This window comes from Patagioenas fasciata, chromosome 7 (assembly GCF_037038585.1).
Source record: "Patagioenas fasciata isolate bPatFas1 chromosome 7, bPatFas1.hap1, whole genome shotgun sequence".
NCBI lineage: Eukaryota > Metazoa > Chordata > Aves > Columbiformes > Columbidae > Patagioenas > Patagioenas fasciata.
This window is the reverse complement of record NC_092526.1, coordinates 16,102,077-16,173,902: the sequence shown is the minus strand read 5'-3', so window position 1 is coordinate 16,173,902 and position 71,826 is coordinate 16,102,077. Positions and strand designations below refer to the sequence as shown.

Sequence of the window (71,826 nt, the reverse complement as noted above, 5' to 3'; positions counted from 1 at the left end):
ACACCAATGTAGCAAAGAATGCGGTGTTACTGGCCCGCGGAAATGACAAGATGCACCCAGGTGAAGAGGGGAAAAAGGGGCTGGACAATGTGATCTTGTCTGCTGAGAGCCCAAAACAATCCCAAAGGATCGCTCCTGAGCAATTTGTTGGATGTGCTGCTCTGGCGTGAGCAGCGCAGGAGGGACCGCAGGGACAGGGTGGCTCTCTCTTGGCTCGCTTGCCCTCTGCCGGGTGCCAGGATCGCGGCGAGCGCAGCCCGACATTCAGAGCACCAGGGCTCAAGGCAGCTCTTTGACAGGCCGGTGCTGCATTTGTGCGGGGCTGGATGCACTGGGAACTGCAGGGGAGGGAGCAAAGGAAAGCTGAACACGTAAGATGTGGCAGAGACAGAAACTGCAATAGGTATAGAAAGTGATGGAGGGTGAGTTATAAAAAACAAACAAACAAACAAAAAAGAAACATCTTCCCCTTGTCACTTGTATCTCTCTGAATTGTCCAGTGTTCCAACAAAACAAGCTTTTTCTAGCTCAGGGTCTCAAGATTTGGGTGTCTGTCTTCCTGAAGGAGATTAGCACTGCTTTGTAGTGCTGTTAACATGCCTGGAAGAGCAAGAGGTAGATATCAGGAGGGTGCTGCCATCCTTCTGTTGAAGCACAACTGCCCTGCCCCACAGAGAGGAGACAGGCATGGCTGGCACTATGGGAAGATGTTCAGCTTTCAAACTCCTCCAGCCACTTAGCCACTGTGGAAATAACCCCCACCCCAATGGCTTTTGTGGACTAGCTCTACCCAGCACAGCATAAACACAAAAGATCTCCTAGCTTCTACATCTCTTAATTTCATGGGACAGGTCAGGGTATGGAGCTGCATGGGAGCCAGCTGGGATTCCTGCATATACATACACCACAAGCAGCCCGCACATGAGCTCGCATGAGGTTTAAATCGTGGTCTGTGGGAAAATGTCAGCTCTAGACAAGCTCTACACATCAACAATATCAACAGTAGTGGTAAGCACCTGGAAAGAGTTTGGATAGCAAGCTCAGCATGACCCACAGGGCACCATGCTATCTGCTCTTTTGCCTGCATCCTCCCAGAAAGGCAGAGTCTTTCTCAGGACACCTTGCAGATCCCCCACTGCTGGGAATTCACTGGAAAACCCACCCTGGTGCGACAGAGGCAGGAGCCAACCATGCGGCTTCCTATGCCTAACACTGCTGCTTGCAAAATCACCATGGTTGTGCCCTACACCCACTTTTCTCTCACAAAACAAAGTAGATGCTCCCATTCCAGCATGGCAATAACCTCTCCCATAAGCATGAAGGATGTCACCACATGCATGTTGCCAGTTTGCCAACAAACACAGTCATTACTCAAAGAAGGGCAAAAGCGCAGTGCACAGTATGAAGTGCTCGGTAAACCAGTTTACCACATTGGCCTGAACTGGCAAGAGCTGCAAGAGATCAGCCTGCCAAGTCCTTCAGTGGAGTCCTTCCAAATTATCCAAACCAGCCAGGATAGTGCTGCTTGGCTGGGAAGTTGGTGGGATGGGGAGTTTGTAGGCAGCTGGACTTCCCCTGTGTCTAGACTGACTTGGGGGTTGCACTCCATGACTCACCCTAGGCACCTGGCAGCAGCCTCTGCCCCCGCTGCAGAACACAGAAGCTGGGGTGGGAGAGGTTGTGTGCGTGATCCCAAGGAGAAGTTGGCTGGGCCTGCGTGTTGAGGTGCTTTGGGTGGGGACCACGCAGTGTGGCTGCAACCTCTGTGCCTGGCTATGAGAGCACAGATAGACAAACCCTCTCCATCGCCACTTCTGACTATGCCCTGTTCTGTACCTAACTCATGGCATCTCAGGTGACATGGCTACTCTACCCGAGCTTGTCCCTAAAATGGGACTCATCTGCTAGCCGTATTTCTGCTTGCCAAGTGTAAGGCCTGAAGCCCTGCAACAGAGATCCAAGACTTGGTTCACATTCTCTGAGTGGATCAGAGACATCATTCTGGTCCTAGACAGACAGACACAGCATGAGTCCATTGACAGGTCCTTTGAACACAAGCAGGTATCTGCTTTCAAACTCATGCCTGAACTGGGAGCATGGATACCACAGCTAGCTTGTGCATGACACAGCCTAATGTGAGCTCAGAAAGTCTAGCAGGGCTGTATTTCACACTGGGACAATAAAGCCACCATCTCCTGGGACAGCAATAAACTGCCCTCAGAAGAGAATGGTTCTGCTGGTGTAACTGCACTGAGGACTTCAGTGAGCCCAGCTAAGGCCACTCAGAAATCACATCACCCCCAACCCCTGACCTGCATAGCTCTGCGGGTAAAAGTCTGTACCATTGCTCCAGCCAGAAACATTAGACATAACAAATGTATTTTTAAAACAGGGGGGGAAGGACATTTTTCAGGCCTAGGGGGTAGAGGATGTTGGCTTGAACTGCAGGAGAAAGTTCAGGGTCAAATCCTCCTGCATGCAAACTGGCCCCTCTGGCAGTGCTTTGCAGCAATGCCAAGTATCAGCTCCTATTCTAACATCTTCCATACAAGCATCCCTCTCCTTTGGGCACAGACATATTTCTGAAAAAGATTAGGTTGTAAATCAGCTCTACTCTCAGCTGGTTAAGTACTTAAGGCAAGGAGAGTCTGCAAATAATGCCTGAAAACCATGCGACAGAAAGGCAGGTGATAGTGTCTTTCTCACACCAAGGTGTGGATGCATCAGCCCATTTTTCGCACTCAGATCCCAACAGAAGGTTTGGCCTTCATAATTCTTGTTATCGACTCTCTTCCAAGGCTGGGACAGACAGATAGACAAGAAGATCATATGTCAGTATAATGGATCACATTTAGAGCACCTCTGACTCTTCGTCATGGTCTTCTTCCCACTGGAAAGCTAACATGAAAGACCCTGGACCACTCTCAAGGGTCAGTTCTCCAAAACCCCTTTCCGAACACAGATTGCCTGAAGCCTTACTGTTTGTAGTAATTGTCCCAATCAACCAATGGGCTAGTGCCAACAGATGCTGTTTTTCTTGGGTTTTTTTAAAGTATTTTACTCTCCTCCCCATTGGAAGAGCGGCAAGTGGTTGGCTGTAGGGAAGGAAGTCATGAAACCCGCTCAACTCACAACGTTTTTCTAATCTCACCCATCTCCCTGATCCTGAACCCAGTAGACACTGCACAAGTCAGATTTGTATGCTAAAGCAATCTCTTTGAATATGTTTAGTTCGGCATTTTGGTGAGCAGTATTTCCTGCAATGAAACCTCATATTTTAGGTATGCTTCTCCCCCTGATGAAATGTCCTTGTGTGTGGTGAATTAACCATTGTCCCCGGGGCATGGTGTTCCTTCATTTTTATTATGGTAAATTGTTTTCAAGAAAAATACTGCATCGGGGATTTAACTACACTACAGATGCTAAAAAATATATCTTGTATGGATCGAAGCAATCAACATCGTCATTTTTCTGCTCTACCCATTTTCAGTTCCTTGCGATGCTTAAAAAAGACTGGAGAAGGTGCATAACAGAGTTGCTGCAATTTTGTTCTGAGGTCTTTCTACCTGCTCTTTAATTTGGCTAAACCCTCAACAGAATATTTTTCTTGTGCATGTCAAAAAGCAGTCCACCATTCAAGAGGTTACCCACCTACCTGTGACTGCAAAGCATTCACTTACCACTCACTGTAGGGTGCTCCTCACCACATAAGAGTCCTGCACACTTCCCAAAGGTTTTGGAGAGGCAGCCACCCCAGAGTGGCACTTGGCAGTCCCTTGGCAGGGCTGAGCAGAGCCCCACAATTGAAGAGGGAAGCTCTGGACATCTCATGGGAAGACACCATCAGCATGGCAACGTGCCAGAGTCAACACTAGTGCTGACTGTCAGCTGCGAGTAAGAAAATCTCATAACAGAGACCATGCCACAAACATCTGTGCTCTTGCTGTGGCCAGGTGAAATTACTGTAAGGGGCTGCTAATTGGCCTCTCTTTGAAACCAGCCCAGGGCAGCAATACCAGGGCTCGAGCAGTGCAGAGGGAGCAGTGGTTGCACTCCACAAAGTGGTCCCCACCCAGGCAGCACCACTCCTGGGGACCATGTATTCACTGGCTGGACTTGCAATGGATCACGTCCAGGCCTTCCAGATCAGCCAGGATCACACCATCTCCAACCAGGCCATTCATTCCAGGACTACTCCCCTGAAGGACATCTGATGGGCTGAGCCACCCTGTCCTCCAGGCTGCCCACAAAGACGTACCAGCAGCTGGCTGGTCCACAGGGAACAGATCCTTCCCTTGACAGCTCACCTTGCCCTACAGACACAGATCTCCTCCTGCTGGTGTCTGGTGATCAGAGCTGCTCCTGGTGCCAGGTTCTCCTCTGCTGCCTGGCTGTATGCTGGGACAGGCTGGCTTCATGTCCAAATTTTTCAAATATTTTGCTTTGTGGCTTTTCATGCACACTCAAGATATTTTGCAAAAGGCACCTTATAAATTGACTCAATAAATACACATAAAACACCAGGTTTAATCCTTCCTTTCACATTCTTCTTTTCATTATTAAAATGTCCCCAACCTATTGGCTCCCTCCCCACCCTGTGCTTAGGCCAGTCCAGTCCAACTTAAAATACTTTTGGCTTCTACTGGAAGACTGGAAAATTATTATTTTACTTCAAGAAAGCTTATTTTGGACTAAAATCAGGGCTTGTAAATGGTCAAAGCAAAGAATGGCTGTAAGGACTGTCACATCAGGTGTACAAAATAACGACAGCACGGCAACGTTTTCACGCCAAGAGGCCCAGGACTGTACTATAAGACCTTTCACCAGCTCTTCCTCATTGGGGCATCCTGAATGGGCAAAAGAGTACATACAAAAGAAGAACAATTTCTCAGGTATCAAGAGGCTAAAGGACACTTGGACATGGGTTGAGCAGTGTGGGTACTGCAGTTTTGGAGACCAGCAGGACCTGCCTACACCAGTAGTGGGATGGTCTCCCTTGTATGTATCAAAAAGGTGTCTGACTGCAGTGAATGACTCCTAAAAGGCAGGTTCAGGCCCTCCAAAATCCTGGTCAGATGGGCACTGGTTTAGAATTAATGTTAGAGGAAGATCCATCAAACCGGCTTTGGTTTCCTTGTCACCACAGTGTTTGCATCATATCCAGTACCAGGGATGTTTAGCCACCCAACAACTGTCTGCTCTCATCAGCCTCCAGCTCCCATCTTCCCCTTGCAGCTCAGCTCTACTCAGCACTGATGGACCACCTACAGGCTCTCTGTGCATTAAAGAAGGGGATAAGCCAACAAGAAGGAGGAGGAAAGGTCAAATTGTGATGATAGCAGTTTAGCCTGCACTGGCCCATGCTCTGCACCTCATAGGTTTCCTCCAGCAGCTGAGAGATGGAGAAAGACTGTGAAGTACTAAAAGGGCATTTTGTACATCACCAGGTGGTACCTGAGCATTCAGGATTTCCCCTGACACTAGGTGACAGAGCCTCATCTGAAAAATGAGAATTAAGCTTCTTTACCTGCATCATAGCCATGGGGCACAGTGGGGGACTCATGCCATACATAGGCATAAAGGGGCACCCTCACCAGGGCTCTGGCTGACAAGCCCCAGAGGAAAATAATCATGCTCTTTAAAAAGCACAAAATTCCTAAATAGGGTCTCATCACCCAAGAGGGCAGAGGAGCTGAGACCACACCAGCCCAGATTTTGTTCTGGGAGCCCTAACCCTGTGGTTTAACTTTCTTAAGATTCCTTTAAGGATCACAATGTTCTGGACAAGAGACCTTTGGGGACCTCTTGGGTAAACGTGGGCATTTCTTGTACTCATTACCAGCCTCTGGCTGCATTAATACCTTAGCTATTTCATCACAGGCCTCTCATGCCTCTTAATATGTCTTTTGGACTCATTTCAGCCCTCAAGCCTTGTAGTTCCACAGTTTTGCTGAACAGCTTTGTCCTTTTTCAGAAGGAGCTGAGCACTGTGGTCTGGAGGTTAAAGCCCTGGAGGCCTGTGCATGGGACAGCTGGCCTCCATCCCTGGCTCACTACAGCCAAGGCACCTCTTTCACCCTTTCCACCCCTCTGAGTCCAACAAAGAAAACCCGGCAGCAGCAGGGTGACCTGGCCCATGGTGTTCGTGGGAGTGGGAACTACCTGTGCACAGGCGCATTTGTGTGCATCTAACGTTCTCACTTCTTCACTGATAACCCAAAGTATCATGGCAGCAGTGGGGCCAGGCACAATGCTGGCTCAGCCAGCTGTGTCCAGCACTAGAGAAGCTTTACTGCAACACTTGAAATGCAGAGAGATCAGGCTGTTTTGTCTGATAAATGAAGAGATAAACCCAGATTTTGACACAACTATAATTATTTAAAGATGGCCACTGGTCCAAATGGAACTTTGTCTTCAAGGTCTAAAAGAGGAAAGACCTAAAAGTCCTTTTTGTGGGATGTTTCTGGCATCTTTGTTATAGTTTGGTTCAGGCATCAGGAAGAGCCTGCAAGCAGAGCCAGAGATAGCAAATCCAAGCCCATGTACTCAATAAAAACCAAGCCCTGAGAAGTGGGCATGGCAATGACCTTCAGTGCCTTCTGTGGCATGGATGCTCAGCTCCATGCAGTCCTGTTGGCTTCCCTGCTCGTGTCCCAGGACAGCTGTCCTCATTCCCTTTCCCACAGAGGTGCAGAAAAACTGGAGCTCAGGTGAAACCTGGGGTTTCTTGCCTCTGTGCAAATGAATCGCACTGGGGCCAAAACCCCAAAGCCTGGATCACAGAAGTTGGCAACTAAACAGGTTGAGCTGGCCAGCTTGGTCTGGCAAGGTTTTGGCACCATCACCAGTCTGTTTGAGAGAGACCTTCTGGGCAGATGGCTTTGATGCCACCTAAGCATAGAGGTTTTATTCCTCTCTAAGGCTTTTAATAGTGGTTTAATGAATGATTAGCCAAGCTGGTCAGAAAGAAAGGTTGTTAAAATGTTGTTGCTTTTCCCTGCTAAAAAGTGTCATTATCCTTGACCTCTTTTTAACATGTTTCTCAGGTTTAGGATGAAGAAACAAAAACGCCAAGGCTTTCAGCAAAGGCCTATAAATTTGTTTTAAAAGAAAACAAACTCAGAGTTGGGGTTATTTGGTCACTTTCCCATGAAAAATCTAGGAAAAAAAATCCTCAGAGAGAGAGAGAGAGATGTGCCCTGTTGAAATGCTTAGTTTCACAAAAAGGACTGTTTTCATCAGAGAAAAACAATTTATGTAAGAAAATTAGGAGCATGTCTGATGAGATAGTTCATACAGGTTTGGTTCAATAGGAGCTACTGGATCTGGCATTCCTACATTCTTACACAGTCACACTCTTTCTGAAACTGTCAGTAAGAAACCTGCATCCTATAACCAGGTAACTAAACAAGATTGACACATCTTTGCTCTTTTCATTAGAGACGGGAATTTGTTGTTGTTCTTGAAGACCTTAATTTTGCAGTATTCAACAACAAAACAACTTACCCCTTCTACTCATTAATTGCATCAATGAAAGGAATGCATTTAATTTATATCTATCTACGTCAAAAATGGTAATGAGTGACAGTTTTTAATAGGAAAACTGTATTCAGCAGCAAGAGAAATGTCACAGCGCTTTCCAGGATGACAATAAACTGATAGATTTTGCAGTTTTTAAAGCAGGGATAGGGTAAATTAATTTGGATTATTCCTCCTTGTGCCAAGTCTGAAGCTGATTCCTTGCCAAATCTACTACAGAAGTATGAATTGGTGAAGAAAAGCAATGAAAGATACAAACTTGTAATTTTTCTGTTACTCCAGACAGGATCTCAAACCACCTTCTCCAAAGCAGTTGGGTCTACAGCACATACAACCTACCCAAAGAGAAATCCTTGGAGAAATTCTTCTACCATGGTCCACTCAAACACCTCTTTTTTCCTCAGCTCCCATCAAGGGAGCAAGTACATGTCTCTCCTGAGCGTGAGCTGCAGGTGATGACTTCAAGGACCTCACCTATGGGTAGGAGAGTGAGGAGGGAGAAACTGGAAAGGATATTAACACTTCTGCAGGCCAAATGAAACCTTTCACAAGGCCAGAGATGCAGGTTATGTGATTTACTGCTATCCAAAATGCACAGCAATCCTCTTGCCTCCATGTTTAAAGAAACGACCAGAGGCTGCATTAAGTAGACAATGTCTGGTTCAAAAGAACTGTCTGACCATGCTCTTACCTATCAGCAAGACCACAAGATGGCCAGATCAGCTTGCCTTTCTTCTCAGAAATGTTGTTGTGCAGGTCTGGTCACTGCAAGCAGTTCCATGCTGCTGGCTCTGGAAACTTCATCCTTTTGTGCCAGGATGAAGGAGAAGCCAGCCAGCCAAGCCAACACAAGCTTCAGTCCAGCCAGGAATGGAGCAAGAGTAGGCTGTCTTTTACCAGTGCCCTCTGCAGACACATTTGTTGGGCTGAGTTTTGGAGCTGGAAAAGAAAGTGACTGAGAACAAAAGATGGAGGGGAAGACAGGTTCAGAGATGTAACTTCAAATCTGAAAGTGTGACATGAACCATTCAGCCTGTCAATGACACAATGCCAGGGTGACTTGCTTGAGGCAGTAAATATGCGCATGGAGAAGAGGACAGACAGTGTCTCTTCAGGCTGACAGATTGCACCATAACACAATCCATGGTATAGTGGCAAAACTGGCCGAATTCAGCCTAGAAATAAACTTGGTAGAAAGATTGGCACAACTCACCAGTGGCTATGATGGCTTCTTCATCTCCACTGATACTACACTGTAAGATCTGCTCTTGCAGTCTTGAAAACTTCTAGCACTAGGGCTGTTCAGGAGAGCGAATGATCATTGTCCCTTTCATCTTACCTGTGCCACTGCTCAGATGGCTGCTGTGGACCACTTGAGATGACCAAGACGATCAGTTCATCAAAATGAACTGATGACCTACACTTCGGTGAAGGACTCTGCTTCAGCACCAGGCTCCTGAACAATGCAGCATGCTGGCCAGATATTTCTCTCCTTTTGCCAAACCCATCAGCTCAGAAACCAGCCAGAAGAGACCAAAACAATCACTCAGTCTGAACTCTTGCACAAAACAGACCACAGAGCCCGCCCCAGTAATTCCTGCATGAATACACTGCAGTCCTCCAGAGCCACTGGGAATACAGGGCTTGAAACAATAGCTTCTAAAGGGCAAATCAAACTTGTAAAACAGAACAACAACCAAGAAAAGAGGTGGGGGTACAGGGCAATGAAAATCATGATGAGTCAAAGAGCTAATTATGTGTGATAGCAGGATTTCTCTGGCTGGGGACCAGCAAGAGACACTGTCAGCATCCAGCCCCAGGGATGAGCATGACAGAGCAGTTTGCACTGCAGAGAATTACAAGTCTCCAGACAGGAGAAAGGTGAGGGAAAAGGCAGGAATCCAAGATAGGCCAGGCCTAACTCAGACACGCACAAGTCATTACGCTAATGTTTCTTGGCTAATTGCACACCCAGAGACATATCCTGCAAGGAAAACAGGCTGAGAAACAGCCTCATGGAATGGGCATTAAACAAACGCATTAAGCAGAGGAACAGTAATCCTTTTTCAATGCCAGCAGGGTGTGAGGCATTTCTCATCCACAGGACCTCAGCCATTCCATCACACTCAGCCCACGGGAATCTCACAGAAGCAAGAAACTGCAAGAAGTTACAAGCCCCCCATCACTGCTTCGTGTACAAAGGCCCAGGGCAAAGAGGAAGAGATCTGGTTGATAATATGTGCGTGCTGTTAAACATATCTCCCCAGGTTTAGATTTAGCAATAAAACCGTGAAATAGGAGCCGAGGAAGCAGGCTAAGACTTCTGGGTATTGTTTGCAGCTCTGCCTGTGTTTGCTCAGTGATTCAACGCAGTGTTATTGGGTGTTTTAGAAACAGGCCATGAATCACACAGAATCCCAGAATGTTGGGGGTTGGAAGGGACCTCGAAAGATCATCTAGTCCAATACCCCTGCTGCAGCAGGAACACCGTCCCCATCTAGAAAACCCCCAATCCAGGAGGGTAAGCATGAGAGAAGAGCACTTTTCTTGATGAAATCGTTCAGCCTCTCAGGCTGCCCAACTTTTCTCATGCCAGGTACCTCAAGTTCCTCCAAGCAGAAATGGAGGATGCATACACAGCCTGATGTCCTCAGATGTCAGTACCTGAAAGGTGGGAGCTACTGCTTTTTAAAGCCAAGGTCAGAAGGGACCTCAGGGGGACAGTCTGCTTTCACTCCTTCAAAAAGCAGCAGCTGTTCCCAAGTCACTTCTGAAAAGCATTTCCCTGATCTCCAACTTGAAATACTTGAAACTTCCAGAAATGACATTACTACCACCTCTTCTCGTGACTACATGGCCTTCCTTATTGAAGGGAAGTTGTTCCTATCACAGAACTGTTGAATTTTGAAGCTGGAAGGGATCTCTGCAGGTCTCTGCTCCAATCCTGACTCAAAGTAAGGCCAGCAGATCTACTTGGCCAGATATTGGCCACCAGCACCTAAGCTGTATCTTTCTTGCTGCAGTTTCAACCATCACTGCTTGTCAGGTCTGCCATGGACACAGAGAGCCAATGAGGCTCTTTCACCTTACAGCAAAATCTTTTTTGTATTTTAAAAAATGTTTTTAAAAAGCCTTTCCTTCTTCAGATCTTTCAGCCTCTTCTCATAGATTGTGTTTTGAGATGGCTGATCTTTTATGTCTGCCTCCCACAGACAATTGTTAGTCTCCAGCCACACAGATCCTGGAGCCACCAACCTCATGAAGACTACTGTGACTGTAAATGGGAAGAGCTAGAAGCATATGCCTCCACAGGCTTCCTCCATGGAGAGGAGAAGACAGAAGAAAAGCAGGCAAAGCAGAAACAGTTTATCAGATGCTCTGAACACCAGTCTTCCCTTGGGCCCCTTCTCTTCATGTCTCCAACAACCTTGATCATTGAGAAGCATAGAAACCTCAGCTCAGTTCAGCTGTTGATAGCTGTGGTACTTCTTGCTGTGCCAACGACATTGCATGCCCCAGCTCTTCCCCAGTGCTAGCAGCATAAAAGAGTGGAAAACCTAACTCACAAGATGTTACTGTTATTGTTTTCTAACAGGACCATGCTAAAAAAAGCTCCACCCAGAGGAAAGCCCTTTTGTCCCATGAACAGGCCAAACACAGCCCAACCGCTGACCAGCAGACTGGGAGGAGAGGGCCATGGTGAGATGTGTTCCTCAAGATCCAGAAAAGTTAGGACCAAGTCTCCCTTAGCTGCAAGCCCGCTCTTGGATATCCTTTGCTCTGAAAGTCCCTTAGCTGCATTGCCCAGTCCTCTTCCCAGCCTTGTCCTAGGAGCTCTGCTTCACCATTCTTCCTTGCCTGTCCCCATCCCCCAGCACATTTGTTACCACTCCAACCACAAGAAAAACCCTAATTCGACTTCTCTTCAACCTGCTCTAGTCCCACATTCTCCCTATGTCCTCCCCCTCCCCAAACTCGTGCACGTTTTATGGTTGAGAAACTCCAGTCAAACAGGAGGTGCTTTAGGAGAGCAGGGCTTTGAAGGGAAAGGCCCTTGCCATGTTAACTAGAGGCGCCTGCCAGCCAACAGTCCAGCCCCTGAATACACAAGGAATTTTGACCTCACATAGTGAAATTTCCTAGAACTTTAAACCTTTGTTGTTGTTGTCATCGTTTCTTTGGCTTTCTCTTGCTTTTCAGTTCTCCACTTGGCAACCACATTGAAATGATGCAAGAAAGTAGCCGCTGCCTAATTGCAAATTATTAATTAGATGCCAAGGAGTCTGTGCATGACTGCACGCAGGGCAAGAGGGGCTGTGGCCTACATTACAAAATCAACAGCCTGGCTTGGCATTGTTTTTCTCCCCCAAGATATAATTTAGTGGCAAGTCCCCATTTTTTCCAGAATTGATTCCTAAAAGAGAAGGTACTTGTACAGCGTATTAAGGGGGAGAAAGGAAAGAAAAAAACAAAAACATCCCCACCCTTGGTGACCAAGGGCTGATCGTTTAGCTGTTGAAACTCTTTCCTAAGAGCCTCAATCGCTGTAAAAACAAATACTAATTGTTCTTAGCTAGGGGCTGGCTAGAAATAGTCTGACTGAAGACATTCTGCTGTAAAATGCCAATGTGATGAAACTGAGAAAGACTTCAGGCGCTGAGGGCTACCCAGCTCTCCAGGTTTTCCCAAGACTTACTGCCACCCCAGCGGGAGCTGACACCCCTCTGCTGAGATGGCGCCTCTGGCCACACGCGTCCTCCCGGGCTGCTGCCGCACAACCCAAAGTAGGTTTGTACAAGTCGTGGCTGAAGGCACTGCAGTTTTCGGTGCTGTACGTACACTTTGCCTGAGACACGTCTCTGCTCAGAGGACCTTGTAGTTTAAATACTCAAGACCAACAAACATCCCGGGGGGCATCTCTTCCAATGGTTAATTACCCTCATTGTTAAAAATTAATGACAAAACAATAATCGTAGACAGCTGGGCCTTTCGTGTCTCTTGTAGCAATGTTCCCACAGCTCTGTGAGAAACATTGTTTGGGATTCACAAATAGATTTTCACCCCAGTTCAGGATAAGCCCTTGGTCGGCTGTTTCAAATACTTTCCCAAGAGGCAACAGACGCTTCCCATGTGGCTCTAGCCATGGCGTATCTTCCTGGCGCTCACATCCCAGGCAGTGGGGTGGAGGCTTCCACGCTTGTAGGAGCCAGGGTCCAGACCGTGCTTGTGCACCTGGAGTTGCTGCATCCCCAATTTTCTGTATGTTTGAACTCACAGCATTGCCTGGCCTTGGCACTGACAGAGACTTGGGAACTTTGGTTGCCTCCTCTCCTCCAGGAAAGGTTGGCTGGTGGCTGGGGGCAAAAGGAGGCCCAAGGACAAGTGTAAGCATGTAAAAAGCTGTGACTATCTTATCTTCAAGGGGACAGGCAGAGGTGACCAGGAGACAGAATTAAACTGAGCAGAAAAACAACCCCAGCTCCTTCAAGCCAAGCTGGTAACCTAGAACACTGGCAGAGGCCTGACATGAAGGGTGAAGGGAGGCTGGTCAGCTGTGAAGACATGTATCCTACAAAGCCAAAAGAGCATGCTTGACTTGAAGTTCTCCGAGTGCCAAATCCTGAGTGGTGTTGGAACTGTAATTTGAAGGCAGACCTCAGCTGCACCCTACTTGTCTCAGGTTTGTGTGTCGCCCTGCCTACCACTCATAACAATTCATATCTCTGTGTGCTGGGAAGTGCTAACCAAGATCAAGGACACAGGCTTGAAAGTGGGAAGAAAAACCTTCTACAGCCTCTCTAGACACCATGGCTGATTGCTGCCACTCTGCAGTCTGACACAAAACCAGAGCAAGATGAAGCAAACCACCACACAGACCTTGTCAGGGTTAGCAAGAACAGCCAGTGTTCAGTCCCAGCCCTGTGAACCAGAAAGTCTCCATAATCCAGACCGAGAAACATCTCTGGGGAATCTGCTCCACTGGTTAATCACCATCGCCCTTACAAATTAATAACAAAACAATAATAGTAGACAGCTGTACTTTTCCTGCCTTTTATAGCAATGTTCCCATAGCACAGCAAGGGACATTGTTTTGGGTTCATAAACAGCTTTTGGGACATGTTCGTGCCTTCATCTGTTTTTCTGTGGCATACCTCTCACCTGCAGGACTCCATTCCCCAGAAGGCAGCCAGCCTGCCACTTCCACTGCAATAAAACCAACCAGCCAGCAGAAAAGCACACACACGCATGCAGCAAGCTTGGTCCTAGCCTCAGTGAAGCTTAGCATTCCTTCACATTCTGGATTGTGGAAAGAGTTGTTCAAACCAGGCTCATAGCAACCTTTTAGACGTTGCACACAGAGTTATGTAAAATATTTTCCCTGCTTTGGTAGTTGGCAAACGTTGTTTTATAAGACAAATGGAATTTATTAATGCAAAATATTTATCAAGTCTTTGTATTTTTTTTTCCAAGGGAGCAGAGGGGTTGACCAGGAGTCTTTCATCTTTGTTGGCTTATGAGCATTAAAAACACAGCTGATTTAGAGGGCAAGACCACAAGCCATAGTCCCTCTCATTGCTATATAAACCCTTTTTCTGCATGTGATGGCAAGTTCTCCCTTTGACAAAGGTACCATCTTCCTGCAGCAATGGCAGGGAATGCCCCTGAAATGTATTCTCAAAGGCCTGAGTGATCTCCATCCTACAGATGAACAACAGAGGTAAAATGCAGCAGGCAAGGTCTTCTGTGCTCAGCTCTCCACAGATGGGCAAATCAATAAGATATTCCATGCCTCAAGGACCACCACATCCTCCAGGAAGCTGCATGTAAGGTCAGAACCCACCAAAAAAGGAAACAGTGTGAAAGGGGAGGACAGTACATTGGCTAAATGAAGTAGCCTGATCCCCACATACAACCACTCTGATCACTGATCTCCACTCTTTGGAAATAAAAGAAGTAACATAACTGACAGCTCTACAACCATGTCTAATGTCTTGGATTCTCCATGCGAGCAATGTGAAATGACTTATCGTTACTTAAGGTCCACACTGCCTTAAGCTACTAAGCACTGACTCGGTAATAATAATCCAAACCAAAGCTCTTGACAAAAGCCAGGTTGCTGATGGGCTCGGATCACAAACCAGCTTCTTTAGGTTTCCATACCTGTCTGGTTATCATCTTCTATCTTCTCCTTTGCCTATTTTCTTCTTTGTTTTAACAGGTACTAGCATAGTCTTCATCTGAGGTTCATATGGACTATCATGGCATACACACCATTTTTTTCAGAGGTGGACCTACCTTCGAATAAACAGGTCTGCTTGTTACAGGAGCTTGCATTTATTTATTTATTTATTATTCTTCATGTACACAGAATACATCCTTTGACTAAAGTTAAAAATCATTTGTTTAATGCCTGGGCTATTTATTTGCTCCCGTTCTTTCCTCACATGACTTAGGTCTGCTCTGACTTTCAGGGTTTTTTTTTTTAAGGTTCCCTTTACAGATTTGCCTTTTAATCTCAATTCAAATCCATTACAGTAAAAAGTTTCACATCCAACAGCTTGAATGGAAACAGGCATGACTGACAGAGATCACGATCCTATCTCCAAGCAACCAATTTGGCCTCACAGCTGGGATATTGGAGACAATCTTGCTTTGCATCAGAACTTTTCCCTTTAAAGGTGAGGCCCAGTAGTAGGTGGTGACTTAGAAGAACTTTCTTCGGTGAAAATGGCAATTGCTCTCTTGGTCCACCACTTAACATCTCCCATGAAATAATATTTATTTGAAGGAATTGGGTCCTCTCTCCATACTTTCAAAGAACTGGAGCCATTCCAGAACTGCCTGAACGGGAGAGCAAAGCAGGGACTTGCAGGACATTTGTCTCAGGGTGGGCAAGGGCTGCAGAATTAAGTGTTCCTCTTACAATATCAAATTTAATCAAAGACACGGAAAGGGGTCACAGAGCAAATTCCTGAAAGCAAACTCGTGACTTATAAATAAATGTTCCCTGGTGCAGACAGAGATCCCTTTGGAAAAGCTCACTGAATCAAGACTGAAAATATTCCACTTTGGTGAACGAAATACAAAAGAGAATCATCATTAACAGGACAGCTACAAGGTCCAGGAGAGGCAGTTCTCTGCTCTCCAGGCTAACAGGCCCATTTCACAGGACTGGGCCAAAGTCACAATGCTTCAAGAACAAGAAGCACCTTAGTGGAAAAGTGAGGAGTCACCACATGGCCTGGACTACCCTTCTAGTTGTCTCAAGTACTGCCTCTTCTTTGCCAAGGTCTGCCCTTGGCTTTCCAGCCCCTGCTCATCCCAGGCTGCAGCACGATGAAAACAGGCTCTGTGGTCCCACAACTCAGTTTCCTTTGCAGCAGCTTACCTATGTGCCCCGCTGAGCTCTTTCCATAAGGAGCAGATAGGACTGAACTCAGGTGGATCCAGCATCCCCAACCCAAACACAAGCACTTGCTCCCAAGGTGTGTAAATCAGTCAACCAAAGACCAGGAGAGTACCTAAGAGGCAGAGCAAAGCCCAGGGAATCTTTTACAAAATTCACATTTCAAAAGTGCAGCCCAAAGCCTCAGCTGGTGTAACATAGCAATAATGTGCCTGTAGTTGCACAAAAATCAGAAACCCCATCCAGCTCTCCCTCTGCTGCTACAGGGGCAAGGAGCAGCCATGACCGTGCACACCACAACAGAGCTGGTGAAGGCACCTCCAACCCATTTTCCCTCCTGAGAAGTCAGGCGGAGGAATTGCTGCCAACAGAACCTCAGACGTGCAGCTCTGCAGGGCTGAGCCTGCTCTTCCCTTGGCTGCACACGGGCAGCGCAGGCACTTTCCCACAGCGACGCCACTCACTCTCTGGGTCAGGAGGGGAGGAAAGGAGGACAAGAGAAGAAACAAGAGGTGGGCAAAGGTCGAGGGAAAACCAGCCCTTTGGCTCTGCAAATACTTATTGCAAGATTGGCTCTGGTGAAGCTCAGGGAGGTTTGTAGCCTGACATATAGATGGATGGCTGCCAGAGTCCTAGGAGCAGGCTGCTTTTAGGGAGACATTGGGGTTTTGGCCACGCTGCGCTGGCTTCTCCACCCTTTCCTTGCTTCAGCAGTTTCAGATGCAGGAGCAGCACTGCCCTTTGCCTGGGGCAGAGGGAGAGAAGCAGCCCAGGCCTGAAGGTCCAACCTGCGTCCCCCATCTGTCTGTAGGCACCAGCTCCCGGGCTGCTTCTGCACCAGTATAAGCACTGGGGAGGAAACAAAAGGGGAGCACGACAGCCTCATTCACTTGCTAATAGGCTACTGAAAGAAAGACATCAAATCTACAATTGCCATGCGAGGATACAGTCCAACTTGCTAAAAACTGAGGAAAAAGTAAGATGGGGAAGTGAAGAGAGAAAATGGATTAGGTTTTCCAGAAGCACCCCAAAATCTAATCTTCCAACTCAACAGGAGCCCCAGGAGGTCGAGCAGGGCAGTGACACCAACCCGTTGAACACCTAACAAGCACTTTTTTCAGCTCTGGTTGGAAAAATCCTTTCTTGCAGAGCTGCTTTAGTTCATATGCTCAGGGCAACAGCGTATAGAAAGGGGAAGGGTTGGGTTTTTTTGGGAAGGGGGGCTGGGGTGGGAGAAGAGCACAAACCCTGCACTGGGAAAGCCACATTGATGAGCTTGTTAACATTTGAAGAGACTGCTTGGCGTGATTCCTTACACAGATTCCTGCCAAGAATTCGCAAGAGGAAAGTATATTTAGCAATCTAAGGCATGCCAAAGCCTTGTCAAGAGAAAAAAAAACACCAAAAACCAACCAAAAAAAAAAAAAAAATCACACACCACACTTCAAATATGTGGAATAGCAATTAGACATTTTCTAAGCAGACATTTTCTAAATGCATCCAGGCATCTAATAGGGGCACCTGAGGCATATCCACAACTCTGCCACACTCCAAGCCTCAAAAAACATCCGCTAAGGATCAAATTCTTGGAGGAGGGATGTGTTACTGATGGCAACTGCCCGCTTTCAGAGCACTGGGGCTAGTTTCGAGCAAGGGATTCTCTGTCAACCTGAGCCACTGGAAACACACAGTTTCATGCCACTGTGTTTCTACTTTGTACCATCCTTTAATGAATCATTTCTCCAAGAAAAGCTATGAGCCATGCTTGCTACTTTCATAGGAGCTGGATCGCCAGCTCTGTGATGCTCTGTTTCCCCAAGTGGAACTGCTGAACATCCAGATTAGATGAGCAGCAGGTGGAAGCTAGGACGACATGTAAAATCAGATGTGACTCGCAGCCTGTTAAAGTGGTGCTCCCATCATACCCCAACTCCAGCTGATTCTCTCATTGTCCAATGCTCTCAGCTGCAAAGCCAACAATAAGCTTCATCACTAAAGCTGCTTTCCTTCTAGGGAGAGACCCAGAAAATTGTTCCAGCACAGGGTATATCTGTCCTAGGAAGGTGACTCACTTGCACCAGTCACTCTTGTTTCTGAAATGCTGTTGGGAATGTCCCTGGCATCCAGCATGGAGGAAGAGGCACGAAGGAGCTCAGGAAGGCAATGGGCAACTCTTGACTGTGCACAGGGATGAAGGCAATTGAACATACAGTAAGGTCAAGACATTTGCTGTTCATAGAAGTTAGAAATCACACTGGGGTATGCTCCTTAAAACATGGTGCTCATCACTTGTAACTGTCAGGTTATACTTCAGTGAAATCCCTAAGAAAGAGACAAAGCCAAAAAGGAGTGAGTACCTCCATGTGGGTTGAGTTCACACCACCTTTAAGTCAGGATGCACAAGAAGAGACAACCAAGACCTGTGGCTGAGGTTTCCATCCATGTGAGCCCTAAGCCCCAACAGTCTTTAATATGTGGCACAATACAAACAGTACCCCCAAGGCTTTGTATCATGATTCCCTGCAGACCAAACAGACTGCCAGTGAGCAGGAGGGAGTAGGAGGTGCAAATGGGGTAAAGCCGAAGCAATTATTTTCTTTTGAAAACAGGTAAATCCTTAACAGAGAAATTAGAATGAGGATAGTTGCCCTTAGGTCTCTCAGGCTTCGGTTTCCAAGTTCCTTTGGGTTCCTGAAATGCCACTTTGATTACAGCCACCATCCCCCTGGGTTATATCCTCAATCCCGAAAAAAATCCTGTGGGACTGATGGATTGCTCTGAGAAAGAGGTCCCTTTCTCACCTGCTCTTCAAAAGCAACCAAGATCAACCACCCTGCTCAGCTACATGTACATAACATTCAGTCAGATTCAAAGCCCAAGTTTCCATCAAACCCTCCTCCAATTCCCATAGCTGTAGCAATCCAGATCCCTGGCCATAAGCTCATACCCATCAAGGCAGGTACCAGCACTTTGATCTCTGCTTCTGCAGCATCTAAGACAACCCTATCCAAGTTCCTGAGAAAAGCTCAACAGCAAGTACACCGAAAGCAGTAAGTAAAATTGCTAAGAATTTCTCTTTTCACCCTAGATTCCCAGAGGAAACAAAAAATTTTGAGAATAACCTGGCCAAATCACACAGCTGTTGATACAACAAATTCTCCTAGGATATACACAGGTTTGGACAGAGCAACGACACAAATTAAACTCTCTTAGAGGTGACAAGTAACCACAAAACTTCTGTCTCCAACCTCCCCATTCCTATTTTTACTTCCAAATCTCTTTCGGCACGGACCCGTTTCAGTCTTAAATAAGTGCCATGGTCTGTTTTAGGGGGAAGCACGAAGCGCTGAGCTAAGAAGCGACCCAGGCGCAGAGGTGAGCAGAGCCTTTCTCCTGGCGGGAAGCGAGGCTGGGAAGGTGCAGCCCAGCCTTGCGGCACGGAGCAGCAGAGCGGCAGTGGCGCCCGCTGGCCGCTCGCAGCATTGCGGGCTGGCAGTGCCTTGAGCACAGCATCCCTCCTTCCCTTTCCCTGCATCCCTCCTGCACCCCTCCCTGCCCTCTCCACCTTCCTCCCTGCTCTCACGCTGAGGAAACGGCTGAACTGGCAGCCCTGAAGATTCACCAGCACAAAACGCCCGTGCTCAGGAGCAGCCCAGGATAACCTCAGTGCTCCCGGGAGAACACAAGCAGCCCAGGAGCTCTGCGAACACAGCCCTGGGAGGACCATAGTCCAGATAAAAAAAAATAATCTCACATCCTTCTTGTCCTATTCCCACCCCACTCACCCTCTGCAAATTTTAATCCCAAAGGTAATTCATAACTTCCTCAGCAGGAATAAAAGTCACCTTACATAAAATACCTGTGCAATCACCCTGGGATATCAACATAATGAAACATATCCTCCACACCTGTTAATGAGTGGCTACTTCATAGGAGATGAGTGAGCTTTAATGAGAAGCCTGCACTCTAATTACTACTTCTGCATTAATGAAGCAAGCACAGAGGTGTGCAAAGTTGTATCTCAGCACCCAGAACTGGGCCTCCCAGACAGCAGGTAAATCCAAATTTGCCAGGAGCACGCTCACCAGCTTGCTGCTTACATCTGGTTTGAGCAGTTCAAGAACTCCAGAAGAGGATGTGTTTAACCAGGGAACAGCTGCAGCTGTTCCAGGGACTGCGCAGAACTTTCTCTGGCAGGTCACTGAGGCACAGCAGCGACCTTTGTGTGGCACATGAGCCACATCCATGGCCCCTGTATCACTGAAGACGCCAGCAAAGCTTTGCTCCAGTAGGAATACCCCATGCAGGTGATGCTGGAGTTTTGGACCTCTTCTGCAGCTTCACTGAAAACAGCAATTCCCCCTCCCATCATCAAGCCCATCACCCAGGAAGCCAGGCTGCTGTTTGCAAGCTGTGGGGCCTCCCCTGCCTCAAGTGGCTGCATGGTGCCTCCTCGTGGAAACATGGACCTCCACAGAGCGAGCTGTACAGCTACATCACCAGAGAAAACCTCCCCCACAAACACATCGTGTTTTAGAAACAAAGGCTTTTGGACGATGAAGTAGCAAGCAAAGCCATCAGTGCTCACATGGTTTAATCACAATTTCTCAAATTTCTCAGCAGTAGGGCTCACATGAAGACACCTTTGGCATAATGGAAGTTGTCTTTATTTTGATGCGGTTTAAGAAGTGTTGTCATCACTCAGACACCTTCTCAAAAGCACTCTCCCAAGATGACGCACATATGTGGTAATACCTCCTGAGCTCACTCCTCCCATGTGAGCTGGCAACTGGAGCTACTCCCTGCATCCACTTCACCCCTTTTCCTGGAGGTCCAAGCACGACAGAGAGTTGTTTCTGGACATCCAGCCTTTTAACAGCTTCCTTCTCAGTGAGGTTTCCCTAAACGATGGCTCAGTTACCTGCCAAGCAGCTCCTAGACCACAGCACTTCCCAAACCTACACAGGAAGGTAAGGTGAGGTCAGGGGCAATGCCCCTTCCTAAACTCATGGAGGCAGGTCAGCAGCTGTTCTGTCAGGCAGCAGAGATACCCTCACAATAGTGTGAGCCATCCTCACACACCATGCATCCCATCTTCAGTGGGAGCAGGAGAAACACTGGCTCCTTGAGCTGTTCCAGCTCTCCTCAGACCAGTAAGCAAGGAAATCCCAAGGGAGCAGAAACATCTTAACTGAAAGTTCAAGGCAGCTTGGAGATGCCATCCCAAGAAAGCTGGTTAGCAAGAGCAAGGCCCACGACTGAGCTGGGAGGTCTGACAAGTACCTAGAGAACGCTGTCAGGTAAGGAAAGCAGCAGCAAAAATGAGACAGAGCTAAGAGTTTCTTCAACCCACGGGTTTCCTTTGTAACCCTGCTGTAACACAAGACATGTGCAGAAGGCCATGATGGAGTTCATCTATAAACACAAAAATGAGCCACTGCTTCAAAAAGAGTCACCTACTGCCACCTCCACTCCAAGCCTGTAACACAACCCTTGTACTCAGCACTACAGTGAGAACAAGGCGTGTCAAGGAAGACATGCAGTGATCTCTCTCTCAGAAAGCAGATTTGAGTCCCAAGGAATAACCCTCATCATTGTTGGGAGGTGACATGAAGGATATGCATGTCAGTATGAATGACACTGGACACCTGAACACATGAGTTTACTTTAGTAATGGAAGTTCAGAGTACTGAAGAATTGAAAAAAAAAAAAAGATTTTACAAACTATCAAGGATACTGCAGTCAAACTTCTGAGTCACAGACTTTCTGCAGCTTGAGTAAAGGTTCCTCCTTAGGTCCAGTTCTAAATCTCTTTCAAAGATGTCAGGCTCATTAATGACATTATCACTGTAGCTCATCACCGTCCAAATCCATTTAAAGCCTAAGCTGGGGCAAGAGCAACCAACCACTATGTTACCTGTTCACTGTTTTTCCTCTGGCAGCCATCAAGGTTATTACCAAGACTCATGATTTCTGACCTGTATTGTTAAGGACAAGAGAGGTGCTGCAGTCACTAAAAAACAGACAAAACCAAACCTTGAACCAGATTGAAACTCACCTGACACACAGACCATAAAAACTGTTACAGTATCCTCAGCTTGACAGTCTAAAGGGATGATTTGGAGGCAACTATTAACTCAAAGAGCAGCTTCTTCTCCAAGACTGAATGTCCCAGGAGTTGGTCCAACATAATTTATTGTTGCAACAGTATAGATTAGGCAACTTGAACATACAGACCTGGGAGCCTGCTATCATCCCTGAAGGAACAAGACATAGAGCCTTCAGTGGACTGACCTGGAGATCTGCAGACACCAGAACACTTTACACACTGTAGTAAGCAAGTGTCTGTAGCTGCAGCTGGAAAATTAGCAGCAGCACCCAGTAACAGATGATAGCTGCTCCTTTACCATTCCCATCTCCACCCCCAAGCCAGTCATGCTGGTCTTTTTCTCTCAATCTTGCAGCACACACTCCGTTTCCCTGAGCCGTTGGCAAAGGCAGAGGGAGGAGGCAGAGTGGTGTTTTCCATGTTTTCTCCTCCCTGCTTACATCTCTCCATTCCTCCACTCATGCAGCTCTATGCTATTCCTCAAGGCACAGACATAAAGGACGTATCAAGATGAGCCAGGCCTCTTCAAGCTATTTAAGCTTTCCTCAGATTTAGCTCAGCACATTCAAGCAACAAAGTATGCAATTAACTGGAAAGGAAAAGTGGTTCTTAATGGCTTCACCAGTAACAAGAACCACTCACCTGCTGGACAGCACTAGTAATGTCTCCATAGCTATACCTATAAATACAGTACAGCAAGACAGACAGGACTCTTTCAGATAGACGAACATGATTCCACTCCATTATCACCTTTTTATTGTTAAAAGGACAAATCTTGACAGTGGAAAAAAAAGGATGTTTCACAAGGAGAACAGGAAGTAGCTTCTACTGGTCTTTCAATTCCTTCAGTCTTCTGATGGCAGATTTGACTGTCACTGCAGAGGTGGTACTGGAAGAAGAAGCAGAGTCATTTGCATGTGGCAGCACAACAGCCTGCACACCAGTGTTATTTGAGAAAGCACTAATCATTTCAAATAGTTATTGTCTGATTGCACCGTTAACAGGGGGCTAATTCCACTTTGATTTTCATGACAACAAAGCGTAGGCCTTTGTCTACATACGCACACGCAACTTCACCAGCGACATCTCAACCCACTTTATCCAGTCAAGCATCAACTAAACGCACAAGCACATGGGCTCTGATTCCTAGTGACTTATGTGTGGGGCCAACAGCGTCTTCTACCAGGACTGGGGGAGGAGAGTAAAGAATGGGAGTGAGGAAGAGCACCATCAAAACAAGAGTTCAATGCTTTTAAAACAAAAGCAAACCATGGAAATAGATTTTCTTGGGATAAAACTGGTTTTGCCTATTGTATCTGTGTCTCTGAACTGAAAGACGGTGGTAGTAACCACAAAAAAATGCTGCGTAGGCTTTGAAAGAAGAAGTAAGAGCTCCCTTACACAATTACAATTTTTTTACAGTCAAAAGAACCAAAGAAGGAAAAATAATCCAAGTAATCCCCAGGTCAGAGGCACAATTTATTAGAAGCTGTTGGAGCTCTTTTTAGAATAACTTGGATGCACATCTGTCAGGTGTCACCCACACAGATGATTCCACCCTGAGACGGCTGGATGAACCAGTCATTTTCTTTGCTGCTTCCAACATCACCAGAAAACTGGTTCAAGTGTAACACATTGTACAAGCAACAGCTGTAGTTTAAATCTTCAGTAAGAAGAGCTACTACAGCCAAGGCAGAGACTACTCGGATAAAACAAGTTTCAGCATTTGCAAATGTTTTTTTTATTTGAAGTTTAGGAAAATATGCAGAAACAACTGCTTTGATGAAGTTCAGAGGAATAAAGAAATTTTGGAGGGACCCACCAAAACCAGCAGCAATAATACGATGGATAAAATGCAATATTCATAGAAGCTACAAAACAGATACTAGACAGAGTAACATTCAAGTCCAATTTGATCCTGTGGCAGATGTACTCACCCACAACAGATCTAATCCAATCAAATTTTAAGAATACAGGCAAAAAAAAACCAACCCCAAAACCAAAACCACATATCACTAACTTGAAACAGACCTACTTAAAGTTAGTAGATTAAAAGAAAAAAAAAAACAAACACCACAAAAACCCGAAAACTGTATTATGCCTCAGTCATGTGAAAATAAGTGCTGATAGGAGCTTCATTTCCTTACTTGTATGTCCAGGCACCACCAGCAACTGTCTTCATGCAGGATCCACAGTGCCAGATACCCACAGCCTTCCTCTTCATTTTGGTCTGTAAGAAAAGAACAAATGTCTCTCAATCAGCTGAAAAAGCCGAGAGAACTTGTACTATCATCCAAACAAGAAATTTCAGGTGAGAACATCAGCATCACAGCATAGCATTACCTATACGTCTAGTTAAGACCGGCAAAGATCAGGGAACAATTTGATTCGGATTCTTCACAAAACAGAAAGTAATTCTGAAATACTTTTTCATTCAGACGTAGAATAAATTGGGTCATTTCTAAGTGCATCATCAAAAATTCAGTTCTTTTTGAAGGAAGAAAATAGCAAGGAGTTACACTAGTCATAATAACCAATATTCCTGCCTGGTTGATGACCAACATATTTCTGTTACTAATGCTCCCTGGACATCCCAAGATTGCTCTAAACTGGGTCCCTTTGAACAGTATCTAAAGAGTGGGTGGTGGGTACCAAACTCCTTTCACCCGGACAGGTCTCCATCATCTTGTGAAGATGACAACACATTTGCCTGGACTTATATTGGATTTAGGCAGCTTTGCAAATGTGGTCATCAACATTCCCACATCACATCATAAAGACACATAAAAAGAAAAAAAAAAAAACACACTTCCAGCTAGATACCTACTTTACAGATATCAATAAAAATTATCTGGGCAAAGCACAAGCTGATGGGCCTCTCAAACTGTCAATAACCAGATTTAAGAGTGCGTTTTGATTATGTACATAAGTAGAATTCTTCCCCATCCAGAGTTATAACAGGACACAAATCTAAGTAAGCAATTAAAATCAAAAGCTGCAAGTGGGAAAAGGAAGCTCTCTTCTTCCCCCAGGTAAACTGTAAATGTCACCAAAGGAGGAAGAAAAAAAATCCACGTCATGTCTTGATTATCAGGATAACAACTGTGTTGGTTTAATTGTCAGGTCTTTTTATTAGATATCTAAAGTGTACAGTATCATAACTTTTCTCACTGTTCTGTGTAACGAAATATGCTTGCCTTCATTAACTACCAATAAACACACACATGAAGCCTCCAGCAACTCTTTTTACTTTAAAATGGACTCTGACAGTAGCCTAAAGCTCACAATAAACTAAGCCCTGTCTAAAAACTAGTCCAGTCATCTCTTCAATAGAAAAATTATCGACGCATCAAATTGCAGTTCTAGCACCATTACCAAAATTATTTTTAAAGCTGTTTTAGGGAAGGATGTCTCTCACCTTGCCACAGAAGGAGCAGGTATACTTGGCATGCTGGCTAATTTCTATCTTCTTCACCATCTTCCTAAGGGACGCTCCATAACGGGTACCATATTTACCCACAATCCCAACCTTCTTGGTGCGCTTAGCCTGTTGGGATGCAAACCAGAAAAAGCTTCAACTTCACCAAAATCTCCATCTCCCTGGCAGCTCCTCTCTCCTGACACATGACAGCAAAGCTGTCAGCACTGCAGTCACCGACGCCTCTCCGTGACGTTGGAAAGTGTGTTAGTTATAGAACGGTGAGAGGCTGATAGTGCCACAGCCTCGGGCTGCTGCGGGGGAACCTCGGGAGGCGGCCGCAGTCCGGCAGCCGAGCACCAAACCCACATCGCTCCTCAGGGCCCGGCCGCCCCTACACGAATCGCTGCAGCCGGCAGAGCCGCCCGGCAGACACCGGCACCTCCGCGGTCCGCGCTCAGCCCCTTTCTGGGACGGCTACTGGGACTTCCAGCGCCTCCCTTCCCTCCCCCGGCCTGCCCTGTGTCCCCCCGGCTCCGTCCATCACCTACAGGCTCCCCCGGGCCCAAGCCCCTCCCGCAACCGCCTCCCCCACCGCGGGGACGGGGCCTGCTGAACGCCAGAGCCCGCACAGGCCACCGGCCCACGGCACAGACCCCACCGATCCGTGCTCCGCCCGCAGCGGGCTCCGCGCTGTCCCACCCGCCGTACTCCGCGGCCGCAACGCGCCGGGCCGAAGCGGATGGCGGCGGATGGGCAGCAGCTCCCAAGCGCCACTCACCATCCTCCTGCCGGCGCGACGCGAAGAGAGAAAGCTCAACTGCGCAGGCGCGCTATGAGCCGTCGCTGCCGGAAGTGACGGGGTGGCAGCAGAGAGTGGAGCGGATGGGACTCGGAGTGGGTCCATCTGCAGCGTGGCGGTGCGGCGGACTCTGTGGCGCTGTGTATTCCGTACATTTACCCCGTGGCAACAGGGTTATCTAAAGCCTAAAGCACAAGAACGGGCGCGCAGCTGCCGCTCAGAGACCAAACCGAAACCCGAGCGGCACATCCGCGCCGGCAGCGCTGAGTGGGAGGTGCGGCCGGACCCAAGGTGTCCCTCGCCTCATTTCTTGAAGAAAATAGGCAGTAGGTAGATGTCAGAAAAGTAACGGCAGACCAGACTGGAGCTGCAAAAGGGGTAAAAAAATAGATATATATGTATATAAATGAAGGGACGAGCAGCACACGTAGCCACGCCGCCGAGCTGTAGTGCCTGTAGGGGGATGAACAGCCCATTGCCCCCGTTAGGAATGTGATCAGTCACCCCAGCGCTTTTCAGGGCGCAGAGCCGGCTGCAGTTCATCCACCCGGCCTGGAGGGAGCCGAGCCCACCTGGAGAAACCACCCCCAGGTACTTTTTGCAGGTGCTTTTCCTCCCGTGACAGTCCCATACCCACCCGGGCTTCCTTGCCCTCCTCATTTGCAACCTATTTAATTAATAGGGAATTAACAACTAGAGCATAGCCCACCACCCCATCAGCTTTTCTTTTTTGGGGTCTGTACTTTGGGAAACACAGACACACACCACATCCCCTCTTGGCTCTTGCTTTGAGGGTTTGAACACTCATTTTTAATTCCCTGTGGCACACGCCAGGCTCCTCCATCATCCCTGCAAGCTCTCCTCCATCCGAGCAAGCCCTCCTGGGAACTGGGGGGCCAGAGCCCTGTTGCAGACAAGGGCTCAGCTGGTCTTCAGGGAGCAGTATTTATATCTCTCTCTGCTGAGTCAAAATCTCATTCAATACATCCTAGGAATATATTTGCCCTTTTCAGATTCTCATCATAATAATGACTCACAGGACACATCTTCAATACCAACATATTAAAAGGAAAAAAAAAAGAAAATAAAGAGTTCCTTTGGCTGCTTTGTGGCTATTTGGTTACAAACTAAAATTGCCAGTCAACACATCCAGGACAGAGGCTCCAGTCTGTATCTAAAGTCCACTCTGACAGGACAGACCGTGCTCATACCCTTCATCTACCAGTATCCGAGCCAGCTCTGCCAACAACCAAACCCAGCCCCTCAGACAACTGCCATTCTCAGCACTGCCAAAATAAACGTACATTTCCAAGTGACTGAGAAGACAGATGGATGCAGCCAGGCCAGCACAGCTCCACGAGCTTTGCCTTGACAGTCCACCACCCTGAACTCTTCAGCATGCCCGAGGCTGGGGCATGTGCTGAAGACATTGCTCAAACTGCTCTGTTTTATTGTTCAAATATTCTTACCTGTTCTTTCTGGTCTGGCATCCTTCCTGAAACGTGCCTCTCACATGGGTGAGAGCAGAGGCAGGTGTACAAGCCGGCATTGGTCACAACAAGATGCTCCAAGATGGGTCTTTCCCTTTACTCTGTTGGGCTTCAGACAATGCCAAGTTAGTTATACCTTCTTCGATAGGCAGATGTAAGGGTCCCCAAGAGTGCTGCACATCCCTTGGCCTGCCTGTGGGTCTCACTGGCATCCTGCACCCTCCCTTGTACAGCTTCTCATCAGCAAGCTTTGGAGATCCTGTCTGAGCCTGCTCCAGCTTCCCAACCACCTCCTCATCATATAAATGACAGACTAATGGTGTAACTGGGCTAAGGCCTGTGCAGTCTTTCCAATCCCTTGATACAATGACTAAAAGCACTTTCCTGCAAGATTCTTCTCCCTTTTTTCATCTAGTAAGGATAAAGTGAATCTCAAGTGTACTTGACAAGCCTTTGTAACTCTGCAGCAAACCAGCTGAGATTTTATGGGTCCTGACAGAGTACACCTAGCACTCCTCTATCAGAGCTGGGATTTATCAATATATAGATAAGATAAACTGAGTTTGTGAGAAACAGAATTGTCCGAGGGTACTTTCAGCAGATTTCAGAAAAATACTGTTTTGAAGTTGCTGTAGCTTTACAAGGAGGAAGAGAATTACTCCTATAGGAGGCAACAATATGGCTATACAAATAATATCTACCACATTTTCTCTCAGTAGGTAGACAGCAACATTTCTCACCTCTTACACAGAACAACCCTCTTGGCAAGTAGAAAGATCACATGCCCTAGAAACAGATTAAATACTCTTGTGTTCAAGAAGAAAGACATTTTAAAATGTCAAAAAGTGTGTGTGTATCTCCTGATCAGTTGCTGGAGCAAGAGAAACAATGTTTAGCTCTCAGTCTCAAATCATAAAATCATAGAAACATAGTTGGAAGAGACCCTCAGGATCATCAAGTCCAACCATAACCTAACCTACACCTAGAGATAAAGCAGTCCCTCCAGCTGGCCAGTCACATGATCCTTGGTCCTACTCCTCTTCACCTGACCACAACAAAGGCAGCTTCTGCAATCATGAATGAAAAGCAAATGTCTACCCAGCACAATGGCACACAGCCTGTAAGGCATTTCCATGACGACACTTGCTGAAAATGGGATAATCAAACCCTTTGATGCAGGAAAAAAATATCCCAGTTATTATCAGGTTGATCTTTTAGCACAAATGTTCTCCTCCTCGACCACAGAAGAGTGAGCTTTTTGTCCATGGCTGGTACCTGCACACAGTCAAGCATGCAACCTGCACAGCATGTTAGCTCCTGGCCTCCTGAAGCTAAATGTAAGCCTTTAGTTTGCTTTTCCCCCACCCTTCTCTACAGATCATGGCTGTAAAACATAGCTAACTGGTACCTCTGTGAAATTATATCTTCTCCTGAACTTCCTGGTCACATTTGCTTAATGCTAGCCCATTTCCAAGTATCTTCTAGTAGCTGTTGATTCATCTATAAGCAAAATACCATGGGAGTTTCCCTTTTGAAAGCTGATGAATCTTAAAAAGCGCAAAAGGAAGTTTTCCCCCAAAAGACCCACCTTTTAGCCATTGCAACTGTATTTTAAAAAACACTAATATTTCTACTGCATCACTCATTTCTCAATCTTAAGGTCCAAATGGAAGATGAAATTCTAAAATAGAAAAAGTACCAGAAGCTTGGGAACCATTACTTAAATCAACTTTTTATTTAAACAGCTCAGTCTAGAATCGGTTTCTTACAAAACGAGAACAGAAGTCCACATGTCCTCCTCTCTTCACTCATCTGTGGAAACCAGTACCAAGTCTTGAAGAAAACACACACACATACACACACACTCTTCCTGAGCCGCCAGGCTTAATCACTGGCACTCAGCACAAACTTTATCTTCCACTGACACAAAAAGCACGTGCCATGGAGCAGGTCCTAAAATTTAGCAGATGAGGCCAGAGATCAGTGTGCTCAGGCAGACACGTGCCTAACAGGCAACACACACCCCCTGGCAGACAGTTTTACTGCTTAGTTTCAAGGTACTGACTGCTCTGCACAGACAAAAATATGGGGCTCTCCCTCACCTCCACAAAATGTCAAGATCTGTCTGGATCTTTTCCCCTCGCTGCCAGACTGAACACCAGAAAGGCAGTTTGTGAGCGTAAGGGCCAAACACTGCCAGTGAACTGACTGCTATAAATACGGACCAAAATTCTTGGAGATGGAAGACTAATTGTTAAAAGCACTCTGCAGCTGCTGAGAAGTTTTCACAATAGTCCTGCCTTGTGGACAAACAACCATTACCTGCATTTTAAACAAAACAATTGTGGAAAATGACAAAAAGGAGCAATCTACTTGCCCATGGCCACTCAGTCATCAGCAAAACCAGGACTGCAAATCCTGCAGGCTGCCAGGTGTGCACTGCTCATGTATCATGCTGTCAGATTGCCTTCTTGTCCTTCGAGATTAAATACACCACAGATACAGAAAACTTAAGTCTTTTATTTTTGAAAACTCAAAAAATAATACTTGATTGCTTTTGTTTTCTCTTTTTTAATTTAAAAATATCTCTTAGTCACCTTCTCATTGCTGCCACCATTACACTTTAAAACACTCCTCAATACGCTGCTTTTTGGGGGGACTCACTGAACATGTCTCTACTGTATCTTGCAAGGCACTGCCAGAGTCAACCTCACAGCAAGCATCAGCTGCCTCCAAAAGCAAAAGTTCATCAGTGTCATCTCCACACTCAGAGAAGGTCCTCTGGAAAAGGTCGTATATGGTCTTCTGCTTAGGATCTGGCTGAAAAATTAAAACAGACAATCTGCACACATACTGTCATATAAAAACAAAGTGAGCAACAATCACAGGCCACTTCCCCTGAGCCAGTGCACATGTGTGTATATATCATATGACATATATATTGTATGTATATATACATACACATGTATCTGAGAGACATATACCTCAGAGACATATAGATGCCATAGAGGCTATCATGTCTCCTTGCATGCAGCAGGTCTGGGAACTCTCTCTGGAGAGTCCAAATCAAGTCATGGATCCTGGGAGGAGTTGCAGAACATGGTCTGTGGTACTAAATACAGCACAGCTGTAAGGTCAGCCTGCCAGTCACAATGTACACCAGTCAAAGCCCATTCAGCCTCTTCTAGGGACCACTGATATTTTTACCTTAGGGCAGTAATTAGTGGACTCAGCTGTTTTGGAGAAATTGGTTTCTGAAAGACCAGCTTCCCCCAGCACTTCAATTTTCTTTTGAATCATTGGCCTAGGAGAGATAAACAGATATTACCGAAAAGAAGAAAGTATCCTACAAGGACGCTGTGTCATTTACCGTGTGTAGATGATAAAAAAAGATACAAAGATGGGTTTTCTATCAAAGCTTTTTAGTTCCTTAAGCTGTCCTGTGCTCGTTTATGATGACTGTACACTGTCTTGGGTTATCAATCCATCCAGTGTAAGTAAGTATCAATCCAACTTAAGTAAGTAACAATATTCAGAGAACACACATATCCAACAGGCAAACAAGTTGACTAAGGCAACACCAATGGTATGAAGTCAGAACAAGAAGATTAAGCTAAAGGAGTCACAAAAGCCTGACTGTTCAGTCTCCAAGGCAAGCAATGGTAAACCCCACCAACAGACGCATCAGCATTTCCAGGGTATCTCCCGAGGTACTGCAGGAGGAAGAATTCATCCCTGGCCCAAGAGGCTGAGAGGTCCCAACTGCACAACTGCACCTGCAGATGGGTCACTTTGAAAGAAGCAAAGGCCACAGTACAACTAATGCATTTACCAAATAGCCTTGCCCTCTTGTTCTTTTCTCGCCTTTAAAAAGGATGCCAGTGTCCTTCTTTGAAGAGCCATATTTCCTTCCCATTAAGCACTAATGACTGCATGGACAGCATTTCACAAATAAAGGCACAATTACTGTCATTAACTTTCCATGAAACGTGGGCGATGCATCAGTTTCCAGATCCCTGCACTGTAGGGTTGTAATTATTTGCCATCATGATATTCTGGGAACTGCACAAGTTCAGTTGGTTCATTCATTCCTTTAAACAAGGTAATAAAGATGTAATTTTGGACTTTAAATGAAGCAGCTGGTGGATAATTTCTTTTAACTATTTGCAGGTCAGGTCCCTTGCAGCACTAAGGATTCCTCGGATCCTTCTCTTGCCCAGGATGTCTGATTCCCCAGCCCTAAGGACCAGTGTCCACTGAGAGCTCTCACTGCAGCCAAGAAGGCTCAGACCACAACTCTCCAGAGGTGGGTCAGCAGCACTTCTTTAATCCATCTGAAGGGCTCACTGAAGAGCAAGAGGAAAGGAATGGTGCACTCCTTCTCCAGAGCTCCCTGTCCAAGCACACAGCAGCCACATTGCTCCTCACACCTGATCAACAATACACTGAACCAACTCCAGTGTCTGTTGATTTTGCTTGAAAGCATTCAGCACTTCACCCCAGCACATGAATGCTCTGGGCTGTATCCAAGACACTTTCTTTTCCTTATACAGAGGCTGTGCAGGTTTTAGATGTATCAGCTCTGGCAGAGTTTCTCTCAACAGCCCCTTCTTTGTCAGATAACTACTATTCATCCTGCATATCATCTACTTAGTTACGTCCACTGTGGCCAGGCCAGCTCACAGCAGCCTTGACTGGCAGTTACTGCTCCTCCCCTCACACGCTGTGGAAATCAGCACTAACATTAAGCACCTTACATACAGTAAAAATAGGTAGCAGGAGAGTCAAAGTGTCTTTCTCACTTCCTACCATAAGTAGTCATCTGCTGTGCCTTTAGCCACCAGGTAGTGAACATTAACAGAGCTGGTCTGTCCAATTCGATGTGCCCGATCTTCTGCCTGGATCAAAACCTTTATGTAAAAACATGACAAAGAAAATAAAGTGAGAGCTGCAACATCTAAGAAATTGTGTAAGCACCAGAGAACAAGGAGATCTCTTTTCTTGTGCTCAGCAACTATTTCTCATCTAGATCCTGTTAACACCTGCATCCTCAAACAAAGACTAAACCTAGAAGTAGTCTGGTGCACTGAGTTCCCAACAGACACTGAGCATTTTTCAAAAGTAGAGGGTCAGCACTGATGATGGACCCTTTCAGGTCTTGTCTGAGCACACTGTAAAGAGCTTTGTGAAGTTAAGAATCAGGAGCATGTCTCCCTTCCATACTATCTCCAGCCAGCAAGCTGAGTAACCAGCTTCACTGGTTCAAGCCCAGACATCTGGGGGTGCACAGACAAGCAGCCATCAGAGAAAAAAAAGAAAGAAAAACCCTACAGAAAATTCCCTGCCCATTATATCTCCTCCCAAGCCCCACTGTTTCTGCTCTCCAGAGAGCATCCAACCTCTGATCCCCCAGGACACATACCCCTGGATTCCAGAAGAGCTCTGCAAACACCACCAGGTCCGCAGCAGACAATGTCAGGCCCATGTTTGCAGCAGTGAGGGACAGGAGGGCCACAATCTGCTTCTCTGAGAACTGGAACTTCTGGCACAGACGCTGCCGCTCAGCTGAAGGTGTGGAGCCGTCAATGCGAATGTACTCAACACGCTGCGAAAAGGCAGAAGATACTTTTTAGAGGCCTTGTGTCCCCTTTCCCATATCCTCCTCCCATGTTTCAGTGGATTGTTTCCCTTCCCCATGGCAAAACCAGGAAAGTAAAAAGACAACAGTTGCATTTTTAGGACCTTTCCTCATCTTTAAGGCAGAAGCACTTGTAGCTCAGCATATAACGTACCTCCCTTTGGTTCACAATGCATGACTTGCTCCTGTGTCCATTGCTCTCCTACCAATCCCAAGCAACAGGAAGAACAGCAACAAGATGGCAACTCAGGTACAGTGGAAAGGCAACTGGCTTAATATGAAGCTGAACACTGTGTGCTGATGTTACAGCTGCTGTAACCTCCCCAACCTCCCAAAGTGTTCCCCGGTTTGTGATGGGAGGAGATGGGATCATGCACATCTCAGCTGCTCAGTGGTAGGCTCAGGAGAGGCATGACAAACTTTGGTGATGCAGGGCCACAACACTTCAGTGTCCAGCCTCCCTGCTCTACTGTAGGGTGCTGCCACAGAGGCAGCAAAGCCACCACTGCTACTGTGGTTTATAGTTCGGGATATTAACTTAAGCCATCCTTCACGCTGTCCCAGCATGACTTGGAACTCTAGGGGCATCCATGGAAGTCTCACATGAATAACTAGACCAACATTTTTGAAGTCAGAGAGATGACTGGCAGGTCTATCAAGTCTTGCTACAGTATCCCAGTTCAAAAATGTAAGAGACTAAGGAAGGCAGCCATAGCTGGACTTGGGTTGTTACATTCCCCTCTCTCAGGAAAGTCTGGAGGAAAAGGGGAGATGGCCACACATATTAACACTCCCCCAAGAATTCAAAAGCTCCAGGGCAGACCATGGAGATTAAAGAACATTAAATACAACAAAAGCCATTCAGCTAATCCAAAGTACATCCTGTGAGGCATTCACCCTGACAGCTCAGCTCCCTCGGTGGGGGCACATTTAGAAGCACAACAAGCAGAAAATATCTCTGCCACTAACTTTCATAAACTATCTGATCGGCCATAACTCTAGGGAGCTCTTAAACAGCTTTGAAGCTGGAATAGCGATAAAGTTAAGATGACTCAGTGAATTACTTACTTTCTTCTCCAGCTCTGCAACTATTGCATCCAGCACTATCTTGTGATGAGCAAACACCAGAAATTTATCATTCCCACGTTCCAGTAACTCCAGGATGTATTCTCTACATGAAAGAGGAAAAAAAACCCAAACACCTTCAAACTTAATAAATTATGTACTACGAGAATGCAGGCTTTGCTCACAACAAATTTTAAAGGTACTGCTCACATCTATACACAGAAACTAGAAAATAGGCTAGCATCAAAAGTTGCAGTAAAATGCAAGTAGCAAGTCATGTCTCCTACAGATTAAAAAAGACACTGCAGGAAAATCCACTCATTTTTCTTCACCACAGCTGGACAGCTGCCTACATTTATACTTGTGTATCATAAAGAATCACTTTATTGTATCCTATTTGAAACATGATATCCCAGACCAATCAACTGAAAGTCATCTATACTTATTTGATGATCTCATTCACCCTTCTGTATTTCTAACTTTTGCACAATTGCAATAATTTAAAATAATCTGTATAAAATTATCCTTTCGATGTTTACTTGGGGCTGTTTTTATTTTATAAGAAAAGATCTCAAACACATGGATCAGAGTATTCTTAAAGTAGCTTTTCATGCATAGGTTCACACTGACAATTTACTACAGTTTAACAATCTAAATAAATCAGCTATTTCTAGAAATTATACATACGCATATAAGATAACGACCAATGAAAGGTAACAAGACTCCTTTTAAATGCAGTTAAACAGTGTTAATTAAATGAAAACACCTGGCTTTTGCCATGGACTAACAGCAGAACTACAGAATCCGTTTCTATGTAGTAACTTGTGATACAATCAGGTCAACTGGAGCCTGAAAAACACCTATAAGCCTAAAATTTGTAACTAAGTATAGCAACAGCCATCAGAACAGATTATAAAAATGTCATCTTTCTTTTGGAATAGCAAAGTTGCTGCAAAGATCAGGAATATGGAGTTCTTTACTAAATGCAACACAGCTTAGGTCAGCAGCAAGTGTCAGAAAACACCACGCAGGATTTCCAGCACTATATTAAGATGTATCAGTGCTTTGCAGACAGCTCCCAGGGTTTGTGATGTTCAGATCCCAATTACATGACAATATCATTTAACAAAGAAACCTGTGAGAGAAGTGGGAATGCTGTATTTTAAATAAAAACAAATATCAATGTGAGCATTCAGTGTAGCGAGCAGATGTCAACATAATTATAATTATTTTATATCTCGTTCTCATACACCTACATTCCATTTAACAAATAGCTAATCATTTCAATGGAAACAATGGAAGACAGTGTCATCAAGGGTGAGACATGGAAGGTGCCGATGATTGTAGGACAGTACCGTTAACTAAACGGTACTGTAGCTTAGCAGTTTATAAGAAGTGGTATTTTAAATACTACTAAGTTCCAGGAAAAAAAATGGACTAGTTCCTACCAGAGAGTCAAGTAAACAGCGCTTCACGGTTTTATATTCAGTTCACACTTGCAACTGAAATAAAAGTAAGAAAGTCTTCTAACTGTTCACTAACATAAGAGGAAGAAACAGTTCTACTGAAATGAGTGCCGGGACTCTGAAGTGCAATTCTGTGCCAAACAGGTAAATTCTGCAGCAAGATCTGAAACTACAAAACCACATAGTGCACATCAGCTGGTCCCTACATTCAGAGGACTGCGGAAAAGTAAACTGTTTTCATGTTATTAGCATGCTACCTTTTAATAATTCTTGCTATGTGACCCTAAAGCAACTCCTCTGCAGTCCCAACAGAAAGGCTAAGGACGAAAAGGCACAGAAAGTCACAGAAGAAAAGCATTCCTAAGGACAACAGAGTTAAAAGTACACCTATGATAGAAAACTTTTGCTACTGAGGTCCTATGTGAGATTTCTGGAAGAACCAAGAACTTCAGTAGAGGCTGAGATGCCCTCAGCGCATCCTATAATTAAAACTCAGTCCATTTCACAAGCTTTTAGGCTCAGGGATCCTGCTGCAGCAGGACTGCAGCATTTGTTTTCTCAAAGTCTGTAGATACTTGTAGTTCCATTATTCCCCCCTTTCTTAAACTGAAATAGGGTCCAGACAACAGAACTTATCCAAGTCCCAAACACCAAGTAATTTTAGATGGTTCAAACGAAAGTTTAGATCCATATATGGAATGAAATCAGGCTTCTTCAGCCTAGGAATTCTGAGAGAAGCAAATGTTTAGTGCACTGTAATTAAAATCAATTTTTTCTTCGCTGGCTTAAGGCTATGCTTCATGTCCCTGCACTGTTATCTCTAAGGCACTGTTTTCCTGTTTTCAGCACAAAAACACATTTTACCAGGCAAGAATGAAGCAGTGACACGGAGCTTACATGACTGAGTGGATTTTAGCTTCTGCCGTTCTACTGTAGAAGAGAAGAAGAGCTTCCTTCTCCTGTTGTTTCTGCAGAGAGAAAGATAAATATATGTGAATCTCAGAAATGCCTTTTCTCCTTCTTGCTTACAGATCTGGGATGTCTGCTGCTGCCAAATAAACACTTTGCTAGGAAAAAAACAGCCTAAAAATGCACAACAAAGGGGGGCTGGAGGGGAAAGTTGTTTGTCGCTGGGTATGGCAGATACTCACACACTCCTATTTCTGACACCTCCCTTCCTACCTCCTACTTAACTCCTACAAGCTGAATGACAAGCATATCACAAAAGTACTTTTAGTTGAGAAAGCATTTCCCCAACCAAAATGGCAAGGAAAAACTCCTAAGTTCTTACAGAACTGTGTTAGCAACCTAGGAGCCTAGAGCATGCATTTGTCACCTGCACAAGAAAAAAAAAAAAAAAAATTAAAAAAATACATTTTTCACATTTTTGGCTACTGGTGTGTTCACAACATGGGTTCAACAGGGCTGTGTTGTAGGGTGAACGGGATTACAAGGCAAGACACAAAAGTAAGTACAGAGGCAGGAGGTATGAAAGACAACTGAAAGGACTAACAAGAGAGCAAAAAAGAAGAAACTATTTCACACAAAAGGATAAAGTAGACGACATAAATCAAAAGAAAAAAAAAACATCTGAGCTGTTTTGATGGTGTTGTACATTAATTTAAAACTGTGCATTCAACAGCCTTCCACTGTGCCTTCACATGAGGTGCGGTTCTGACCTTCCTTGAAACTTGGGGTACTGTTTTTCCACCAATGTTTTGAAATAAAGGCACCTGAAATACCAATGGCTCATCGTGAAAATAGTTTCAGACTTACACTTTGATATCCTTTGGCCATCATCTTTGCTTCAGCTGCCAAGGCAGCTTTGGTCTTTGCACTAATGCCTTCAGGAGCCACCACAATCACTTTGCGTTGCTTCGCTGGAAGCTGTGAAAGCACGTCCGATTTCAGACGTCGGATCATGATGGACTCTTCCAGCAAAATTTTCAGTTCAGTTAAGTTGGATGATCGAGAGTAGTCCCAACCCCATGGCATCTGGGAAAGATCAAAGCAGTTAGCAGTGTCGAATTTAAAAGAGACTGAGTCTTCTGGTCTGCAGGTGATCAAAGAATCGAATGAACTTCCAGGGAGTTTGGACAAAGCAAGAACTTAATGGTCAGTAGGAAGGAGATCTGACAAAAATAGCAGTAAGACAGAAGTGTACAAACTAATCCATCCAACATGAGAAGGTTTTTCGGGGCTTTTTAACAAACTTTCCTTTTTCCTATCTACAAGTGCACCAGGAGGTCCAGGAAGGAGGACCACACAGAACGGTGGGGTCCCTGCCACAGCACTGTGCCCCAGCATTCATCCTCATGCAACGAGGTATTTCTGCTCTGCACTTGCAGTTTTAGGCAGGCTGACAGAACTCACTGCAGTTCTATGCACACATATTCACCTCAGTTTTAAGCAGAGAGACACACACAAAAATCTTCTCTAAGAGCATGAAGACAAACATCCACTACCCAAATGCCTTCACAGGGATGTCATACTTATCTGACATGCCCAGTAAATGCTAGGTCAAAAGTGCCTGCTTTCCACTGTGACTTGTCTCTTGATCTGCTTCCTGAAATGCTGTTTCTGCCATTACCATGTTTGGCTCAGACTCAAGCAAACCATAAACTGTGTCCGAAAATACATGACTCCAAGCATCGTCTCTTCAGAGCATCATCACACTTCAAAGCTCCTCTGAACAAACCCTTCATTTACTCCTCCTTGAAGCGCTTGCCTCCAAACCTGCCCTATCCTCCAAGATCCTGTGTGCAGACAATATGTCTGTTCAATGCATCTCAGCTCATCGCTTCTCCCCACAGCTTACCATTTGTTTTCCAGGAAAGAAAAATTAAGCTGACAAGCAATGGTATCAAATTGGTACATTCCCCAAAAGAAACATCTTTAAACAACCTGCTTTTGGACAAGAGGCAAGTAAGGTTTTTATGCAGACTTAAAGGATAAAGAAATACCTTTCCTCTGAAGTTTCACAAATAAGTATATGCAATATACTACAGTAATACTGAAAACCAAGGAGGTGGGGAAGGAAATCTTCCTCACAGTTCTAATTCCAAGTCTTACTGGCAGTGTCACTCAAAAAAACCCAAAAATACCAGCTCTGGTATTGGAACAACACAAAGTAACTCGCTACATATAGATACATACATCTTCCTGAACTGCACGTAATGGAGATGTGAGAAGCCTCAGCATCAATCCCCTTCATCTGCTACTCCACTCTCGTGTCATTAATTGCTAAAATAGATTTAACCTTAAAAAATACATATTTATTTTATTTTCCTTCCCCAAGAGAAACCTCATACAACACAGAACTGGAAGTAAAATAGGGAAAAGCTCCAAAGTATTCACTGCATCCTTTGTCCTCCTGTACAGTGCATGAGACAAAAAATAAATCATACCAGTCATGAAGTTAGTCACATTACTGACTATATTAAGGGATGGTGCTTTGACAAAGCAGGGATGAGAACATGCTATGAGACAGAAAGAGGAGGAATCAAACTACTCATAGGCAATTATGACCTCTCTGAAATCTGGAAGTGAACATGCCTACTTGGGGTTGAGACATAGCAATAGAATTGCAGATTGTCCTGTTGTGTTGTACTGATGGGAACCAGATTCTGGCACCTATGGCCACCACTAAAACTCATTTGATTTAATCTATTTCTACATAATTATGGTACCATCTGATTATCTATATTTGGTTCACAAAAGCAGGAAACAATTCAAAACCTAGATACAAAGCCAGTTGGGCTCCTGCAGAGTTAAAACTTTGGCTCTGACAACAGCACACTGGTACACAACTAGAGGTAATAAGCCCACCTGGACCTAAGCCAAGCCCTCAGAGAGCCAACATGGGTATTACTGCTCTGCTTCCCAAAACCAGGAGTGCAATGCAGATACATCCCTCAGGTCTGCAAAAAGCTGGCTCAAGTCAACCTGGGTGTATCAGCTTTAGACATGCTGCATGAAAGCTGATATTGCTGCACCCCAGTCTTTGTACCCCCTTTCTGCATTTCTTCAGGCTCTGTGGACCCAGCAGAACAGCAGATGTACAGAACCAAGATGGACCCACATGGTGTTCCACTCAGCCTCAGGAGCCCCCTGCCCACACTGCTCAGTGCACTGGCAGCCAATTCACAGGATCAACACTGAGCAGGCTGTTCAGCAAGACCTGCCACGGGGCCTGGACACTCTCCTCCAGCCACCTCATTCTGCTCTTGCAGCCCAAGTTTTTCCACTTCCATAATGAACAAGTGCCACATATGTTTTGTGTCTACATAGCACAATTCATTTCAGAAGAGTAACATCATCATAACCGCAAGATCACGGCACAGAGCCAATATACTATCTACTGTCATATTAAAAAGCATATACAGGCAGAATCCCTATAGTATGTTCAGATTACTATATTTTTTTTATGGTGACTGTTGCTGGAACAGTTTGCAAACACGGAAACATGCTACTTCTGTGCTGCACCTGGCTAGCAATAAAAAAGGATGATTATTTTTGGAATTATTAAAATATAGTTTAGTATATCCTATTATGAAAAAGAAGAGAGAGAAGAAAGAGGGACATTTATTTTGCCTAAATTCACATGTGGCTTTGATTCATAACATTCCAGAACAAATGCATCCAACTGTGATTTTCTTACCAAAGTGTTACAGCATCTTACATGAGTCAGTAAACTTACTACAGTGTTAGTAGAAGCTGCCAAACCCTAACAAATTCAGAGCATGTGCTCAGATAGAAATTATTTAATATTTGCCAACATCACCCAGTTTGAAAAATGAATCCACAGCATGTATTTTGGGAAACAGACTTGAGAATTTTGTAAATAAGCAGGTGACATTTCAACTCACTGCATTTTTAGGAGTACAGATGCTGCGAGGTTGAATTACAAAATGATAAACTTTTATTTTATATCTTTTCTAATAACATCTGCCACATATTTGCAATTTTCTGTCATAAAATCTATTATCTTCAAACAAACTAGTCAAGTTTTAGTTTTAAATTGAATAGTTCAGGTTTGACAATTTTTCTTTAAACTCGTAATGCAATCAGATTTATTATTCATATCAAAACATTTCTACATAGCACCTTTTACCCTGACATATTTCCCAAAAGCCTTGCAAAACCTCTCTGTTTCTGTGCAATTCCATCCCCACTTACAAGACTGTCACTTTTAGGACAGAAATAAGAACCTATTTAAATAATGACAGCAAAAGTACCACAACAGTTCTTCAGAGAGGTTGTAACTCTTAACACAATCTCAGGTTAGAGCTGCAAAAACAAACATGAAGGACATCCTACAGTCATGAGGGAACAATACAATCATCAATACACCTTTTAATTTCCTCATTGCTGAGTGGATCTATGGCAACACAATACTCAGCATTCCCATTTTTTTTTTCTTCTCTAAACAACCAGATTATTTGTAGGTTCACTCTATCATTTACTGACATTACTGTAGTAAGATGTCCCAAGCAAGCACTGAGAAGACCAGTAATGTGACTGTCTAGTAGAGGCAGGTCAAACAGAAATGAGTCACGTTAGAAACCCTGCAGAGGATTTGAAGGGAAGCTGAGACAAACTGCGACCTCCATGCTGAGTTTCACTGTAGGTTGAAAACTCATTTACACAGAATACACTGTTACAACCTGGATCGTGTAAAACAATTTTATTTCTTTTATCCAATCCAATGTCCTACTTGAGGTCCATATGCCTTGTAACTGAAGCAACAGCTAGTCATGCAGAACTTCACCCTTAAAGGGTTTATGAAACTCCAAACCTATTTAGACTCGCACGTTGCAATTCAACTTTCCTTTTCAGTACAGAAAAACAGCAAGATTAAACTGCATCTCTTCATTTCCCCCAGGAGACATCCTGGACACTGTTCAGATAGGAATCTTTCAAAGATAATGAAGCTCAGCAGAAAGCATGGCCCTCTCGCTCCATATGATTCCTACTATGGATGGAGAAACAGTAAGTTTGTCCTCTGCCAGGAAAGCGGCACTTAGCTAACACAAACACTGTCATCTTCCAGCACTCAAGCTCTGCATCTGTGACCCTGCACGCTAAATGGCCTTACTTTAATCAATGGCATCAGCATATCAGTACCAAAACCAAGGAATTGCTCATCTATCTTGCATATTTGGACATACATGGAATAGCACTACACTAGCTATGTCAGTAAAAGTGAGCATTCAGATCTTTACTTGTGACTGCAATAGGAATCTTCTTGATGGAAACTTGGCATGTGTTAAGCTAACCCAAACACAGAAAAGAAAACAAACGCAAAACCTTACAAATAGCTATAACTATTTTTATGGCATACACTGATGACGTACGGTTCTTCTGCAAATAGTTTTGAGCACTGAAATGGTCATTTGGTGTTTCCAACCACTCTGCTTAAAGTTATTGCCCAGTCTTATGGTAAATAAGGCACAAGAAGTGAAATGGATCGCTCAAGAACAAGGCAGGGTAAGCAAGTTCCTGCACTACAGGTCCTGCTCACTCTGCCAAGCCATCCTGTGCCACATGCCAACTGCTACATGCTTGTCCTAGAGGAACTGGAGGACCAGCCAGATTAGAGTGCTCTTGTTTCAAATCAGAACTCAGGGGAACTTTGGTTCCTTTCTGTGTCTATGCAACCAACACAGAAGACTCCTTGTACGTCAGGCAAACCCCAGCAGAGCTGAGTTGCCCGTGTGTTCAGAGCAAAGCTGACACCTGTCATCATGGCTGCAAATGCTGGTTTCCTGCAAAACCAAGATCTTGCAGAGGTTGGACTCAATGACTCTGCTGAAACCACTGCTGAGCAGCTGGCAGAGATGAATTAATTTATTTTCAAGATATGCTGAGGACCACATCCGTTTCCTGAATTAGAAGAGGGTAGAATACAAAGACTGACTATAACTCTTCATTTTTTATTTACCTGGAGGTATAAAACCCCAAATCCCAAGCAACAGAGGCCTTACTTTGTTAAACAGTCACTAAAGCAGACTATAAACTTCTTTGTTAATCAATTAGCCCAAAACTGCAGCTGCTTAACGGCCCCACAGTTACTCTGCCCATTTAAAACACTCTCTGGGCAAGTTTTTATTAGAATAGACTCCTCTTCCCACCTATGTCCATATTTATTTACTTATTTTTAAGCATTTTACTTCTGTGGCTTTCAGGGCAGATTTTAGCAAAAACCATTACTGCCTCCATGTCTCGGGCCCACCATTGCAGCACCTGGAGCTTCTCAACTTGATATCTCTCAAAACATTTATCTGCAGTGAGACATTCTCAAAAAAGATGTAAGATCAGACAGAACAGAGAAAAGGAAAGAAAAAAGCCTCTATATTTTGAAAAAAAAAAAAGAAGCTGTTTGCAGAGTCTCAGTCTGCCACTTCCCCTACTGAAATACCTTCTTGGCATCACAGTAGCGCAGCCCAAAGGAGTGGAACTGTGGGAAGAAGGCTGGCTGGACAGCCGCGATCTGTGTGTAAAGCTCTGCAGGCCGTGACATGGCAGGGGTTCCCGACAGCAAGATCACTCTCCTAGCAGCCTGGGAAAGCAAAATGGAGCATAGTTATCATACAGCTTACAAGAAGAGTCTGCTAAGGAATCATCTGCAGTCATGAAAGAAAATCCCAGAGCCTTTGCCCAAGCACACTAAATGGAAGATTGCTTTCACCCCCCACAGACACTTTCAGCCTTTACTGCCTGAAGGCACCCAAGGACAGTGCTTAAAACTTCTAGGAAGCAGGACAAACCATATTGTTTCTTATCCATCATCCACGTGCTGTAAGGGAAGAGGATATCAATTTTTATGACAGTACCTTCTGAACTGGCACTAAACCCACTAGACACATCAATGTCTTATGCCTGGTTCACCATTTGGCATCAGATGTCACAGGAAAGTGACGCACTCTCTTCAGGTATGTCCCCACCTCCAAAGTAAATTCTGTTGTAACAAACCTGCCACAGCAAGCCATAAACAGACTGTCTTCCTCACAGAAGCAGAAGAGAGCCAGAGAAATAGGACTAGCAAGGAGGAAAAGATGAAGCTCCCTGAAGCAGCACCAGAAGATGCCCACCTGATAGCCATGGTGAGTCTAGGCACAGCTGGCTAAATGCTAGAACATGAGTTAATAAATACAAATCATGCAAGAAAAACATTATAAAGCATGTGTTGTAGGGGAGACAGGAAGGGGGTGGGAAACCTGTATCTAAAGTAAGTGCTCCCAAAAAGACAGGGAAAAAATACACTATAGACATAAAAGCATCTAGGATCCATTTCTACCTTCATACCTCCATTATTATCTATTATTAGATGAGAGCTACGAATTTCTACAGCTGTAAATTCACATATAGTAGCTAAATTACAAATGGCTTGTAATTTCCTGCATGGTTTGATGCAGGTCCATTAAAATAACAAAGAGATTCTTGAGTGACATCTGTACCAACAGCTCATTCACATTTAAATGAAAAAGAAAATGAAATTCTTTTATCATTTCACTGAGATCTGCCAGTCACCCAAATCAATTCAGCTAATTCATCCACTCACCAAATCTGGTGGAAAAAAAGAGTTCACAGATCAGTTACCGGAAATTAATTTCAGGACGCTTTATCAGATATTTATATATAGGCTGTAATCAAGGTGGGACTTGCCTTCTCCCTCCATCCCTACTAAACAGATCAAAAGCAAATAACATCACCATCAGGATCAGACAATTCCCATAAACATTTTAAAAAAGAAGGATATTTATTGAGCTAAGTAAGAAGAGATGTCAAACCTTTGGACATGTCAGAATGTGAGAGTTAGTTTGCACAAGACAGAGGTGCTGATGCTACTCAAAAGAGGGACGAGTCACAGAGGCCAAAGATGTCAGATCCCACAAGGAAACAAAATGATAAAGCAGAAATTAGGTCAACTTTTAAAATTAAGCTACCAGTGGAGGACAACTGAGCAGAACCTAGACAATATCTGATGACTTGCCAAAGCCTTTGAGGACTAAACTGACACCACGCTGAGAAATCCGTTGATTAACACAAGACAAGCCAGACTCACATGTGCAAGAAACCTCCAAATAATGCAACATAAACCCAACTGTCTTGAAAGGTTTAATGCCATTCCCAAGACGTCCCCCTCTTTGGAGGGTGACCCTCAGGAGCTACATGAGACAAAGCTGGAACACTAATTCCTCAGTAATCAAAACTATTAGTCAGGTTCCTTCCCCAAATACTAAATAGATATCAAAAGAGAGAATTATGAAGTTACAGGTCATCTGGATTCTAAACTTGTCCAGCTGCTGCTTTGCTATGCACAACTTAATTTTGGACAGGTAGGGTATCTAACCAATGCAAGCACTTACCAAGGGCTGTGATACATCAATAATTAATTAAACAAATTGAGAAGTAAAAAATAACAAAAACAAACAAACAAAACACAAAAAGACAACCAAAAAACCCCAAAGACACTAGCCCCACAACAGCTGTGAAGAACTTGAAGAAATTAATTCCAGAAAATTGTGTGGAACATGGGTCGTCTAACCCATTATCCCAAGGGTCCCTTTCACTTTTGAAATCCATGACAGAAGGAGCACAAGAGAGAAAAGAAAAAAAAAATCCTAGGAAGACAAGTTTGAGTGTTGAAGTTTTACTTAAATTCTAGATGAAAGAAATGGCTTTGATTCACATCTCTTTCTCACAGCAACTAATTTTGAACAGATGCCAAGAAAGATTTACTCCTGCAGAGAAGTCTCAGCTGATCACTGCTTAATCCTTGTTTCCTGCTGAACCTTCTATGCTGTCAAGAGCAAGAGCTTACTCTCTTCCACAGTGTAGAAGAATAATATAGCAGCACAGAAAACAAGATTGCAGTGACCAGCTGGGACTTTCTGGCAAAAGCACATCTGTATGCAATTGATACATATTTCCAACATAGGAGACCTAACATTAGTTGCTCATTAGCACTTAGGCATGAAGTTTAATCTTCCCCACAAGCACTCCTCTCTCTCATGTGTCCTTGTGACTGTTCTTCCAGCTACTTGCTTGTGAGACTCCTTAAGGCAACTTTGACAGTGACTTGACTAGTGGAGACCTGTTCTGTAGCCCTCACTTATTAAGTAACGTAAAAAAACTGTAGCTTTGTAGCATTATCACAGGATGGTTTGGGTTAGAAGGGACCTTAAATATTATCTAGTTCCAATCCCTCTGCCATGGGCAGGGACACCTTCCACTAGACCAGGTTGCACAAAGCCCCATCCAACCCAGCCTTGAACACTTCCAGAGATAGGGCATTGACACATTCTCTGGGAAACCTGTTCCAGTGCCACTGCCACAAAGAAGAATTTCTTTCTTTTACCTAAAACCATTATCCCTTGTTCTATCACTACCTGCCCTTGTGACAAATCCCTCTCTAGCTTTCTTGTAGGTCCCCTTTAGGTACTGGAAGGATGCTCTAAGGTCTCCTATCCTTCTCTAAGCTGAACAACCCCAACTCTCAGCCTGTCTTTACAGGAAAGGTGCTCTAGCCCTCGGATCATCTTCGTAGCCCTACTCTGGTCTTGCTCCAACAGGTCCTTGTCCTTATGTTGGGGACCCAGAGCTGAACCCAGTACTCTAGGTGGGGTCTCACAAGAGCAGAGGCAGAATCATCTCCCTCAACCTGCTAGTCACACTTCTTCTGATGGAGCCCAGGATATGATCGTTCTCTGAGCCACGAGCACACATTGATCACTCATGTTGAACTTCTCATCAACCAATGCCCCCAAGTCCTTCTCCACAAGGTTGTTTTCCATTCGTTATCTGCAGGATCTTACTCTTGGCCTTGTTGAACTTCATGAGGTTCGCACAGGCCCACCTCTAAAGCCTGTCAACGTCTGTCTGGATGGCATCCCTTCCCTCCAGCACGTCAACCACACCACGCAGCTTGGTGTCTTTAGCAAACTTGCTAAGAGTGCACTCAGTCCCACTGTCCATATTGGTGACAAAGATGTTAAATAGCACCAGTCTTGACACCGACCCCCGAGGAATGCCACACATCACTGGCCTCCACTTGGACACCGAGCCATTGACTGCAACTCTGAGTGAAGCCATCCAGCCAACTCCTTACCTTAGACTTGCACACACAATAGATCAGAATTAATTCCACAGCTGTGATAACATTTACAAAAGTCACTTTTGAAAGTCAAAGAATAATTTATGAAATGATAACCCTCAATGGCACTTACTTTAAAGGTCAAAACCCAGCACCCAACTGATCCAAAGGGGAGTAAGTAAGGAGGAGGGGTTATGCCACAAAGAAATAATTGAATATGTGAAGAGCCTCATTAACATACAACGACTGTCTCTGTGTTAAATGATTTTCACAGCATGAGTTCTGCCATATGCTAACAGACTGACACACTTTTTTTTAACTAAGTGTGGCTGGTTCTGGGTATACAATTACTTATGTCCCCAGTTTTCCCTTACTCTTTCATTTTGAACTGCTCAGCATAAGAATACCTTATCCTGTGAAACAAAAATCTGACAGTGGCCATAAAATAACAGAGATAATCATCTCATGAAATACAAGATTTGATAAAGGGAAGGGTTGCAGCTGTTTTGAGGAGTCAGTTTCTGTATTTAGGTAAAATAGATAGGGCTCTGCATTTCATAAGATGATCCTACAGTGGTCATTCCAAAAATATAAATGCCTTTCCCTATTCTTAAGTGACACATAGACAGAGAATATGTATCAAATGGCAACGATCAGCTATGACTGAAGCAAATCACACTACTTCCCTATTTTGAGAAGGGAAATTAGAAGGTAAGAGCAGATCTGAAGATGCAGCCTTGAGTGCCCACAGCTTCTCCATTTTCAAGATGAGGTTTCTTCTCTCAGCAGGTGACAAAAAGCAATCCATATGGATCCATAGTCCCTAAAGACAACCAATTTATTTCCCACTGGAAAGGGAGATTTTTGTGTTCCCTCCTTACCTTCTACCTTCAGCATTGACCTATTTCCCTCTATTATTTTTAAGCATCTCTTTATTAAAAGAAGCACAAAGAGTATTAGAGTCCAGCCACACAATGTATTTGGACTTCCATAATAGAAACAAAGACCTTTAACCCTGCAAACATCAGGATGTGCATCATCCTATTAACCTGAACAGCAGCTCAACAGGAACAATCACATTAGGAATATTACCCAAACATTGTGGAACAAAGCCCATATCGAGCACAACAGGAATAGGACCATTTCATGCTACTGCAATCTTTGATTAGATACAACTCTTTATTTCTCAGTTTCTAACCCAGTTCTTCACTAAAAACTTACTTTTGTGCTTCCAAAAAACTCATCCATGTTCCATTGGGACCTTCCCCAGTTTCCACTGCCTTGCAACACTCCATGCAATTACAGAAGAACAAAGACCACGCAGCACTTTGGCTGGTCGAAGGATAAAGAATCATTTTCACTCTGGCCCCCAAGAGATCCCACCACAGATCAGTGAAAAACTTCCATTTTGTTGTTTCTTCTTCATCTACACCCCTGGGGCTTTGCTGTTTTATGGATATTGATAGCATGTATACTCCCTCTCTTACGTTCATGTCTCCAGGCCAGTCTAATCTTGGAAAGAAAAAACAAAATGCTTACAAAATGCATAACATCAAGACACTTTCTGCCTCTGAGGGTGGCAGATGCAGGGCAGAGGTGAAGGGAACAACCAATACTGTCAGTACACCCAGGAGAACGTAGTCCCAATCAGAAGACTAAAGAAAACAGCAAGGTAGAAAGTAGGTCCTGTTACTGATTGTCACAGCTCTGGATGAGGGGCAGAAACAAGCCAGGCCTAAAAATAGGGAGTCAAGCAAATCCCAACAGTACGAGGCTATTCTCACTTTGATGTGTGTGGAAACATGACAAATGGACCACTTTGAACACAGAACTTCTAGTCCTCTTGAGTACCGTAAGAGACGCTGAACCTTGGGACAGATCTCATGCAGTTGCTAGCACAAACTGGCCAGTGTGAAAGCTGGCTGAGCTTGAAAGCAAGATTTTTCTGCCATGTGCCAAAACATCAAAGGACTGTTTTCTACTACGGCTTTCAAACCACCCACCTCTGTAATTTTGCAGGCAGGCACACAAGACTGTGTACAAACTCTGCCACCTGGTTCCATGTAAGCAGATGATGCATTCTTCCCCATGTACAAGTCTGCACACCCACAAGTTTGCACATCCACCAGGAATATGAAAGGAATAAGAAATCTGGCTCACTCTTATTGTTTGCCTAATTACTAAGTTTCTCCCAAAGTTTTGTCCAATAACAATAAATTGGGCACAACCTGTCTATATACTTACTCTAAACTAATGACAGCCTGGGGCAAGGTACCAGGTAGTGAGCGTGGTCATTGCACACATCCAGCCATCACGAAGTGCACTAAAACTTCTAGTTACACCCTCCACTGTCCCATGCAAAACTTTCCTAAATCTGTCAGGGTAGCAGCTGCATATGTCACAGAGATGCTGCATATACACGCACTGAATACAGCACACACACACACAGAGTTTGTGGAGTTTTTAATATTGAAAGAATATCTAGAAGTTCTCAACTGACAAACTTTGGCCACATGTTTAATACATGGTTCTGCTTGACAATTCCATACCACACTTGTTCCACAATACATACAAGAGAGAAGGAAAATATGAATTATTACTGAGTGGCTAAAAATAGCACTTTATTTTGAAAACTGGTCAATGTCAGATATTAAAACTAAAATGAGGCTTTAAATGCTGTAACCATGGGTTAAATATTTCAGAGGTGAGGATTCAGCTTGGTTGACTAACAAGGCAGATTTGAAATTAATATCCAAGGTAAGTCATCTTCATTAGGAATGTATTGATTTAATCTGATTATTGTGCAGTTCTCTCTAAACACTTGCAACAATTTTTATGTGTTACTTATTATTCAAATAGAGAAGTCACAGGAGCAAATTCTAGCATGATAAAAAGAAGCCATCGAGTATGGATGGAAGTGACAGAAATATACAGGCTCAGAAACATTTTAACTTAGATCTGTCCAGTGTCATTACAGACTCATAAATCTTAGTAGCATGTAAGGACTAAGAATCACTTTTTGGTTTTGTTTTTTTTTTGTTTTGTTGTTGTTGGGTTTTTTGTTTGGTTGGGTGGTTGGATTTTTATTTGTTTTTCCTTTTTCTGTCCCTAAAAGCCAGTTCAAGGCTAAGCTTTTACACTTTAACATATTGGGAACCTTGTAAGAAACATAAGCAACTACGACAGTTTCAGAAAGTTTAAAGTAATATAATGCTAACAACAGACAGCAGTAACGCTTAGAAGGTAGACAAGGTATGAGCTGGCTCCAGGGGCTCTGGTTACAGCACTGTCATGGCTTCACACTGTGACCTTAATGCAGGGACTGAGATGCTTGACGCAGTGCACCTATCAAGGGCTTGCCTATGGACACAGACGATTTTTTTTTTCCCACTCTCTTCTAAGAGACCCAGTACTGCTCTAATCCTTTTAACATAAAGAAGGCAAGAGCAAGAATATTATCGTCAGCAGAATGTTTATCAATGCTTCTTATTCAATAATCTCAAAGTATCATGTAAAATACTGAAGATACTCCAATTTTTACCCCATTGACTATTTACAATAAAGATGACACAGTATAGTTACTAAATCCAGTATTCAAGTGATGAAAACTTCTCATATTTTGGCAGTTCTTTCAAGTACTAAAGCAGTGCTCTGGTGTGTTGTGCCAGTAGAGAACATAGCAAGACTCACTAGTAGTTGAAGACAAAGCTGCCAAAAGGGCTAGTTTTAGAGCAAAAGTCTGTGCTGGAAAGCAAGAAGAGTGGCTATTACAGCAAATACTTGCTTCAGAAGTTATAGTCAGCAAGCAGGAGAATAAAATTACCAGAACACCCAACATGAAACATCTGGTAACATATGCTGTTTGCAGGTAAGATAATGCGTGATATGAACATGAAACTCTTAATCCTTTCATAAGGCTGAAATTTACTTTCAGAAGCACCAGTTCTCAATTCTAAGACCAGTGATGTGACAGCATAAAACTGTAAATTCTCAGTAAGTGTATACAGGCAATTAACCTCTGCTTAACAGCTACTATCTTTCACGCTCATATCTTGTAGCCTGGAAATAATTTCGACAAGCTGATCCTTACAAAGCTACAAGTATGAAAGAATGACATTGCTTTCTGAGCATTTCGCAATAAGGTAACTTTATTTTTTTCACCACTTTCAGACATACACCCTAATTACTGTACTTCAAACTGCTCATAAAATTGGACCTCCTACTTAGTTTCCAAACATTAAATGCCTGAAGTGAATTGAAAGCCAAGAGAAGAGCCAGGCCTTTAAAGAAAGCAATGAAGTTATTCAAGGACAGCCACCTTCAGCTCGTCATTAAGAATCTTGCATATAAAAGTTGGTTGCTATAAAGCCATCACAGGTTGAACTTTCTCTTTATACACACTTCCTGATAATTGCTAAAGAGGAACTGCATTCACCTTGTTCTAATGTACAGACTCTGCAGTGTCGAGAAACCACTTGTAACCTTAATCTGCTAGAGGAGGCTACAAGGGAGAGTTCGATTCATTGAACCCAGGACAACAGGCAGACATTAAAACTGACATTTCTTGTGTTATCACATCCTTGAATGTGGCCTCCCTTCTGCGGGCCACTTGTCTTGCTAACGTCCCATTCTGCCATTCCTTGCTAGTTCAGCCCATTTAGCCAGTAGGAGGGCTCCTGCACCCCAGCGACATAAATACACTGAAGCTTGAAGTAACATAGTAGAGCTCAAAACCAAAGCCAAGGAAGGGACCTAGATAAATATCATTTTGATATACGGCAGTGATTTGAGCACCAATATGTAATTGATAATTATTATTTCCATTAAACAACTTACACTGACACCACTATATTTTTTTCCACTCTCCCCGAGTACACTCAGTAAGTGAGTTTCGACATTCCAGTTTTCCCATTATCACAAATTTCATCAGTGGCAGTACCATAGTTAGATCAAGGGAGTTTCTGAAGTTCTTTTGTTAGGTCTTACCATCTAACATTTGTGCAGAAGCAAGTGGCTAAGCCAGAGACAAATTCTGCTCCTGAATCTAAAACATTGCCTGGATTTCCACTTGCACAACAGAATTCAGTTGCTGGCTCCTAGACCTGGTAAATGGAGCAACGCTGCTTTGGGAGCCTCAGCTGCTGGAGGTTTGGCAATAAGCATACACACCTTGAGTAGAGGCATGGCAGCTCGGCATCGTGCAGTTTTTATGTTCTTCAGGAAGTGAGATTCATCCTGAAACAGAACAAGCATGAAAGTTAAGACAGTTCTGATCCATAGTCCAGCTGCAGGCTACAGAACAAATTCCCAATATTCTCAGCTATCTAATATTGCAAAAGCCTGTCATCCCAGAGGATATTTTAACACTGGGATAGTCACATCAAATTGTAAACAAAAAGATAGCATGGAGAATAGCAGGCTTCCTACACTCAAACTCCTAGCTGCAAGCAAATGGAACAGAAATCAAACCTTAAAGCCCTGAATCTCAAATGATTGCAAAGAAGTGAGCTGAGGGGCAGGAGAGGGAAGGAGAAAGAAGATTATTTCCACCACTGATACTCATTTGCCTTTATGTGTCCTTTAAATGTAGCAAACATAGGAGGCCTGTACAGTGTCACTTCCCTAAATAAGAGGCTAATGAAAACAAAAAGGAAAAAAAAAGTCTGATTAGGACCCAACTGTTCTGCTGATAGGGCTCACCAGGTGGATAACAGCCTCCTACTTGAGACATCACCCCTAAACAGGCTTCATTTCTCCTGCTGTATCAAGGCAGAACTTAGGCATTAAAAGTAAACGGCACCCACCAAGGGTACATTCTCATCTTTCCACATGTGGATGAGCAAGCAACCATGCATGCAAAGACAATACAACTGCTTAGCCTCTCAGGCACAGCCTTCTCTCTCTTGATTAACAAATAAGCTACATTAATGTTCCCAGACATCAAAAGAAAATTGGAAGAAAAAGCAGAGAAGCTCAGTACTCAGTAGGACTACTCTTATCTGTAAAAAGATATACAGGGTCCAAATTTGAACACACACACACAGAAAGAACATCTGCCAGCTCAGGGCTGGTAAAACATTCCAGGCCAGTATTAACTTTGAAATTTTAGGGTACCACTTACAATAATAACTACTTGGAAAGTGCTCTTAAGTTGCTTGCCCATCTTGCTGAGGAGGTCAAAGCTGATGATGTTGATCAAGCTTGATGTTAGGTTGTCTTTGCCAGTCACTATGACATTGGTGCTACCTGGACTCAAGGATGGAAGCCACCTGTGAAATGCCTGGAGGAAGAGGAAAGCAACTAATTGCATTTAGGTGCTTATGTCCTCCGTTGGAATCCCAAAGCACTTCACAAAGTGTCCTCATGAGTGCTTAGAACATGGAGCCATGCCACCCACCATCAGATGCCAGCTGGGAGAACAATACCATTACCATTGTAAGCAGCCCTCCCAAGGCACCAACCCTAGTACAGGGAAGATCAAGAACAGAACTCAAGCTACAAGGCCAAATCTATCCTTCATAGCCTAGGGAGGCTCAAACATGTTCTATTCTTGCTTCTTACTGAAAAAAAAACAACTGATCTGTAGCAGAAATGTGCACAACCTCCTGATAATGTTACCTGCTATGCCAAGAGCCAAAGAATGCCGTGACCACTACTGACCGGGAAATTTTGTTTTCCCACTCAACAGGAAACCTCAGGCTGTGAAACACAAGACTTCTAAGCTGTAAACATCTCTCACTACAGCAATGTTTACTCTGTGTGAGGATGAAGTACAACTCATCCAGATCAACAACAACAAAAAAAATCTTTCACTGCCCCTCTTTCTTAAAAAGTCTAAAACCAACCAAACAGAAACAAACAAAAAAAAACACCAAACAAAACCACAACAAAAAAGAAAACCAAACACAAACCCACACAAAACAAACAAACAAGTACGAAAATATCAAGTTGACAATACACCAGCTGCTCTATGACAGCAGTTGAAATACATGAGGTGACAGTCATTCAAATCAACTTCTTGAAATGCTCCACACACCAGAGCTCCAAACCTACCTGTTCACTATTGAGCACCCACCATTACCCTTGTAATTGTGTCCCCAGTGATATCAACCTCTCTGCAACATTTGAGTTCTGCTGATGTGCCCTGAAGAGAGCAGGACTTCAGCAATCGCAATCCAATCCCTACAGAAAGGTATTCAAGGAGTGGTGATGTGAAATGGCATCTTAGTCTTTTGTGGAAATCCTCTCCTCCGTTCAGCAACCACATGCAGCAGTCCAAGGAGTTATCTGTGAGCATCTCACAATTCTCACTACGTAAGAAACTAACAATTAACTATCCTTCACCACTTACAGTAAGCACCATGACCAAAATGGGCCAACATGCAGGCAAGGCTAGAGCCCAAACAAAGAACATGCAGCTGACTCTAAGCCGAAATGCAGACAAAGTTGGCAGCAATGGGAAAATATCTGGAAGCTCCTAGCTGTGACTAATTCACACCGTAAAAGTGATCCTATATTTCTCACCTGATCCTGACCTTTGTCCACAAGAAATGTTTTGAAACTGTCTTGACTGTTAATTATTTAAGTTTCAATGCTGAACTCCAAATGCACATAGCTGCAGTAATTCTCACCCAAGAGTACCTCGCATCTTCCTCCTAGCGACCCATGGCACCTTGAATGTAACAGCACTCAGAGGCCTGAGCCCAGAAAGCCAAAATAAAACACCAGCAACTCTGAAAGGAAGACAATTTCTGATGACTCAGCTCTGGAGACACCACAAAAGCTTCTACTGCTACAGTAAAACAAGTAAAGCAAAAATGAACTGAGCAGACTATGAACCATAATAAACTCCACCTTCTTCCACTTTCTGTGACACATTTTCCTTAGATGTGCATCCTTCATGTACCCACAAAGGAACACAGATAATTTTAAAGCAAATGTCCTAACAAAACATCTCCACAATAGCCTCCTACAGAATCAGGAGTAGGGGAAGGAAGAGGAAATCAAGCACTCAAAGAAAACACCTCATATTGCTTAAATCTCATGAAGCAGTTTAGTTGCAGGTGCCCAGTGCTTCAGGAAACCAGACCCCAAGTTGTTCCCAGGAGCTGTCCCACAGAAGCCATGGATTCAGGCTGCGTGTTGACCCAGAGGCCTACAGGCCTTTGAAATACCGAACATGATGAGCATCACTCCCTTGTTAAGTAAACAATCTTCTTCTCTTGTCACCCAATATTTTGTTATACTGCTGGAGGTGAAAACACAAGCCAAGATGCTCTAATAACATGGTTAGAGCACAAAAACAGCAAATCCCAACCAATACACTTCTCATCAACAAAACATTCCAAGGAAAGTTAAACTCCCACCCTCTCCTGCTCAGGCATGAAATTATTGACCCAAAACCTCTGGCTCACCCTTTTTTCCCCACAGTGAACATTTCGCTAGCCTATGGCAACCCAACAGCTTCAGCATACAAGCCATGATAGTGATTTATTTCAAGATACATTTAGCAACCAAAGAAGCTTTCTGGGGCTCATGATCCACATTAATAAAGGACTCAAAGGAGTCAGCAACATACAGTGGACAGGTCAAAAGATGTATTATGACAAACACTTAATGATGATAATGGGGCCTCTTGTACAGAGCAGAGAAGCCCAGCATCTGGTCTTCTGTTCTAGCCAATGGACTGGCAAATACTGCTATGAAAGGCTTGAAGACAACAGACAATTGCTTGAATTCAACTACTGTCTTTGACACGAATGAGTAAAACACTCCCTTGGAACCAGCTGACTTGCAGGAACAAAGCTGACAGATGGTCAGAGGAGATATTTTCTCATCACCCTGTTTCCAATAGATTAGCTGGATGACAAAAGAAAATCGGCCAATAAAAAGAAATAAAATAGGCATATACTACACGGCCAATGCCAAGCAATTTCCTCCCCTCAAGATGCTAAATTAGTACACTTTTTAGGTTTTTTCCCCCTTAATATACATCTTCTAAAAATTTAACTTGTACAGTGCAACACAGCATAACCATCACACGTGCTCTACCAGCCACCTGCACAAGCCCAAGCTGACAGTACCTCTGCCCATGTGAATCTCACAGAAGAAGGAGTCACCACCAGCAAAGGCCATTCCTTCCGGTAATACGCAGCAATGCAGATCGCCTGGATGGTCTTGCCCAAGCCCATGTCATCCGCGAGAAGCAAACGTCCGTTTCTCAAAATTGCGAAACTGGTGAAAATAGAGAGGTAAAAATAAGTCATAGTCAAGAAATGGCTTACTGTCTGGCAGCCAAGATGAGCACAACTCATCACCAATCCTATAATGTGGATCACTTGAAAGTGATTTGAGTTCTTCAGTAAACCTGGATCTCCTCCCTTAGTCTTAACACAACTGAACAACTCTCACAAATGTCTCAAAGCTTGGAAGCTCCTGAAGAGAGTAGTTCAGACCAGTCCTCAGAGATCTTGATTTCATATGAGGAGTAGTCTCAATACCTTACGATTATTTAAAGCACATTTTTTCCATTATATTAGTCCCATTCTGTCCCAGAGCTCACCCTGGCTGAGCTAAGAAAATACTAATAGCAATGTCACTTTACCAGCAGTATGTACAAAGTTTTCTGGGTTGCACCTTAAAGTCAACAACTAATGACCACGTATGATGGGGACAGGGACATTTAAAACTTTCTCTCTACATACAATTAGTCATTTTAATTATTTCAGGGCCTGAGCCCCATCTCCTGACACTTTCCCATGTGTAGTTAATGTTTAAAGAATAACAACAAAAGAGATGCACTTAAAAAAAACCCCACAACCTTACAAAATAAAAATAAAATCATATGAAAACTAAGCACATACTGAATCACAAGACGGGAGATCAGAGATGTATCATTTGAACAATTTTTATGAGACTAGCAAAATGCTACTTTCCTCCTGACTCATGATGAAGAATTCTAGCTAGAAACAGAAGAGATGTGTCACTCAAAAAAAAAAAAAGAAATCCACAAAAAAGCCCCCAACAAAACAAACCACATCATACCAAACAACCAAGAGCCCAGAGTGCCAGAGTGCAACAGCTTGAGACTCTGGAGAAATGTGGAATCCTCCACGGAAGAGAACACAGCCTGGGCAGCAATATAAAGCACACAATTCTAGGCGAGGACTGGAACAGCATGCAAAAAGGACGTACTTCACACCTTCCCGCTGAAAGGGCATGAGGCTCGTCACAATTTCAGAGTCCACCACTGAAAGGTCAGCATCAGGAATGTCTGTCTGTGATGCAGATCTCTGTATTTGAGCTGCAAAGGTTTGTATTACTGCCTCAGGCAGTGGCTCCACTTCCACTAACACAAGGCTCTGTAATGCTTCCACTGCAAAGAACAGAGTAGTTTATTATGAGAAAGGGCAACATACAACTTACCTTAGGGATATCAGGGTACAACCCTCAACTTCATCAACAGTATTATTTCCTATCCTGCAACAGCTCAAGAAAGCACTGTAGCATGCACAGGTGCTGGCCTGGCCTCTTCCCTGAAGTCTATTTCAGAACCACATGACGAATCACATCTCCTCTCCTCATATTTAGATTCAGTTATTAAAAAAAAAAAAAAGTCTGATGCCATCATTCAGAGTTGATTGCTACTAATACAGCTGGAGCTGGATTATTCACACAGAGGGCAGATTAGGGCACACTTTACTCAGAAATAAAAGTATGGATTTGGACAAAAGAGCTCCTAAAGCCTAGAATGCAGGGGCATCTTTAGCTTGACCTTGGGATTCTGCATTAGACACCTCTGAGGTCTCCACCATCAGGAATGACTTGAGACACAGTTACCTACAGAAGATCATACATCTTCAGCTTTGAAAACTTTCTTCTCCTACTGTTCCTCAAATTCACACAAGTTTGGCGCTACCTCCACTTTATCACCCCTCATTGACCATGTTTGGATAACAAAACACGATGCACCTCCAGACTCAAACTGTTCTTGTACCACCATCAGCAGCACTCTGCCATCCTTCAGGGACATGGTACCAACAGAAACTCCCTGCTCAGCTGGTGTCCGCTGCTGTTCTCCCGGACCGAAGTAGCTTGTGGGCCAGAACCACCCCACAAGCAGACACTCCAGTCCCTCAGCACTACTGTTGTTTTATTCATGAAGCTTCTCAACTTCACCTGCAGCACAAAACCTTCCTGGTTGAACTAAAGGGATCTCCAGCTTCTGTGATGCAAAGACCTCATGGCCTTCATCCTTTTAACCCATGTGCCACAACAAGGAAAGCGTCAGGGCAATTCTCCTCCTATACAACCTTATTTCAGTCACCTCCAGTAACCCCTCTATCCCATCCCCAGAAGATTTCTCTTCTCTCCAACAGTAAGTTTCTATGCAAACAAATACCAGTTATAAACATGCAGTGAGCTGGCATCAGGAAAACATGTTTAGTAGTCAGTCTTTGACCACTGACTGAGAAACAAAAGGCACCTTTACACTAGGAACACAATGTATGCACACAGATCCTTTATTCCACGAAGCATATTTTTTTTTAATTTAGTGGTTGGTTTGTACATGAAGTCAGGAAGACATAAACCAACTCTGTTTGCAGAAATAACCAGAGCTATGCAAACTGAAATAAAAACTCACTATACCAGCAGTAAATGCTCCTCCAGAATTCATTTATCTCCAAGAAGAAAGCAGCAGGATGGACCCATGTTGCATGAAGGGGGCAAACAATTCCAAGAACTATACATATTAAAATACTTCCATTTGTGGTTGGGCAATGACCAAACTTTTAAAACTCTCCAGTTCAATTTATACTTCTTCAACAGCAGGAGCTCTCTCCACCCAAAGTACAGCACAAGCTTGTTATTACACTCATAGACTGAGCTATGTGTTAGCATAATTGCTACAATTTGCTCACTGATAATTCTGTTGCTATTGTTCTGTACATGAGCTGAGAGAGTGATTAAGATATATCTGCCACCAGCATGATTCATCCAACAGACATTTTTTACTGAAGTGACCTTTATATAACTGAGCAACTAGGCAAAGAGATATTAACATCTACAAACAGTTCCCAGCAAACAGATATCTCTGCTGGAAATGGCAACCAGGCTTTTGAAATTATTTTCTTTTTCTTTTTCTCATGTTGATGTAGGTGAATGAACAGGAACAAAGTGAATGCTGTTCCTCAAAAAGGCACATGCTAGGAGCCTCAAATGCCCTCCCAAATTACATCCTGCAAGAACATTTACAGAGATTTTGGTTTTTTTTTTGCTTTCCTTAGATTTGTAGGATTCTGAATACTTCATGCAATGTACACAACTGCCAGCAAGCATGGCCAAGAGAGTGACAAACTGGGAGATGATGTGTTTGCTCTACCTCGCATGTGCTACAGGATCAGGCCCTTTGCATGTACAAAAGACCCTTTTAGAAAACTGAAATCATCAGCTCTCATGGAAATCAGGGCCTGTCAACACCCCAATCCTGGACTTTCATAATAGTCTCCCCCCCCAAAACACTCACTCATTTTCGTGAACTGATATTCCTACAAGGCCCCACAACGTGGCTTTCAGCCCTACAACCATTACTAATGTTATTAAAACGTGAATCACAGGAACATGCAGATACTCAATTATTAAACATCCTTCAGTATCCCAGGGAAGCAAGAGCCCATGCTGGAGAAAAACTAATCTGAGCAACAGTATTTCAGCTCTGAAACACTCAGCCACACTTCCTAAACACAAGTGTAAAGCACCTTATTTATTATCTTTTTGAAGCTTATCCCAATCAAAGTCTACAGCTGCATACCCTCACACAACTACCAAGGCAAACACAACAGGCCAAATGGGATGATAAATAATAATTGTAACACTTAGGACTTGCGCAACGCTATTGATCTCAAAGTATTCTATAAACTCTACTAACATAAACTAAGAAGCAGATATGCTAAGAGCAAGTTGCTGAGACTAGATTCTTCTAAGTGGGATCCATAAAAAAATAAAACAAACAAAAAACCACAAATCAAACAACCAAACGAAAAAGAGAAAAAAACCCCAGCCCTACACTTCATTTCAGTGAGTCACAATTTCACCTGCATTACAGAGGCATAATGGCAGGAGTCTACTAGTCAACTTTTACCAAGAAATGAACATTCTAGCAACACCACATGCTTAGATTCCTCTTGCAAGGGAAGGTATGATGCTCTCTCAAAAAGACTTTTTTGCTAAGCTTTCTTTTAAAACATCTATCAACCAACACCAAAACATTTCAGTAGAGTATGAAATTCTGCTTCAAGAATAATGCTTCTGCTTCAAGCAGATCTGCACACTTCTTCACAAGAAACAAGTAGCTCTTCTTCTTTGCCTCAAAATCAACTCAGCTATGGAAGCAACCTGAATTCTAACCTGCCTCATGCATCAGTTAAAGACTCAGCAGTAACATGTGAGGCTGAAGAAAATCAGCAAGACAATCACCATCCAGACTGCAACTGTCGATGAACTGGTTGTTACAGAAATTATCAGCTGACTTGAAAATCTAGTGCTCTAACCTGAAAAATAATATTTGCTGGGTGTGAAAGAGCACAACACTGCACACTAATCTTATAGTAAACCAAAATGAAGAATTGGAACTAAAGCAGCCTGATACATGTCTGTCTTCTAAGCAAGGGGTGGCTGTGTCAGTTTGTGAATTGATAAACACAAAAGGGAGCAAGGCGGGCTGGCACTGAGGGGAGCACATGGTAAGGACAGCTGAAAGAGTCAGTAAGACAGAATTTCTGTAAGAAGGAGAAGGCCTGGCAGCCACCATGTTGATCTCTTCAAATCTGGCAAGCGAGAACAGAGGAATCCATTCTCCTGCAACTCCTTAGTTCAAGTAGAGCTGCTGTACATTATAAGCAACAAAAATAACTTTGTGATAGTAAATATCTACATATGCTCTAAGAAACGGCACAGAAATTCAGTGCAGAATCTGATAAAAGAGCCAGCCTCCCAATGGGCCACTAAAGGCTTTCCATTAACAACACACATTTATAAAGTTTTGAGTCTAGGCAAACAGTGTAAATGACAAAACAGGAAGACATCTGCTTCACAGTTCATTAGCAACTTATCTCCCTAGAGCAAAAGTCTCCTTAGGCCAAAAAGTGAAGTTAGAATTCATTTGCCTCCCCAGAAAATAGCCCTAGCCAGGAGAATGCAGCTACTCACTCAGTTTGGGATAGTCCTCCAGCAGGAAATTCCACTTCCTGGTGTTCATATCTGCAATAGTTACAACAAACACTGTAGTAAGTCTCTGTTTTAAAAGACTGAATCCTCTGTAAAAACATGGCTATCCATCCATATACTCTGCATTTCAGAACTGTTTTAAAAGAATTCTTACCTTGTCCAGCAATCAATTCTCTCTGCTTTCACATTAAGCAAACAGTTTGAAGAAGACTTAAAAGTATGAGCACACATATAGAAGTGGTGGCATCAACAGAACAAGCCAAGGTCAGCCTCCGCTAATGAACTATCACAAAGAACCCACCTGTCCAAGGATTTCGGCAACCATTTCCTCTTCACTGCAAGATGGGATGAGGAATGTGCAAGAAGGTTCCTGCTTGTTAACCAACAAACTCTGACTTCGGTCAGTAACACAAACACTTTGAGTTGCACCTCTTTACCCTACAGACCACATGTTCAGGATGGTACAGAAGAAATTCCCCAATTCACCGATACCCAAAACATAACATGAACGCCAGACTTGTCTGGCAGGTTTATCCTGAGTAGCACCTGCCTACAACTTCCAGGGAAGGTTAGAGTGAATTTAGAGTCAGCTGAAGACACAATGAGCAAGGCAGGACCCTGCCCAAAGAACAAGAGCTCCAGGATTTGTTCCTCATGCTGTCACTGACGTGCTGTGACACTGCACAGGTCACCTAATCATGCTGTGCTTCACTTGCGACATTACAAGTGGGGAAAACCTGGTTATTTACCATTGAAATTTGAATGCAAACATAAGTGCTTTACAGTTCCACCTGCCTCAAAAATACCAGTAAAGCTGCTGGTAAACTCAACCTGCTCAGGCAGTTGCTGCCCTTATACATGACAGTAAAGCAGTAGAAACATGAGAACGTCCAACTGCATTTGATAATAAAAACAAGAACTTAGGCATGGCCTCCATACCGCTGGCAAATTACCAGTGTATCCTGCCTCAACAGTCAATGTAATGATGCCAAGTCTTGAAATATCACCTTAGTGGCCCAGAAGAAGACCTGCTCTGGCACAAAGAGCAAGACACAGACACAGCAATATAACAGAACTACAGGAGCTCTCAAAACCTTCAAAGTAAACTCTCTCATGCTATTTTGGGGGATAGATTCTCACAATTTCTCTCCTCTGAAGCATTCACAAGCACTCCAAGAGTGGTTCCAACAACGTCACTAGAATAAAGCAGAAATAACCAGAGACTTACCATAATTTCTGGAATTCATCTGTTTGAACACTCCAGTCACTTCTGCAGAATACCCAATATCAACCTCAAACCGCAAGCGAGAGATCAGGACGCATTTCCCTTTGACAAGGGCTGAGGGTTTCTTCCAGTTCTTACACATCTTCAAGAGGGATTTCACATCAACTCTACTGCCAACAGAATGAGAGCCTGATGCCAAGCCAACTGCATTTTCTCCTTTCAGTGGTGCCAGAATTACTGACGAGAGTTGATTTGCTGCTTTCACTAGGGAGAAAAACATGAGATACAGATAAAAGAATTAATAACAAAGAACATGGATAAACTAAAAATGCACAGGATGTTTTGGGAAGAAAAGGGACAAGAGGATGACAAACAAACCATGCACCTTCAAGTTTAAAAGGAATGACAATTCCTTGCTTTTACTGCTAGGGACAAAGAGAAGAGAGTGATGGTCTGGAAGAGCAGGTTGATGGGATTTTCCACAGAGAACACAAGAAGGGGCAGAGAGAACATGTGACAATAGGTGAACAAGGGCCTGCCCAGCATGCTCACTGCATTAAGATCCCTGTCTGTCAGCAATCCCAAAACATGGCTCACTAGGCAATCTGCAGAACCACATTCAGCAGTAAATCACACATAGTCACACAGTATTTTCACTCACAAAGTTACAGTGACAGGGGTGTGGTGATCAATAGTATGTGCCTGAAAAGACAGGAAGGTACATCTGCAAATAGCAAAGGAGAAACTCTAAAAATATCTGCCTCCTGCCTGACATCAATGTCTGATATGCAATCTCATCTAGCACAAATGCTGTATATTCACAATACTGCAGGAAGGATATCAGGAAGGAATCTAGTCCAAACCACTAAATCTCTGTTGCAACTTAAGGCCATCATCCTTTATTCTATTGTGTCTTCTAGTTAAGATTTGTACTTTTCCCCAGCCATATCCACTCCCATCTTACTGATCACCTGCAACCGCCTCCCTCATGATGCCAGGGCATGGGAAGAAAAGGGATACAGCATTTTATAGCTGCTAGTCTGAGACCACAGCTATCCACACTAATAAACACTCCACTTTTCCCTGAGTATCTCTGCCAATCTCTACCCATATGTTGTCTTTATTATGATAGATGAACTATGATGGTTAAGGAACAAGAACCATTTTTAAATTGTATATTCACAGCACCAAAATAATGAATTTCTTCCCCAAAACTCCAGCTCACATGTACTGCAGTAATACACAGTGCAGTAACACACACTGCAGTAATTCACTACCATCTCCAGAGTCCATTAGACTCAAGAGCACTAAGCACATTCTCCTTCCTTGTATTTGTAAAGAGAGGCAACCTCCCCTATCCAGCAGCTGTTCAGACTAAGCCTAGGTGAACTAATCCTCTGAGGTTTAAGCTCCACGTTATGATCCACCCTGTTTCTTTTTAAATAGTCCAGCTTACTGCTATGCAACAACTTAAACAAATGTTAAGTTCAGTGGTTTCAGATTTGAAAAGGAAAACAAATGAAGCAAATTCAGACACTTTCTTCCTAACCAGTTACTAAGCCATCTGGATTTCTTCAACCTTTATTATTTTAAAGTAAGTGACTTCCAGAATAAACCCAAGCATTTGAGATTTTCACTCCAAAGAAGTCTCAGAGCACAAAGAGAGAGTAATGTTTAAAGTAGAGGAATAGGAAATCACCAATTTAGACTTTCTCTCCCCAATGCACCAGTCAAAAGAATTTAGATGCTACTGTTTCAGCATGGTGTAGTTAGAGCTCATCTCTACAACTAATAACTGAGAGAAACTGAAAAAAAACACCATACTTTACTATTTTATTTCTATATCTGTTTCTAAGCTTGACTGTACATTTACAGTACAAAGAAAGAAAAGTCATACAGGACAGCATCATTCAGAAGAACAAAATTAACAGTGGGAAGTTTTAAAATAATTGTTTTAACACAAGACTTCAAACCAAGGCCCTTTTAAGCCAGTTCCCTTTTCTCAAAGTATTTTTCCCCTACTATCCTAGTCCAATGTTGATCACATATTGTCTTCCCTTGTGAACCAGAACTTTCCACGGAGAACTCATACATTTGATAGCTTTAAGGAAAAAAAGCCTGATTTCTAAAAACCATCCTCTTCATTTGCAAGCTCCTTGGTACAGAGACTCTGCTCTCATCTGTACTTGATAGACTTCAAGCAAACCAGCAGCATTTAAATTATAAATGTGTGGCAACCCACATGGGAAGCTAAAATACCAGCACTCAACTGTGGGTTTTTCAAAGTGCTCAACATAGGCCTAATTCTGTTCCCACTGAAATCAATAGTGATTTATCACTTGCTTCAATACAATGTGCTTTTGAAAAGCTTACCTGAAGTGTTTGCCTCTATCATCTCTCAATCTTTCCAGAACAAAATGACAGGAGAGGAGAAAAAAGATAAAGCCATCCTTGTTATGCCAAAAAAAGGCAAATCCATTTTCAGTCTCACTCAGAGCCCTAGAGAATTGCCCTTTTTCCTTTTCTGACACCCCAAATTAACAGGAAAATATGTTAAAAAATTAAAAAGCTGTTTAAAAAGAGAATACATGAATGGACCTAGAAACTAAGCATTAGACAGTGGAACACATTCAGTTCTCAATAAAGACTCATATGAAGTACCTGCACAGCAGATACTTTTTTCCTATGATCAGTCTTGCTGGTTGCTGAAAAATTCAGCAATGGCAGAAAAAGTTTAACTAAACTTATGCTGGGCATTTAGATTATGTGAAAAACTAAAGTTCTCTAATCAACTACAAAGTGTCAGAAAAATATTATGAGCTAGATGCCTAAAAGATGAGTGCTCTGTTTGAGTAGCTCTACTTTTATTACTCCAGACAATAACAAAACAGAAGGGAGAGGAAGGGGGTGAAGATTTGGATTGTTTATCATTCAACAATTCATTTACTTACTAAAATTGCTGTAATCTTCCAAGCTGAAATTCCATTTTTTCATAGTAGGATCTAAAATAGAGCAGAATATGAATCATTTGGGGTAGAAAAAGTGCTGTTGTGAAATGTTCATGCGAGGTAAGAGAGAATTCAATCTACTCATGCAAACTTTTTGGCACACATCTGAAAAACAGTATACTCAAGTTTATAGCTACATGACACCAAAAAAGCCATAGGACACATCAACACTAAGACAAGAATGCAGCAGTCATTCACAGGGAACAGCAACACACGGTGGAAAAACAGAAGTAGAATATCATAAAGGAAGGCAGCGAGAAAAGACCAGAAGGAAGCCAAAAGGTGGAGACTCCACTGCTCTCAGTAACCCAGTTAACAGGATCAGCTCATCAACTCCAAAGTACAGCTGAAGTGACCCATTTTCCCATACCAATTTATGAATACCATCTCTTCCTTCACTCCCAGAAGACTCTGACCAGCTGTCATCACTAAACTTCTCAAAGCACTGTTCATAACACAGAGCTTCTGATTCCTTGGCTAAATCCAAGCTCAAGCTATTTATGCGCAGAATTTCTTTCCAATTTCAGCTGTCTTTACTTTTCCAAACCCCCATTAATACCACATATTCCACCCCAGCAATAGCTGCACTGCTAAGAGCATATAGCAACTGCAGTTCCAGCAGACACTGAAACTTCAAGTTAAAACAGAGGTAACAGCAAGCAATCAATTCTTACCATAGCTTTTGCTTGGTATCTTCTTAAACAAAGCAATGAGTTCAGCATTATATCCTACTTCGACCTGGAATCGGTCTTCCCCATATTTTACACATTTTCCTTTTGTAACATTATTTGTTTCTTTGCAAGAGGCAGCTTCAAAGGTGGGCCCCACACCGGCAGAGCTGGTCAACTTCTGCATCTTACCGCTGGCCTGAGAGGCACAACCTCCCCCTTCTCTTTCTGTCCGTCTGTTCATCAGCATTTCTGAATCACTTTGGTTGGTGCTACTTGGTGGTGAAAAAGGTTTGTTCTGACTTTGTAAATCTTTACTACCATCAGGGTGCCTTTTATCAATTACTCTAGTATGAGATGGTTCTGTAGGGTTTTTGAAAGCTGGGTAGCATTCAGGCTGTTGGAATGTATCAAGATTAATTAAAGTTTGCTGTCCATGTTGCTGACCACGAGCATCCAAGTAATGTTTATGGGAATAACTCAGAGAATTTGGGATCATTGTAGGGAATTGTTTAACGCCACTTGCTTGTTCTGAGTCCTCTGAACAACTCTTTTGTTGCTCTCCACATGAGCCAGCCATCTGTTGGTTTGCAGTGTAATGGTTATAATCTTTCTGAAGACAGCTCTTCTGCTCCCCAGGACTGTTTGGATTCTGCTGGTGCTGGGTATTAAACCTGACATGATTGTTTTCTTGCTTCAAGTTTCCCCAATTGCTTGGACTCTGTTTTTTCGCTTGAAGTCCAACGCTATCCACCTGCCCACCTCTCTGGGCTGCAAGTCTCTCCGCCCTCCTAGCCAAAGCCTTCTGGCGGTTCTCTTCAATTCTTCTCTTTTGTTCCTCTGTAAGGCCTGATGACATCTTCAATAATTCAAACAACACATCTCAATCAAAACTGCATTAGGAATTAATAACAGAGGCACCTGCTTCTTTACATTAATAGATGCCAGCCTACAAAAGAAAAAAAAAAAGGAGGGAAACAAAGAGACAGGAAGTTTCAAATCTGTTCACCTCAAAAATGCTTATTGTATCAATAACTCTGTATTGTTAGTGACTGTGTATTACTGGAACTGGTCCTACAAAAAAACCTAGTAGTACAGGTACAGCAAAGCTGTCAGACCAATGCTGAGCCATTATCAGCAAGGAGATACTGACAACTACTGCTGGGGATTTGTATGCCAGGCCTACATTGTAAGACATAAGGAAAAAAGGAGAAAACCACTATTCCACTACAGTTTTGTGCACTCTTCTCTACAAATCCTAGCAGAACTAATAAAATAGCCAAGCACACAGACACCCTGCACTGCAGAGCCAGCCCTGCAAAAGCAAACACAGGCAAAACAACACATCTCTGCACAGGCTCGTGTGGAAGTGCTTCATAGTTCTCATAACCTAACGGCAAAGATGGGACAACAACCCACCTCTCCTGAGCACCTTCTAGTTCTTGGGCATCTCGGCATGTAGCAGATACACACTCAATCCCAAAGGGCAGAGTCAGCTTCTGCCTTGAGAAACGTTCACTCGCAGGCCAAGGACCTTCTGATAAAAGCAAGGCCCTGGCTCCCACCACATTTTCAGGAACTGGCCTCAGTCCAGCTACTTCCCGCCTCACCCGCGGGGCTGCCCGCCTCCTGCAGCCCTCAAGCGACCTACTTTTCTCACCACCCTGTACGAAGTGAGGCCCGCTCCCTGCCCCACTCCTCTGCCAGGCACCAGGCTCTTCTGTCCCCAGCTCCACCGAGGGTCCGGCCCTACCCCCGCAAGCTGTGGTCCCGCCGTCCTCAAGGGCCACCCGCCACCCCACTAGGGCTCAGGGACCCCGCCGCAGGCCGCGGTCCCTCCCCGCGGGCTCCACTACATTCCACCCCGGCTGAGCCCCAGCCCCGCCGCCATCCCCTCCCCACAGGCCCGCACACCCACCGGCGGCAGCGGCCAGGGACGCCGCCACAGGGCGCTCAGCCGCGCAGACTACAACTCCCAGCAGCCCCCGCGCTGCCGCCCGGCAGCACTTAAATGGCCGGCACGCGCAGCATGCCGGGAGCTAAGGCAGGTGCGCGGGGCACTCGGCACGCTGGGAAATGTAGTCTTACTTCCGCGGCGCCATCTTAGGAGTGCTGGGAGCTGCGTAGTGCCGCCGTAGGAGCCCCCACATGTGGGGTACGGTACTCTGCTGCCGGCTTGGGCTGAGGCTTTGCCCCAGGCAGCTCCCACCTCTGCACGGCTGGGGCAGGGCTCCCCACATGGCTGCCTCTGGTGTGTGTGGGGCCTGTGCCAGGAGCCATTGAAGCAGGAACATTGTTTTCGCAATTGGGGATCAGAGGCCTGACCGCAGCAGGTGGGGACTGAGGGATGTCTGGCTATCAGATCCTGAATGTAAACCAAAGTCTCCTTGCACTAATCTTGGAATGCAAAGTGATTCCTGTGGTTAAAAGTTAAACTTGGGGGAAGGTCAGAAGACAATAAACCATACTTCAAATGGAAATCATTAAATATGGGGAGGGGGGCTGTTAGATTAGTGAGACAGGTAAACTGAGGCAGCGCATCTAGGAAGTGTCAGGTAGTCTGTAAACACTGTGATACCAGCCTCTGGGGAACGGGAGGGAATTTGTGGCTGGGATTCAGGAGGGATATGAGTAATGTCTTTTTGCCCTGTTCCGTGTGCCTACCCTTAGGTAGAACACCCAAGTTTGCAAAATCGTTAATAAAATATGCTTGGCTGAGAGATCCTGCCTGATCTTATTATATTGGCAAGATGATAGTTTCCTACACCTGTCACGCCAAGGTCTGTGGCTTTTAAGTGGGGAATACAAAATGGTAGTATGGCATGAAGAAGGGTGAGAGCACTGCTGTGAGCAGCAAGGAGGGAACCTCCCCCAGGGAGATAAGAGCGGTAGCTGACAGTGGTGCAATGCTGGTGTCTGTAATCTGTGAAATGTGGTGAAGATGGGGGGATGTCCCTGGAGACTGGAGGGGGGCAAATGTCAGAGTTATTGACAAGAAGGGCCCAAAAAAGGAGCCAGGAAACTACAGGCCACTCAGTCTTACTCCAGTCCCTGGGAAAGTAGTGGAGCAAGTCCTAGAAACTGTCACAAACCAAATGAAGCAGGTGGTTGCGATAAGCCAGCATGGATTTACCAAAGGCAGATCATGCCAGACTAACCTGGTCACCTTCTACAATACAATAACTTTTCCTGTCCACATGGGGAGAGCAGTTGATGGCAGCCTGTCACAAGCGAGGTCCCTCAGGATCGATGCTGGGCCCCGTGCTGTTCAACACACTGCACTGGAAGAGGTTTCAGCTTGATATAGGAAGGAATTTTTTTACATTGAGAAAAATCAGTCACTGGAACAAGCTCACCAGGGACGTGGTGGGGTCCCTGTCACTGGCAGTTTTCAGGATGTGGTTGGATAGGACGCTAGATCACCTCATCTAGGCTCCCTTTCCCACAAAAGGTTGGACAAGATGATATTTCAAGGTCCCTTCCAACCTGGGCTGTGATTATGTGAACACCATAACAAGATGATTATTCATATTTGCATCAAAGTTCTGAATAAAATGGTCTGCCAGGATTTTAATTATACAAGTGCCTTGATTATACACATCAAGTTGCCCTTCCTGGACAGTCATGATCCTTGTGTGGATGACCAGAACAATACCTGGGGATGAAGCAGAGAGAAGGCCCTGGGGAGCACCATAACCCTCTCCCACCACTGACTTTCACTGCCCTGCCCAGTGGCAGGTCTGGAGCCACCATTCCTGTCCCCAAATGCCATTTTCTCCCACCTGACAGACCCTTTGGCTGGGGACACCAAAGCCAGCTGGCTGTTTCACAGTTTATTCATTCTTCCCTCTGCTGGTTAATTAGAAAAGGTTATCCTTAAATTGCTTCCTGATTAAGCAGCAGTGACTACCATTAGTCAGGAGCTCATCAGCCCAAGGAAAACAAGGCAGGCAGCAAGAATGAGGTGCGACTTGACACACAGTGCAGCCCCGGGAGTGCAGTTACTCACCTGGGAATTGTACACACACAGATGTGAGCATGTGCACGCACGCACTTACAAACACACCACTTTTAAAGAAAACCACAGGGCTGAGGAGAGGTCTGAGGCCAGAGTTTTATCCCATCTTCTCTTAGGAAGATGGAAAAACAGTCAAAGTTGAACCTTTTACCAGATGAGTGGGTTTGCCAGGAGAGGATCTCATTCCCATGGTCTCTGTTCAGATCCTCTGCCGTCGCCCTTTCTTCTCCTGCAAGGCAGCAGACTCCAGCTGGCTATGCAGCAGAGAGAGAGAAAAGAATAGATGAGAGACCTTTTTTTTTTTTCTCCTTCTTGTCACACTTATAGCTGCCCAAAGCCAAATCAGATCCCAGTGTCACATATGGACAAGAGAGAGAACATGCAGAGTATAACTCTGTTATGTTAACTGTTTCCAGCCACCTTCTTGCCCCAGCACCTGTACAGTTCCAGGTTTCTGGTGATGGCTCCTTATGCTTTGGGAGATCTGGGAAAAAACAAGCAAACACACACAAACAACACAAAAAGAAGCCTTGAAAAACACAGAGAAAAGCCTCTATTGTGGACCATCCCCAGCTCATGAAAACAATGGGAGCAGAGCATCATTTGCAGAATGCTCTTGGGTTGCCCAGTCAGGCAGACACACAGACAGACGTTGAAGCATTTGCTCCATATGGCACAACTTCAGCAGGGCACAAGTAGCAGCCCAGCCATGCAGAGAAGAGACCTACAAAATGAGAGGCCGTTTGCGAGCAGTTTGCTGGTAGCACTCCAGGTGTCCTTTCAGTCAGAACATACTTCCAGCAGTGGCTTGGACTCCCCCTCCACATCCTCGATCAGGGAGCAGAGATACAGAAAGAAAATCCTGGGAGGACTCGGGGGGTTGTCACACCCCGGCTCTGCCAAGGAGGAAATGGTTCACCCACTTCTGAAAAAATGCTCCCATAGGTGGAAAAACGTAAGGAAATGGGTTTCTTGGTGCTGTTCTTACCAGGATCTTCCATCATTTGGATCGTGCTCTAAACATCCTCTCATAGACTGGGCTAGCTGGTCCTGACTGCTGGCTCCCGAATGAGGACAGGACTGCATGGCCATGCATCATACATTTGTATAAGCAGCAGCTAATAGCTGAAATATGAGCGACCCAAGACCCCAGAGCTGTTTTGGAATCTCATAGATTGTCCTCTGAGGGGTTTTGAGCTGTTCTTTGGAGATCCTGCTGCTGTCATGCTGAATAAATTCACCCCACTCCACTGCCTTGCCAACACAGCTCTTTGGTTCCCCACATGGACAGAGCTGGCCACCTTCATCCTGGATCTGCGGCCGGCCTGCGCTCTCTGCTGGGGCTGAATCACACACAGAGCTGCTCTCTGTAGCAAAGCCATCAGCAGACAACTGGAAATTAGCCCAGGCTGATGGCCCTCAGATGTCCCAGATTCTTGGAGAGGTTTGGTAGCCCATGCTGATCTCAGAGATACTATTACGAGTGCCCAAATGTGCCAATCTTTGGCTGGGTGTGGAGAACTTGTAGTTGCACCTTCTGAAATAAATTAATCCTATGCTCATGAGCTTTATCAGTTCTTTCTGAGCTAAAACCAGTCAAGTGGCTGGGCATGTGTAGGTCAGCTCTTCAGGGAAGGCGTTGCAGCAGG

General features: G+C 44.2%; 2 protein-coding genes across 5 annotated transcripts; both read right to left on the bottom strand.

Moving 5' to 3' along the window:
- Positions 1-22,775: 22,775 nt before the first annotated feature.
- Positions 22,776-26,395, bottom strand: RPL37A (ribosomal protein L37a). The gene is made up of 4 exons (XM_065841543.2): positions 26,255-26,395; positions 25,474-25,602; positions 24,203-24,285; positions 22,776-22,944 (listed from the first exon to the last, which is right to left on the bottom strand). The coding sequence occupies exons 1-4, from the start codon at positions 26,378-26,380 to the stop codon at positions 22,881-22,883; spliced, it is 402 nt and encodes a 133-aa protein (XP_065697615.2). The 5' UTR covers positions 26,381-26,395; the 3' UTR covers positions 22,776-22,880.
- Positions 26,396-29,476: 3,081 nt separating this feature from the next.
- Positions 29,477-68,162, bottom strand: SMARCAL1 (SNF2 related chromatin remodeling annealing helicase 1). 4 transcript variants are annotated; one of them, XM_065841366.2, is made up of 17 exons: positions 68,078-68,162; positions 66,166-67,108; positions 65,435-65,485; positions 62,487-62,747; positions 61,241-61,291; positions 57,227-57,407; positions 56,116-56,266; positions 53,154-53,312; positions 52,202-52,267; positions 43,355-43,495; positions 37,711-37,929; positions 36,832-36,902; positions 34,472-34,574; positions 33,188-33,370; positions 32,575-32,675; positions 30,973-31,069; positions 29,477-30,585 (listed from the first exon to the last, which is right to left on the bottom strand). In XM_065841366.2, exons 2-17 carry the CDS (start codon positions 67,016-67,018, stop codon positions 30,382-30,384), a joined length of 2,892 nt encoding a protein of 963 aa, XP_065697438.1. In that variant the 5' UTR covers positions 67,019-67,108; positions 68,078-68,162; the 3' UTR covers positions 29,477-30,381. The 4 variants fall into 4 exon arrangements, with proteins under 4 accessions (XP_065697438.1, XP_065697440.1, XP_065697439.1 ...); XM_065841368.2 differs by lacking the exon at positions 68,078-68,162 and adding an exon at positions 67,811-67,939; XM_065841367.2 differs by lacking the exon at positions 68,078-68,162 and adding an exon at positions 67,579-67,770.
- Positions 68,163-71,826: the final 3,664 nt, after the last annotated feature.

What these genes read in the sequence shown, in the direction of transcription:
- RPL37A (XM_065841543.2), bottom strand. Translation starts at nt 26,380, where the DNA reads ATGGACCCACTCCGAGTCCCATCCGCTCCACTCTCTGCTGCCACCCCG. An exon ending in GTCGCGCCGGCAGGAGGATG is followed by an intron (nt 25,603 to 26,254) that starts GTGAGTGGCGCT and finishes GCATCCCAACAG; the next exon opens with GCTAAGCGCACCAAGAAGGT. An exon ending in GGTGGTGCCTGGACATACAA is followed by an intron (nt 22,945 to 24,202) that starts GTAAGGAAATGA and finishes TTCTTCTTCCAG; the next exon opens with TACCACCTCTGCAGTGACAG.
- SMARCAL1 (XM_065841366.2), bottom strand. Translation starts at nt 67,018, where the DNA reads ATGTCATCAGGCCTTACAGAGGAACAAAAGAGAAGAATTGAAGAGAAC. An exon ending in TTGCAGAGCTGGAGAAGAAA is followed by an intron (nt 33,371 to 34,471) that starts GTAAGTAATTCA and finishes GCCTTTTCGCAG; the next exon opens with CGTGTTGAGTACATTCGCAT. An exon ending in CCACTAATTACTGCCCTAAG is followed by an intron (nt 30,586 to 30,972) that starts GTAAAAATATCA and finishes TTAATTTTTCAG; the next exon opens with CCAGATCCTAAGCAGAAGAC.